Raw genomic sequence first — 72,089 nt, 5'->3', positions numbered from 1 at the left:
AAGGCATTGAGATCTAGACTTGGTTTTCTAGTCTCTGGGTCCTGAGATCTAAATTTCCCATTTCAATTCCCTGTTTACTGCTTTTTCTGTTCATTTACTTTTCTGCTTCATATCCGGTTCAATCCCAATTCCCTTTTACTCTTCTGTTTGATGCAATTTAGTTTTTCCTTGTTTAAATTTTGCAAATCCATTCCCCAATTCCCTTTACATTTCAAGCAATTTATATTCCTTGCACTTTAAGATTCCGCAATTTACATTTCTTGCACTTTAAGTTTCTGCCATTTAATTTCTTGTTCTCTTTACTTCAATGCAAATTACATTCTGCAAGTCACAAATCACCCAACCAAATCTTGATTCGCTTGACTAAATCAACCACTAAACTAAAATTGCTCAATCCTTCAATCCCTGTGGGATCGACCTCACTCCCGTGAGTTTTTATTACTTGATACGACCCGGTGCACTTGCCGGTTAGATTGTGATGTTTTGGAAGAAATTTATTTTTCACCAAAATATCTCATCACCCAGTTGTGTAACTTATCATAGGCCACTATTCTGCTACCTTTTTAAATAAAATTTATAATATTGGATTAAGAATAGAGATAATACTCAATTTGGTCCCTGAACTTACACGTGAATCTCAATTTAGTCCTTGAGGTTTTAATTGCCTCTATTTAATCCCTGAAGTTTATAAACGTGCCTCATATTAGTCTCTGGGACCATTTTTAGTATAAAAATGTTAATAGAGCGCTGTTGTAAACTATCACATATCACGTTAAAACTTGTAAAATGATGCAGTTTTGATTTTGACATTTAAATAGCTCAAAAACGGCATCGTATTACTTATTTTGTTAGGTAAAATTTTAATAAACACCATTTAGGATGTTGTTTTTAGGTTATTTGAGTGCCAAAACCAAAACGACATCATTTTACAAAGTTTAGTGTGGCATCCGACTGCCACGACAGTGTTTCGTTAAGGTTTGTACGTTGAAAATTGTTTCAAGGACTAATATAAGTTATGTTCAAAAAATTTAGAAACTAAATAAAGGCAATTGAAATTTTAGGGACTAAATTAAAACTCGTGTGTAATTTCAGAAACCAAATTGAGTATTATCTCTCAAATAACAACAGCATGAAAAATTCAATTCATAAAGAAAAAGAGCTATACATTTTATGTGGATAATTAATTTAGGGTTGCACGCATCCCCTTATCAAGGCACATATGGAAAAGAAATTCCCACTATATGAAGTTTCAAATCTCTTTAGCCACGTAAGGTAGAGAAAGAAGAAATATGGATATGGCCGAAAGTGATTCAAGTTGGACTCAAAATCCTTTTCCTTTTTTTTTTTCAAATACACCAAAGATTATCCACGCCTTCATGTAGCTAAGGATTACCACTTAAGTTTATGATATTATCACCACTGTTTTGTTCCGAATATAATTTTGTTTTATTTGTTTGACTGCGACTCACTTGTTTGTTGGACTTAATTCTTATGAGTAAAAGTATACATGTAAGAATTATTTTAAAATTTATTTAGCCTATCATCTAAGCTAAAAGTTTGGATGGTGACTCATTCACACATCATCCTAATCCTATGTTGTTGCAAACTTAAAAGCAACGAACGATAAGTATAAAGTAAAGGAAGAATTTGACATATCCTTGAAATATTGGTGTACTAATTATTTTAATAATTAATTTTAATTATAAAAAATATATATTATATATTAATTAAAATTAATAGTTAAAATTATTAAATTATTATTTTAAAAAAATTTAAAAATTTGTCTAAAATATAATTAAAAAATAACAAATTTTTTAAATAAAAAATATTATCTATATTATTTTTCTGACACTAATATATATGTTTTTTTATTCGAAGATAAGTTTATTTGTATTTTTTTATAATAAAACAGATATATTATTTAAAGAAAGAAAAAAATACACAAAAAAAATATTATCTTACATAATAAAATTAAAATTACAAAAAAAAAAAAAGAATTTTTATTGTGAATATTATTCACCATTACTTGCCAATACTTAACAAAGTCAGAAGAGTCGTTATGAACTATAATTACTATAAAATAGGAGGAGTTTTTTGTTTTTGTTGTCGGTCCGCATTATCTCATATAGATATTTTTTCACAGCAAGCTTTCCATATAAACATTTGGATTTTTGATAGGATTTTTAAGTTCAAAATTGCTTTCTAAATTGCTTGATTCCGCATTGTTAATTGGAGGAGCTTGACTAGGGCACAAAAGAAGTTGTATGCAATGAATTGAAGTTTATCTATGTCATCTTCATTTAGTTTCAATGAGATGATGCAAACTCAAATTTATGGGAAAAAATTTTTACTAATGAGTGTTTGGTTTCAGGCAATGCTTTTCGATCTTTTACCACATAAATACGTGTGATTGAATTGTTGCTAGAATTTATCTGAAATGCGTAGATAGGGGGTAACCAAGGTTCCTAAATTCTAACATACTCAAATATTTTTTTCATTGCTGATACTTTAACATAGAATTTTTTCGACCACTTTACATCCCCTCTAATAAATAATACTAACTCATGACGGGTGGAATCCTTTTTCAGCTAGTAGTGAGATTATGTATGTATAATATTTCTCTTTCAATGTACTAGCTATAAGAGAGTTAGGATTCAGTAATACCTACTCCGAGTTATGGTGAAGAAGCATATGTCTGAGTAGACGAGTAATACTTACTCTAAATTGTGGAGAAATTCTGCTTGGATAGATAAGTAATTTCTATTTGAGTTATGATTTGAGAGTAAATGAGTAATTCCTATCCGAATTATGATTTAAAACATTTGCCTGGGTATATGAGCAATTCCTATTCAGTTTGTGGTGAAAATACTAGCATGAGTAGATGCAGGGGCGAAGCTACGTGTATGATCTAGGGAGGTAGTGCCACAAAAAAAAAAATATTTACAAAAATAATAAAAAATAAAAGAATGCCCCTTTAAAAAAATGTATGCCCTCTTTTGAAAAATTACTCTCTTGTCTATAATTTTCATTCAAGAAATGGGTATAGCAAAGAATAATTAAAACGTAGTGTATTATTTAGATTATGAATGGGCCATATGTTTAATTAAAAAAAAAAATTCTAATCCATATTAGAAGTGAAAAATCTGAAAGGACAGCAACAAGAAATCAACAAATCATTTCTTTCATTCATCCGTCTTCTTTCAATCAGAAAATAAAACATCATTCCATATTTTTGCTATCATTACAATTTAAAAGATAACAAGTAGTCTTTGGTCTTTTATTATTATTTTTCGTTCTTCTTTTTTTTATAAGTTTTTTCTTTTATTTGTTTTTTTGAATAATTTATATATTTATGTATCTAATTTATAATCTTATAATAATAATTTAGGTTTTTAAAAAAATTGAAGATGATAATCATATAATTATAATGTTATCCTTGTATTGTTTTTATTTTTTTTCTCATTATTAATGTGATTTAAATTATTTACGTGAAATATAATACATTTTTTAAATAATTTTGCAGGAAATGTCTAAAAGAGAATTGAATAATATTTGAAGATTCTAAAAGCAAGTATGTAACAACCTATATTTATAATATTTAAAATTAGTTTTGAGATATTTGTATTTAATTATTTTAATATACAATATGTTTAGTTATCTTATAAAAAGTAAATTTTAAGTCTTAGTTATTATTTTTAATTAAAATTATATATAGAGTTATTTTAAAATTTTTTGTTAAAAAAAAAAAAACTAAAAAAATATTAACCCCTGGTAAATATTGTCTAGCTTCGTCCCTAAGTAGATGAGTAACATTTGTTCAGTATTGTGGTGTTCCATATCCAGATTAGCTACTGGATATGTGTCGAATTTGGCATTATAACTAACAATTCACCTCATGACTAGTAGGACACGCATGCATTATTTATATTTGTGTGTTTTGCTTGGGTGTGCATGTTGTATTTGACTTGTCTTGTTTGATTAATTGTATCTATATGCTATTTGATTTAATCGCTTTATCTGTTCTCTTTACTTGTGTATTCTTTGTATTGTTTCGTATGTGTTTAAACAACTGAGAGGTCATTTATGCTGACGATGGTGACGCTAAGGGCTGTTCTTGATAAGATGATAATAATTGAATGATTAGATGACGAAAAAGAGTATTAATTGATATTTGGAACCTCTTGGATAGATTCAAGAGTTGTAGTTTGCCCTACTTGCTCTACGTTGAGAAATTGAGAATACTAATATAACTGATGACCTGTATTAAGAATGTGTAGCCTAAATATTAAGAATAAATAAATACCATTGAAACTGAATGTTGTTAATAATAGTTGTTAGAGACAGATAAAATCGAAAGGGCTTAATACTATAATGAATAATAGTGATATTGAGAGTATTAATAGCTTAGTGTTGGAAGAAACGAGATTAGAGACCGTTGACAAGGGTTAAGACTTAGTATGTTTACCATGTTTGGATTATAAAGAACTCTAGACTTGAACCTTTAATGATTGGAGTTTAGGATTTGCCTAGCGGGTTCATGTGTTTTTAGTTTTTACGTTATTTCTATTTCGAATTATTACCCTACTGAAAATTTGAAAGGATGATGTTCTCAACCGTTGTGGAACTTTTTAATCTTACATATACAGGACGCAACACATCTCGTTGAGCCTGTCGGTTTCTTCTTAGAAGTGAAGTTTGTCTTTTGGGTTTTCATTATGTATTTAGATGTTACTCTCCACTTTTATATATTGTAAATGTATGTCCCTCTTAGAGGTTGACTTTGGAAAAACAAGTTATATTTGATATCTTTCAGAGTTGTATTTTATATATATATATATATATATATATATATATATTATGTCCTTCCTAATATGAAAGACAAAGAAACACTAGATAAGATATGGTTGTTTTTTTTATTTTTTTTATTATCACTATCAAATTTTTATAATTATATTTTTATTATTCTATTTTTTATTCTAAATTTTACGTGAAGGAAAAAAAATAATTTGGACTTTTTATTATTGGGTAAACCACAAAACTCACACAGAATTATCTTGGCGTCAAAAAAAAATACTTTCAACTTTTTGGTAATCAAGTCCAACTAAATTGGGCCAAACTCAACAAAAACAACTTTTATTACATCAGCGTGTACACACGCACGCTTCACTAATGCAACATATTCTTTTTCGTCTTTGTGTTCCTTCTTATTCTTCGCATTATTCCTTTTTCTTTCCGCATTCCTCCTTCTTCATCTTCGCATTCTTTCTTCTTCTTCACATTCCTCCTTCTTTTTCGTCGCGTTCCTTCTTCTTCGCGTGTTTTCTCTCAATCGTCATTCTTTTATTGCAGCTGTTGTTGCTACGTTTTTTCTTTTCCACCTTTTAATTGAGGTTCATTTAGATTTGGAAATGAATTCAATGTGTTTTTGTTGATAATTGAGTCTTTTTGACTACTTGTTCAAAACTAAACTAATTTCGGTTCATTTGTGTGTTAATTGAGGTTCATCTGATGCTGCTATAAGTATTGACCAAATTTTTTATTCCTTAAGTAATTTCGATTCATTTCTTAGTTTAATTGAAGTTCATTTGGATCCATAAATGAATTGGATGTGTTTTTGTTGATGAGTCTTTTTGACTACTTATTCAAAATTGAACTAATTTCGGTTTATTTGTGTGTTAATCGAGTTTCATTTGATACTGCTATAAGTATTGTCCAAGTTTTTTATTCCTTAAGTAATTTTGGTTCGTTTATTAATTTATTTGATATTCATTTGGATCCAGAAAAGAATTCGATATATTTTTGTTGATGATTGAGTCTTTTTGACTGCTTGTTCAAAACTGAACTAATTGAATGGACTGGAGTGGAATCTAATGCAATTGAATAAAGTGATAATGAATAATTTCATTATTTTTTGCTAAAATATTTGGTCAATACATATCAGCAGCATCAAGTGGACCTTAATTAACACACAAATAAATCTAAATTAGTGCAATTTTGAACAAGTAGTCAAAAAAATTAAATCATCAATAAAAACACATCCAATTCATTTTTGGATCCGAATGAATCTCAATTAAATTAAGAAATAAACCAAAATTACTTAAGTAATAAAAAATTTAGTAAATACTTATCAGCAGCATCAAGTAAAATTCAATTAATACACAAATAAATCAAAATAAACTAAGAAATAAACCGAAATTATTTAATAAATAAAAATGTTACAAAATGTTAGTATTGTTGATGATGACAATAACAAAGAAGAAGAAGAAAAAACTTGCATGTGCAAATTTAAAAGAAGAACAAAAAGAAAAAGGAGAAGAAAACGGAGAAAAAGAAGAAGAAAGAGAAGACGCATAATTTAAAAAGTAGTTATAACAATTTGGTTAGAATCAGTTAAGTATTTTACTTAAATATAAAATTTTATTCATTTAAAAATATGTCAAATATGTTCAGCTGAAAATTGACTCCATTAACAAAAAATATAACGTAACACGCTTGTTAATATATTATATTTTTTGATACGATAAAATATATCAATTTACGATTGTGTTAATAATTTAAAAAATATTATTAATAATAAATTTAGAAATATTTTTATTAATAACAAAATATTTTAAATTTATTTTTAATAATTTATTTTATTTTATATTTAATTTATTATTAAATAAAATAAAAAATATTAATCTTATATCTCTCTTATATTTTATTTATTTTATCTTATTCTATTTTTGAAATAATATGGCAGCCAAAGTGATTCAGAGTAACTAATGCAAGCCATTCAATGATGCAAGCAGCTGCTTGTGCAGTTGTGCCATTGATTATGAGGTGATAACTCATATGTACACAATGATTTTGGAATAAAACTTAATTTTTAGATGAAAAAATCTTGCTTAGACTGATTTTCCGTCGCTTCACAGTATCCAACATGATAACTTTGACTTTTCAAACTAAACTAGGAAGCCCAATTACCCATCTTCTAAAAGCCGTTAGGCGAGTTCACAGTTCACACAAGCTTTTCGGACGGAATAGGTAGAGAATATAAATAATTTAAAGAGAGAGAGAAATTTGGAGATTATTATTCTTTTTCAACATTTAATGAATAACAACAAAACAAAATTTTTGAAATGTATGAAAAATATTTGAAATCGAAGAAGCTATTTTATTTTAGAAATTTCTTCAACGAATTTTCATTTATTTAATTTTAAAATATTATTCAACTAAGATAAAATCTAATAAATTAAATAACAAAGATATTTTAATTAATTTGAATTAAAAATCGCATAAAATCTTTTTGTATTATATATAAATTAGATTAGATTCTTATGATATTTTGATTTTTTATTAAAAAAAAAAAAGAAGAAAATTTGTGTTGAATCCACAAACCTAGAAGAAATATAAAGCATCCGAGTCTTGTTTACCCCGTAGCATCAGCGCACACCAGACACCATCAATCTCTTGAACCATTCGCTCATGGCCGCTACTTCACTTTCAAACCTCTCTTCTTCTCTCTCATCAACCGCTGCCGCCACCACCACCACCACCGCGCTCTCCAAACCCTCCTCTCTCCCTCTCTTCCACAACAAAACCCTCCCTAAACCCACCGCCACCACGATAACACGCGCCGCCACATCCCACAACCACAACCCAATCCCCAAACCACAACAGCACCAACACTCGTCTCCCTTCTCCTTCTCCGATGACGACGAAAAGCCACGCGAAGAGTGCGGCGTCGTTGGAATCTACGGCGACCCCGAAGCCTCCCGCCTCTGCTACCTCGCACTCCACGCTCTACAGCACCGCGGCCAAGAAGGCGCCGGAATAGTAACCGTCAACAACAACGTCCTCCAATCCATCACCGGCGTCGGCCTCGTCTCCGACGTCTTCAACGAGTCCAAGCTCGACCAGCTCTCCGGCTCTCTCGCCATCGGCCATGTCCGTTACTCCACCGCCGGACAGTCCATGCTCAAGAACGTCCAGCCTTTCGTCGCCGGATACCGCTTTGGCTCCGTCGGCGTGGCTCACAATGGTAATCTCGTAAATTACCGAACCTTGAGGGCAAAACTGGAAGACAACGGTTCCATCTTCAACACAACGTCTGATACTGAGGTGGTTCTTCACCTCATCGCAACTTCGAAGCACCGACCTTTTATTCTGAGAATCGTTGACGCCTGTGAGAAGCTCGAAGGTGCGTATTCAATGGTGTTTGTTACAGAGGACAAGCTTGTTGCTGTTAGGGACCCGTTTGGATTTAGGCCTTTGGTTATGGGAAGAAGAAGCAACGGTTCTGTGGTTTTTGCTTCTGAAACTTGCGCTCTTGATTTGATTGAAGCTACTTACGAAAGAGAAGTGTACCCTGGCGAGGTTATTGTTGTGGACAACAATGGAATTCAGAGTCTCTGCCTCATGTCTCATCCGCAACCCAAACAGTGTATATTTGAGCATATTTACTTCGCTTTACCCAATTCTGTTGTTTTTGGTAGGTCAGTGTATGAATCTAGAAGGCAATTTGGTGAGATTCTTGCAACCGAGAGCCCTGTTGATTGTGATGTTGTGATAGCTGTGCCTGATTCTGGTGTTGTTGCGGCGCTTGGATACGCCGCGAAAGCCGGTGTCCCCTTCCAGCAGGGGCTAATTAGGTCCCACTATGTTGGGAGGACCTTTATTGAGCCTTCTCAGAAGATTAGGGACTTTGGCGTGAAGCTTAAGCTATCGCCGGTTCGCGCGGTTCTAGAAGGGAAGAGAGTTGTGGTGGTGGATGATTCAATTGTGAGAGGAACAACATCATCAAAGATTGTGAGGTTGTTGAAGGAGGCTGGTGCCAAAGAGGTTCACATGAGGATTGCAAGCCCACCAATCATTGGTTCTTGTTACTATGGTGTGGATACTCCAAGCTCTGAGGAGTTGATTTCTAATAGGATGAGCGTTGAGGAGATTAGGGATTTTATTGGTTCTGATTCACTTGCTTTTCTTCCATTTGATAGCTTGAGGAATTTGTTGGGCCATGAGTCCCCAAAGTTCTGTTATGCTTGTTTCTCTGGGAAGTACCCTGTTGAGCCAAGAGAACTTAAGGTGAAGAGGGTTGGTGACTTTGTTGATGATGGGTTGAATGGGAGTTTGGAAACCATTGATGGTGGCTGGGTTCAGGCAACAACACCACCACAACCAACAAGAACTCCTAAAGAGGTTAAGGCTGCTGGTACTGTTTTTTGACAATGAAATTGTGTACTAGTACAATTTTGTGATCTTTTTCAAGTGCTTGGGGGGTTTACAATTGCATAATGTTTGGGTTCTCCATTAATCGTGATAGGTGTATTCATTTTGCATCGTGTACAGGTGAATTAACATTTCTATTATTATTGAATTGGGTATCATGTCATCCCATTTCAGGTGGCTATTAGTAGTCATAATAATAATAGTAATAATGATTAGGGAGCCTAATATACGATGCAAAATGAGTAACTCGAACATTTTTATTGGTTCCATGATGTTATATGGTACCTAAGTTTTTCGTGTTTAGGTGAGATAATGTCAAGCCATCTAACTATACGGTGGTGAGCTCCCAATGATTCGGTTTGTTCACAAGGCCAATCTTTAGTACTTATTTTTGGTCTCTCTGTTCAGAACTGATATTTGGAGCTTTTGCTATTTATTAGAGAACTTAGAACAGTGGTATAAGATTATCAGAATCAAGAACTTGGATGTTTTTCCTTTTGCTATTTTTAATATAGATTTTCTTTTAAATTCGTTACTCATCCATGAACTTTTTTTCGTTGTATGTGTATATTTCTTAAACTAGGTAAAAATTAGAAACGAATTTTAGAATAAACACTAGATCATATTCATTGATAACTGGTAGAATGAAAATACCACCCAAGCAAAGATAAGGGTGTTTGCAATGTTTTTCTTCTCACAAATCCCAAACTAATTGGAGCATACTTAGAAATGATCAAATTAGTATCGTCCAATCAAAGTTTATAGGAACCTTTAAGCAAAATTCGTCTCGAGATAAGAATCTTTTACAGAAAATTGGTGCAAAGAATCTAATGCTAAATTTGACTTGATGGAACAAAACAGTTGTCAATTTATAGTGAATTTCCTTCATGGTGAAGATGCGATGCTGTTCTAAACGGAATTGCACACATTTGATTGGTCTCCACTTTCAGATTTCTCATCAATGAGGTTCTAACTTCTAACCATCATTCGCTGAAGAACACGGTGCCATAAATAAGTGGTGCAGTCAGAAAATATAAGTTGACCCCGCATTCAAGTCAACATAATAATAATAGTTAGAGAAATGCTATTGTGCGAATCAAATAAAGTATACAGTACATTATTGCAAGAGAAGAGAAACCCTTTCAGATGATCCATTGCTTTGGTGCAAATCGAAAGCCATATGGAACCCGTATAGATAAGTGAAAAGGCAAAGCATAAACCAGAATGAGACATAAGTTAAATTAAGTTAGAAAGTGTCAGAAGTGGGATTTGAACCCACGCCCTCTTTCGAAGACCAGAACTTGAGTCTGGCGCCTTAGACCACTCGGCCATCCTGACACATGTGGTTGAAATTAATCATTTCAGTTTATTAAAATCAAAATTTATTTAATTTTTTTTGTTGAGAGGAGGGTGTTGGTGGTTTAGGTTAGGCCTTATGCCCTCATCATCCTTCTAATCATAATGAGCCAAGATTTGGATCCTATACGAAAACATATAGATTTTGGACCTATAAATGAACAGCAACAAATAGTTGAGCCCATTGTTTTTCATTTCGATTCTTAAGAGTCATTGGTACGAGAAACGTCCTTTTTTTAAGGTTTCTAAAACATTCACAGAATTGAAAGACTGAAAATTATCTATACACTATATCCATGTACTACATAACTGGGAATGCCCAGAGTTGATGTCTTTTTTGGTTATCAATTACTCTTACAAATAATTTATTACATCATTTTAAAGAGGTTAAAATTGTAAACTATTATAATATTAAAGTAGTCATCTTAACTAGGGCTAGAAATATATATCCTACTCGGGTACCCAATCCGGACCAACTCGTTCGGGTAGAGTTGTCTATCCAACCCGCTGCGGGTAGGGTAGGATGCAGTGCAAGTTTATTTGCGCATAGGGTAGGGTACGGGTTCAGGATATATCCTAACCTACTCTATCCACACCACTAATATATTATATGATATATATGTAAAAGTTATGTATGTAGTGAAAAAAATGAGTATTGAACTCATAATCTTCTTCTTATAAAAATTGAAATAAACACTAAATTAGTTGATAGTCATATTATTTGTAATTTTATGTTAAATTTTTTTAACATTTTATTGTTTTTAATTTTAATTTGAATTTAGCTTTTTATTTTTTATTTTATTAATATGTTATATGTATAATTACTATGGTTGAATTTTATATTTGCTTGAATTTTTTTTTTCTGCGAGCTGGGTCGGGTAGGATAGGGTTTATAACTTTAGGGTGCGGGTAGGATTAGGGTTGAGAGATTCTCAACCCACAGGTAGGATAGGGTAGAAATTTTAAAAAGTTTTTAACTCTGGGAGTAGGGTTAGGATAGAGTCCAAACCCTACTCTACCCTACCCATTGCCAACCCTAATATTAACTACTTGAAAAACGGATTTCTTTTTAAATAAATTAAAAAATATTTATTTCCAGAAATACGTGATTTGAACTTTAATTCCCCATATACTTTTTTTTTTTAATTTTAGGCAAGTTCGCCTCACCGCCGTCGAACTTCACTTCGAATTCTCATTAATAACTTACGGATACAAATTCTTAAGTTTCACAATGGGCAATGACAACTATTATCATCGTCCCGAGAGTACATAGTGCTGCGTTTTTTTTTAGGGACGAGATACTGAGACAAGGATACGAAGACACAAAATTGTGTTTGACAGATGAGACATGGACAGAAACATTGTGTCTAGGAACACTGAATTAGTGTATTTTGTGTCCATCACAGGAAGGACAAAAAGACACTAACAAGGGACACAACTTATTTTTTATTTTTTCTTTCATTATTCTTGTTAACTTTTTATAATTATATTTTTTTTTTTCAAATTTGTTGAATAAAAAGATGAGAATAAATTAGATTTTCGTAATTTGTTTTAGTTTATCACCAAACAGAATATAAGAACACAAAATTTTGTGTCTCTGTCCTTTGTGTCTTGTTCTCAGAGTCTTGTCTTATCCTCTTCTCAGAAACAAACGCAGCCTAGAAGTACACCGGAGGAATAAGTCATATTTTTTGGGGGATAAGTCGTATTTTTTTTTTTTGGAAAAATAATGTTTTTTTATTAGAAAAGGACAAATAGGTCCCTAACCTTTTGTCCCGCGGAAATTTTCGTCCCTGACAAAAATACTTTTAAGTCCCTGACCTTCACAAAACTTGGACGGATCAGTCCCTCATTCCAAATGCCTCCGTCAGACCCAACGAAAAAGTCTGACGTGGCTCCCGTAATGCTTGTCACGCGTACGCGTCGCCTGGCAGACTTCCCTCTCACGCGTACGCGTCGCCATGAATTCAACAAATCCTCTTTTCTTCCTGAATTCTCCACTTTGCATGCTTTTTTTTCCATTTCTTTCAAGCCATTTTTGCCTTCAAAACTTTAAATCACTCAAACAAACATATCAAATGGGAGAAAAGGTCAGAGACCTATTTGTCATTTTCTCTTTTTTTATTAATAATAGACACAAATCCTTGTTAAATATGGCTTATTCCTGTGTACCTGTGTATGTCTGAAAATGATGATAATGGTTACCATTGCCGGCGATGTTGAAGAAGCCATGTTGGTTGTCTGTGTACTTTTATGTATTCTTGGAGACAATAATAATAGCTTAGAAATTTGAGTTTTATTATGAGTTGGGTTTTAGGGAGAATTTAGGTGAAGTTCGCCGGAGGTGGCAGCCTCTATAAAATTATAGAAGTTTGACAGGTGCGGCAAACTTGATTAAAATTAAAAAACAAAAAAATGTATCTAGAAAATTAAAGTTCAAATAACATGTTTCTGAAATAAATATTTTTTTTAATTTATTTCAAAAAAATTCGAAAAAAATCCCTTGAAAAACTACCCACTTTTCTCTCATTAAAATAATTAATTATATTTTAATTTATTAAGCATTAATAATAATAATAATAATAATAATAATAATAATAATAATAATAGTAGTAGTAGTAGTAGTAAAAGTAAGTCTTTAAAAAAAATGTAACACATTTTTTTATAATACACCAGTTGACACGATGTAGTGTGCAATTTTACTAAAACATAACTTTTTAAAAATATTTCATCTTAAAAATAATAGAAAATTAGCTGAACATAGATGATAGTGTCTAGTAGTGTTTATGAAGTGGCTAGTTTTTTCAATAAATATATTTAGCACAATTATAAACTAAATTGTGCAATTGTTAACCGTTTTTGTTTTTTTGGGACAAACATAAAGTTACTTCAAGGTTTTTTTTTTTTTTTTTTTTTTTTTGGTATTCACTCCAAGATGTCTTTATTAGGTACCTCCTTAGAAATGCTAAATTGCTAATGACAAATATAAAGTAATATTGAAAGGGTTCTTTTTAAAAAAAAAAAAAAAACCTAGAAAACGACATAAATGATTAAAGTTTTAATTTGAAGGTAAATCTTATTAATCACTGCACATATAATTATAACCCTTATTAATAAACATAACTAATAATTAAAGAGCACGTCAATACCTATTTGATCAGACTATTGGGACCAACGAAGATGACTAATCCTAGATCTAGTATAAGATGTTGGCTAAGGTTCTCACGCTTAAATTATTTGATTTTGATTGAACATTCTCTTAGACTTCCATGGTTGATGATTGATTCTGTTAGGCACAAACCTAATAAACAATTAGGTCAGACATGGGTTAGAAAGGATGGCGTTGAAAATTAAAATAGATATATATGTCCCTGTTTAACGCCAATGAATAGGGGCTTATGAAAATTTATTTTCTTTGCTCTTAAGTAACTAGTGTTAAAAAAGTAGACACAAATGGAGAATTTTGGAAGATGCAATCACAAGTAAAGGTGATCAATCTAGTATAAAAATTCACGGAGATTAATTGTCATCAAAATCAAACTATAATTGACAATTATTTAAATATTATCTCTAGGATATAAAACAACTTTTCGGAAAGACTAAAAAAAGAGTAATTAGAAGTATAATGATTTCCACCATTTGAAATATCATCCCCTTTTAGAATGTAAAAAGTTAACTTTAGCTTAGATAAAGCGGAATCCACCACCTATCAATCTATATAAGCATAGAAAATAAAGTAATGAACACTTGCATTTGGTCAACCAAAACACCCTAAACACAAGCAATTGGGCAAAGAATCAATGCACGGAACCATGATAGAATGGTCATTATTTACAAAAGGAAGTTTGAACAGTATTTTTCCCCCCTAGACTTCATCATCAAAACAAATCATGACCAAATAATGCTACAATTCAATATTATATTATATATATATACTGAAATTAAATATTAAATATAAGGTATAATTTAAATATAAAACAGGAATTAGGACCTGTATATATATGAACTAAAAACTACTGTCCGAGTTGGACAGACAATGGGAATAAAACTTAAGACGATTGCAATTTGCAAGTTGCAACTAAGAAAAACTTTTCTGGAGAATCGGAACCAAGTGCAATGTAACAGCATCATCCTTCGGAAGGTTATTAGTGTTTTAGATCGGTTTGTGAGTTGGTATTACCATTCTGCCGCTGTTGTTGTTGAAGATGAATGTTTTGTTGAGATGCAGTAGAAGCCTGCTGCTGCTGCTGAAACATCAGAGGGTTGACAGAATGTTGCGGAATCAAGCAACCGGATGAGTGTGACTCCCCGTTCAGCTCAGCCGTAGCGAGCTTTAGTCGTTGAACCTCGGCAGTGAGAGCCTCGTTTAGAGCTGTTGGTAGAGATACACAGAGCACACGAGTAATAAGCATAAATAAAGCAATCAGTGAATTAATTTTAGTCTCCAATAGTGCTGCTACAAATGACAACTACCACTAATTGGATAAAATGTAGCAGACAAGCAATTATGACTCTTAACAATGCCTCAAATAATGAAGGTCAAGCCATCATAATCATAATTCATAATTGAAATATTGCAACATGAGAGATAACTCAATCGCTCTATTCAAAGGAACCCTCATGCATAGTCAAATTTAGCAAATGCAGATAAAGACATAACAAGTAGATGTTTCTTATTACTCAAGCATGCATGTGCCATTATTTGAGAGGTCTTCAATCACGTATGTTACACAAGAAAAACTTCAGTACATAAGTCCTTTGGATTAAGCATTTTAGATTTAGTTGGCACAGAAAGATAACGGTTGTTCCAAATGGTACAGGCGTTATTAATTCTATCAATATTTGGTATTTTGGGTTTGCTGTCAATGTCAGCATGCATATCTGCTACTCTTCAATCATCAATCTCCTCTGCTACTGGGAAGTTCTAATGGAAATTACCATCCAATTAGGCCCAGGCAACAGTAGCCAAAGCCTTGCACACAAACCACCATAAAACTGAAATTCTTACAAAAGTACCGCGACTCTAGCGACACTATAGATCTAGGAATTATAGGAGCTAAAAACCAAACACCATATAGGAGCTCTATCAACAATTTTTTGACATGCTATTTAACTTTCCTTTTCCACGCTTCTAATAACTTTATCATGACATGAAAATTCTACTACAGAGCTTATCCACACTCAAGTATTGTAGAAGTGAGCTAAGATATTTCCTTTTTTCAACCTTAAATACATGTTTTTATTCTATGGGACTGCACAACCAACTTTTGTAGCCTATATTCAGTTACCTGAAATAAACTCATCATAGGAAGTATTGAAAATGTATATTGACAAACAATATAATCTAAGCAACTACTCATCTGCACAAGGCCATATGTCGAAACAAGAAAGGGTACATGTTTCGATCATTTACCAAAAAAGTAAAGAAAACAAAAGTTGACAGAAATTCAAAAGACTGCCTAAGGTAAAGAAGAAAAATACCATCTCGGAGTTTTGCCTGTTGTTCCATGGATTGAAGGCGAAATTTGAGCTCACTATTTTGGTTAGTGAGTCCAACAGAATCCCTCTGTGTTCACGCAAAGGAAAGGAGCGGCGTGAGAAAACAATTACCATGATCGCGGCACTAAACAAAAACAGACAATAGAAAACATTAATATGCTCCCACCTGCAACAGAGTAAGCTGTGCAGAGAGTGTGGTGGCCTCAGTTTGTAGGGTCTGGACCTTATGTTCCAGCTCAGAAATGTATCGCATCTTCCTTTCTTTGGATCGTGCAGCTGACTGCCGATTTGCCAGAATCCTGATTTGAATCCAGTCCCAAATAGAGTCAATCATTGAAGCATTAGAACTTACTAGAAGTGTAATACTAAAAACACACGCTATTTGTATAGTTTTAATCTATACTTAGGAAACTATAGTTTGGCGCAATTAATGCTCAATTCAAAAACCATGGATGTTGGAATATAACAAATTCGAGAGTAGGTCAAACATGTTCAAATGAGTTGAAATCAGTTTATAATTGTATCTTCAAAAAGACAGTTGAACTTTGAACTAGTCTAATGCCGAAAACAAACACAACTGGGATATCAAATGGTATACAACACCTCTTTGCACGCTTAGGATCCATCATAGCAATCTCAGCAAGCTTCTCATTGGCCATGATCTTCTTCAACTCAGGGCCACTAAACTCACCATTCCCAAACTCCAAGCTGAAAGCACCGGTGTTCCCATCGATTCCATTTGAGGAAGGCGGCCGAGCAGACCCAGGCGATGGCGGCAACCTTGGCGACTCATCATTGAAATTCAACTTGCCAATGAAACTATCCATAGACACACTCCTATAGTGGCGGCTCGTGGGAGCGACGCCGCCAACAACCTCACCAGCAGCACTCCTCTTCTTAACGCCATCCCTCTTCTCCCCACAACTCTGACTCATCATTGAGTTGCCGCTACTCTCAGCTTCATTATCACTACTATCCCCACCACCATTGTTGTTACTAGTCTTGGTTCCACTAGCTCTACTATCCAAATCATCACGATTACTATTGTTATTATTTATAATAATCTCGTTACCGTTCTTCTCATCAGATGAATTATTGTTAAACGCGTCATTGATGCTATCCAAGTTCATGTAAGCAGAGAAAAGATCATCAACTACTTCACCTTCAGGGGAGAGCTTCTTCTCCCCTGATCCCTCCGCATTGGGATCAGCGCTACTCCAGGAACCAGATTCCTTCTTAACAAGCTGCGCAGGCTTCTTCAACGGAATCAGCGGCGGCGACGACTGCAAAATGGTGGAGAATCCAAACGGTATATCGCTGTTGGAGCGACGGTGCGTTTTCCGAGGAGGGGGCAGAGGGTTGCCGGTGCCCCGGGCAGATGAGAAAGGCGAAGACGGAGGGAGGAGAGAGTGTTGTTGCTGTTGCTGTTGGTGGCTGCTGACGTCACGATCTTCCATGGAGACGTCAGCGGAGGCTTGGTCGGAGATTGAAGTTGAGGAGTCAGCGCCGCGGAAGGGAGAGGGGCTTAGCGGTGGGAGAGAGTCGAGTGAGAAGAACGATGGTTGGGATAGGGATCGGGTGTGGGTGGGTGTAGGTGAACCCATTTGGTGGTGAGTGAGTGTGGAGCGCGGGATCTGAGAGTATGGGGAAATGGGCGGGATCTGGTGCGGGTGAGACGGTGGTATACCCGCACGCTTCATTCCATCTCCACCGTAGAAATGTTGTTGCTGATTATTGTTATTAGCACGCATTTGTTGGAATTGGGGTATTGTGAGCTGCTCCATGGTAAGAGTCTGTTTGAGGAACGAAGAAGACGAAGACGACGTCGTTCCGAATGAGGATTGAAGCCTTTGCATCATGTCAATATTGTTGTTGGAGTCTTCATTGTCACCCATTTTCGACAAAAGGGAAAAATCAAGTCCGCGTAATCTGAAACCGCAAAACCCGTTAATCAGAGTTTCTGGAAGTAAAAAAGAAAAGACAGGAACATGAGTGAGAGGGTGAGCATTTTACGTTGTTGAGAACGGGTGAGAGAGACGATGAAGGATGAAGAAGAAGAAGAAGCATTGATTAATAGAAGAAGGGGTGTTAACTTTGTCTCTGGCGGAAATGCCGAAGGAGCAGGCGCTTATCTCTCCAAGATTCACTCTCTCAGACCAAATTAATTATAAAAAGAAAAGAGAATGCTCTCACACACACATAGACACACGCTCTGTGTTTTCTTTCTCTCTCTATCCCTTTTTTTTTTCTTTTCTCTCTCTATTATTATTAATTTCTCTTTCTACAACGACGACGATGACTACTACACGGATTTCATGACTACTACGCGTGAATTTAATAAGAATTTGCATTTCGCCCTAATTTGCATTTCTTCGCCATTTGAGTTTCATTCCGGCCTCATTTCAATTTCATTCCGACCTCATTTGTCTTACTCTTGTTTAATCTCCCCCATCCCGTGTTTTGCTTTGTTTTTATTTTATCCCCCACTCCTTATGTTTCCGCAGCCACCGTTTTCTACACCTCTGCCTCAAATATTAAGGATGAACTACCAGCTTAGCTCGAGATAAGCTTTAATGTAGTCTCTGAAGTTGTACTCGAGCTCTATAGTAGTCCCTAAACTTAAAAGTTACTCATATTTATTCCTCAAGTTGCACTCTGGGACTCAAACTTGTCCTTCCGACAATCTTTGCCCACCTGATGCTACCGAAAAGCTGAGTTGGCAGGCTTCATGACACGTAGGCATTACAACGGCTAGCTGATGTGGCAGAATAAACTGTTCGGAATCAATTTGGTCCCTCAAATCAAGTTAAAACCCTAATTCCTAATTTTAAAGCCCACATCGCTCTGTCTTCTCTTCTCTTTGGTTCTCTGTTCTTGTCTTCCCCATCTTTGAAGTCCGACTGTTACAGCAAGCGCGAGCAATGCAGTTGGGAGCTCGAATAATCCACGATCATTTGGAAGTATCATGAGAGGAATGAATGATCGCGTTTGCCATGGCTGCGAGTCGAGACCAGTGCTGCGGTGGTCAGGGACGGATTCTAATCCATGGAGACTGTTCTTGGGTTGCCCAAACTACAATGTAAGTATTATTGTTGTTGATTGCTGTATTTATGGATATAAAAGGATGGATATTTGGTTAGAACTTAGAAACCCAATTGTATATTTGAATGTAGTTGCTTTACTCTGTTGGCATTTCAGTTCCTTTTAATTAGTAATTTAGCTTTTTAGTACTGTTTTGTGCTTGAATAAGGAGTTATGGTGCATATTTTTAAAGAGAGTTTGTAGTATGTTGTGTGCAACTGCAACTCTTCATTTTGGGTCTGACCAGGGTGAAAATTTTATTATGTGAAAATTAGGCCCACTAGTGCACTTGCCGATGAAGTTTTGCTGTTGCTATTTTATAAAATTGTGGGTGAGCATATGCCTTGTTTATTCGTTGTGTTTATTCTGCAACGATGCTTTGTAGGATAGAATTTTGAACATGTTGATGTATGGACTATTTAAGAGAGTAGTGCAACGAGTTTTTGCAATTTGGATAGACAGTTATCTTAATTTTAAGGCATCCTTTGTGGTTGTACAGTTTACCTGTTTTTGTTGAACTTTGACCTTGCACGATCACACTAGAACTAAAGATATTTTGAGATTTAAAATTTCTTGTAAGTCACCAATTTTTTGTACCTCATTCGGGATATCCATATTAATCTTCTTAAACGAACTTAATGTGTCATGATAATGGATTCTGAATTTGATTGATTTACTTAACTCCTTTTCTTTATATTGGGTTGGTTTAGTTAAACTGAATGTAATATGTTGTTGATGTCTTGCATACATATGGTACAATAAAATTACATTCAGATATTTTTGTGTTAACTTTAATTATAAAGTAAGTTTTGCAATTACCAATCAAATTAACTTAGTTATTGAAATAGTCAAGCTGTTTGATGAATTTCGTTTGAACTAGTGGATTAGTTGTTGGAAAGGGAATGTAAATTTTAATAGTTAAAAATTTTAATGTAAATTTCCAATAAACTATTATGTTTATTTCTTAGATTCAAGTTAAAAATTAAAATAGTTCTTAACATTTTATTGTTCAAAATTATCCATAATATTTAAAAAATATTTTGATAATGTTATTATGAGGTGTTTATCTGAATTAATGATAGAGATGAGTTAAGTCTTAAAGTGATTTTGAATTTGTAATCGAATCTTAAGGTTATTTCTAAACTTAAAATGATCCCAATGTTGTCCCTGATTTTAACAAAAGTGACTCACGGTCGTCCCTAAAGTACTTTTCAAGGAATATTCCTTAACGACGTGATGACGTGTACAGAAAAAAAGCCACGCTATATAAGTAACGTCTATATGACGTGGCTATCCCTATTTGACTCAATTTAGTCCCTGTAATGGTTTATAATCCTAATCCCCAATTTGAGTTCCAGATAGTTGCGTCCACAATTAGAAGCCATTCTACCTCTTCTTCTCTGCCGTTGTTAAACGCAGTTTAAATGGGTCATAATATGCGGAGGCAGCAACCTTGTTGGTAGCTCTAGTAACTGACGCTCTAAGGGAAGCTGTGAGAGGAGAACCTCCAGAAGTAGTCACGAACGACTTCCAGAGAGGTATGGGTGTGGTAGTCGACCCGTCCTCAAATGGTCAAGAACAAACATGAATCTAGGAAGACCATCTTATGGTTGTCTTAACTATAATATAAGTGATTTTTGTTAAGGTATATAGCTAGTGTCATTGCTCTTTCAATTTGTAACATTTCTTCTCCATGGCCATGAAATGTGGTTGTCGAGTGTTGGCAAGAGGTGTTGTGGTCTCTTTATGTAGGATAATAAAGTTCAGGATGAAGAAGAAATAAATGGTACAGATAATCATAAATATGAAATAGAGGAGTGGAGAATAAAATTTGCTTGGAAGATTATAAGTTTGGAGTCTGAAGTTAGGACTCTAAAAATGACATTTTTGTTTGTTGTTAGTTATTATATTACTAATTGTGATTGTTGTCTGTGTAGCATGGAAGTGGTGAAGGCCATTTGGATATTTTGTAATAGAAAAGCCTAAATGCGATGGTTGTGGTTGCTGTACCCTATGAACAAATGCATAGAAATGATAACACAATGTCCTATTTTGTTGTTATTATTGCTAACTGTAATTTAGAAATGAAAGAATATGAAGCGAAAGAACAGTAATAAAATTTTAAACATTTAGTGATACATGGGTTTCGAATGGTAGGAGTTGGTTGCTGGTGGTTTTGAAATTTCAGTATTTTTAGGTTGGTTGATACATGGGTTTAGAATTGGGTTAAGAAAAATGGCCTTGGAGCTTGGTCCTATTCTCAGTAAAACTGGTTGGGTAGAAACTTTATTTTGGATGGTAGTTCTTCTAATATGTTAGAACAGATATCCCATGCTTATAGTACACAGGCACCTCTCCTTTGTTTCTTTTAGCATAGAAGCATATCTCCAAGAGCTCAGCATCAGAATTTAGTTTTCTTATACCAATCTCTAATGACCTGTTTGGAACTAGCCACCAACAGTGTTCCATCTTATCATATCCAAGCTCTTTGCAGTACTTCCTAATGAAAAATACATCTAGCCAATCTAGGTCAAGTTTTGGAATCTCTAAAATATGGTCCCTGGTGTATGAGATGACACCGTTTTCACTCGTCACAAAGAATCCTTCATGGTAACACACAATAGTTATAAGAACCATTTGCAAATAAAAAATGATTATCAAAATTGTCATCAACCAGGAACGCACAATAAACCCAAACCCTAAACCACTATGAAAACACATAAACTACATACATATTTCTGTTTTCAGTACATTCCAACTATAGCTACTATCATCGTCACAGACAAAAACAAATAATAAAAACGAAACAATAACACAAGAAAAAAAATCTTAACAAAAATTTTCAGAAAAAACACATCACAAAAGAGATGAACGAATGAAAATCGATTAACAATGTAAAAAGAAATGGAAGAAAAAAACCATGATTAAGAAAAACAGAGGAGTAGAAGTGGTTATTTAGTTTCTCCTTTTTATTTTAGTTACCTCTAACAACTAAGATGCTTCTCGTCAGACCACTACGTGTGCGATGGAGATGACACAATTACAGTGTAGTTGCTTTCTTTGAGAGAACGCCAGAAAAAATTCCTCTCAAAGTGGCGCCATTGAAGAAAATATGGAGAAAAATAAGAGACTTCGTTGGTTTGAGAAAGGAATAGTCACTCAGCATATTAATCCCCCCATATACACTAAATGACATCGTGTCTATGCTATTTGGACGTCAAAAATAAAACGACGTTATTTTGGCAGTCCAGCGTGACCTCTGTCTAATTACGTCATATTTCTGTCACTAGAAAGTACTTCAAAGACGACTATGAGTCACTTTTATTAAATTCAGAGATAACATTAGGGCTATTGTAAGTTTAAGAATGACTCTCAAGTTGGATTGTTCAAAATTATCCATAATATTTTAAAAATATTTTGATAATGTTGTTATGAGGTGCTTATCTAAACTAATAATAGAGATTGAACATAAGGTGATGGTGCTTCAAAACTTCTAAAATGCTCTTTTGTGTGTCCTTAGATGGTAATTAAAAATGTATACAAGAGACTCTAATACCAAAATCAGCATATAATATATATATATATATATAACATTTAGAGTAAGTCTCAAAGTTGTCTATAACGTTTTAATCGTCCAATTTAAGTTCCTAACGTTTCAAAATTGACTCAATGTTGTCCTGTCGTTAGGGATCCATTAACAGAATTGACGGCAGGACAAAATTGAGACAATTTTAAAACGTTAGGAACTCAAATAAGACGAAATGTTGGGGACAAAAACGATACATAAAAATAAATTTTAGTTTTATCTTTTAATAATATTAATTTTTTATTATACATAATATTCAATTATTTTTTAATCACATCTAAATAAATTACATTTAAATGCTCAATTACTTTAAGTATGAGGACATTAAATAGAAGTATTGGTATAACTGACTATTTAGAATGGAAAAACCAGCGATTGTAGGAGTGGTTTTAAAATATATAAAAAATTAAAGACTATTTTAATTATATAACATAAACGTTGTGCCTTGTGCATCAAATTAATACTAAAGCACATGTTAATTAAGGGAAGAGCCCATTGTATTACAAACCCATTCCTTTACCAGCAGTATGTTTTTTTAATTTTTTACGGGCAAATTTCCATCCAAATCTATATTTGGTATGAATCATATTTTTACTAATTGCTTTTGCTTCTTAATTCTGTAATCGCATTTCTTCTTTTATAAAAAAGAATAAATAAAATATTCCCGTTTATCTATCTCTTTTATTTGTCAAAATAAACCACATCAATTTCCAATTTTGCATCGGTGGGGTTGGGGATAAAGATTTGTTCGGAACTTCATATTCTCACTATCTTATTATTCTTTCTGATCTTCACGATAAAGAGCTAGCTTCTTGTGCTTTACATAACACAAGTGGCCACACAAAATTATATATATATATATATTGTGGATTTAGTTAAATTGTCTAAGGGCATTATTTAAGAGAATAAGTTTTTTTTATGGGTTAATACTCAAATTCGTCTCCGAAAGATTACGCGATCTTCATTTTCGTTTCCGAATGATTTTTTTAATCAAATTAGTCCCTGAAAGATAACAAATAAGTCAAATGAGTCCTAATGTCAGATGGGCGATGACGTGGCACGTTAAGTGCCACGTGGCATGATGACGTGGCACGCCACGTGGCAGGTCAGTGACACGTGGCATACCCGTGACTCTAAGTATTACTATCATTACATCCTATACGTAAGTAATACCGTAATGGACAAAAAAAAGATGTAGTAGAAAAAAAATAGTGGTATAACTTTGTTTAGCTTAACATACATAAATTTTGATTTCGAGCATATAATTTTGTGTAGGTTAATAAATACATACATTTCAATTTTGAGTATATATATATACTCCAGCAAAATATAATAATGTAAGAAAAAGGTTTTAGAATAAAAAAGAATAAAAGAGATTTTGAGAAGAATTAAAAGAAAGAGATAATTTTATTGAAAAAAAATTTTAAGAAGAAAATATACAATTACTAATATTTTGTTTGTCAATTACATTTCTATTAAAATTATTAGTATCAAAAAATATTTCAAATTTAATATTATGAAGAAAAAATAAAAAAAATTATATAAGGACTAGTTTGACTAATTTTTTAAAATTTGAGGGATGAAAATGACTTACGTCTAGACTTTCAAAAACTATTTTGACTATAAAAATCTTTTGTACATGTCAAATGACACGTGGCATGTCACGGGTATGCCACGTGTCACTGACCTGCCACGTGGCACTTTAAGTGCCATGTCATCGTCCATATGACAGAAGGACTAATTTGACTTATTTTTTATCTTTCAGGGACCAATTTGATTAAAAAAATCATTCGGGGACGAAAATGAAGATCGCGTAATCTTTCGGGGACGAATTTGAGTATTAACCCTTTTTTTTATTCTATTAATATATTAACGGCATAAAAAATTAAATTATCATATTAATAAAAATAACTAATTTTAATATTTAATATTTAAAAAATTATTTAAACACATCAATCTGATTAAATTATTGTGTAAAACTCTTTAGGTTTCGTTACATTAAAATTAAACCTTTTTATACTCTTCATATTGATTGTACATCATGGTCAATATGCATGGCCAAAAATTTTAAATAAATGAAAAAATAAACAAAATTCAAGCCCATATTTAGGCAAAAAAAAAAAAAAAAAAAAAAACAAAGAAATTGAAAGACCATAATATTCGTATTGTACATGCAGCAACTTATTGATCAACAGCAGACTCTTAAATAGGATTCAGATTCGCAATGGATTAATTCTTGACCTATTCAATTAGAAAATACCGTGTACAACAAAAAATACTAGAAATTTTGACTTGGAAGAAGTTTGTAGTACAAACATTCATTAATTGATATATATGAAGGTCTTGAGTCCAAATTTTTCCTCCCTTGATACATCGTCATTGAAAAAATTTTGTATTGCAAATGTGCAATTTCGTTTAAGTTTATAACGGTTTTGGTTAAGACTTAAGAGTGATGCGTTTTGTTTGAAATATACTCTTATTTGTATGTTTTGTTAACTGAGAGTTAATAAAAATTGATTTTACTATCTTTTAATTTGTATCATTAACCTAACTTTTTTTTAACCTACATTTTTTTACATGGAACCTGCTCAAATAAGTATAATGATATAATTTTAGTATGTCCGGAGCCAACAGTTAAAAGAAACAAAATCTTTAGGTTTAAAACTTTTTAAATGACAATCCAAATATAGTGGCGGATCTTTATATGGACAATGAAGGTTATGGCGCTTTTAATTTTTTATAAAATTAATAGTAGTTGTTGATTAATTAAAACAATGAGTTAATTAGCTAGAGTTTCTCTTTTAAAGTAAGATACTTTGTGTTTGAGTCTCATCTTTATCATTTACCCAATATATTATTTTATATCAAATAAATAACGATAACTAATTAATTGAGGACCAATAAATTAAATCCTTTTACACACTCAATGAAATAATTATTTTTTTAACAATAATTTAGTTATTTATATTAAAAAAATACTAAATTTTTTTATTTTGATTCAATTATTAAAAATTTTAAGTCACTCAAAATTCAAAGAATATTATTTTAAAATTATTTTTATTTGTAAATTTATTTATTTCATGTCATATTTTTAACAAATTTAAAAATAATTTTTACATTAATATTTTTTATTAATTTTCTACAATAATTTTTCAAGTTCTGCCACTATAAATACCCTATTAATAATTTCAGTTTTAGCTTTTTTTTTTTTGTTGAACAGTCTTAGCATTCTATGTGAGTGGTTAAACTTTATTAATATTGATATATTTTGGGTGTGTTTGGCAACCACGTTAGAAGAGGAAAAATACGTTACAGTTTCTTAAAAGCTTCAATTTTTGGTTTGGCTAATTTTTTTCTCTATAAACGCAAAAGTAATTTTAGTCTCAAAACCACGTTTATAAGAAGCAACAATTTCTAGTTTTTGGCCATTAATATTTAACATTTATTTTTCTTTACCATCTTTATCTTTTATACATATTATTGTATTATTTATAGAATTGTTATTATTTCTTTAGATGAGTTCTTTTTTTATTATTTATTATTTATATTTTTTATTAATTTTTTATTTGACATTATATATTTTTATACTGGTAATTTTGTACATTATATTTATTATTATCTTTTTATAATATAATCTATTGATCCCATTAGGTAAAATAAATTAAACAAAAAAATTAACCATAAATAATAATAATAGTAAGAAATTATAGTGTACTAAAAAAGAGTACTAAAAGTACTAAAAATATACTATATAAAAATATATAAAAACAAAGTATAAAAAAAATTAAACATATATAAAAAAAATAATATTATAATTTAATGTCATGTCCTTTTTAGTAATTATCTATCTAAAAGTGATTTTAATTAATATTATTCAAATAATATTTATTTTATCAAAATCAATTTTAGTATAGAGTTGCCAAACATAAATCACGTTGACACAAACTTACTTCTATCCAAAATCAATTCTATAAAATCACTTTTATTCAAATTTCAGTTTGACAAACCACAATCCAAACACACACCTTATCGTTATAAAAGATATCATTTTCTGATTCACTGTAAAAAATACTATCTAATAGAAAATTTTATTGTTTTCCGACCGATGACATCCTAATCCTAAATTTTATATGCGGTGACTACTTTTTATATATATCAGCTTATCATATGATTAATCATATTTACATGCAAAACTAGTGTTGCATTCCATAAATATAAAAATCATAATAATGTATAGGAATTATACTATCAGTCTATCACCTAAATTTTACAATAAATTAGGGTATATTAGCTATACAGTATTATCTTAAAAGAAAAAAAAAAACTCAGTAATGTAATTTACCCAGACATACTAAAGCTTCCTTATAAAAATAATTATTATTATTTTTCCTGGTGGTTATGGTTAGGTTGGTGTGCATTATTATTTTGTCATTAATTTTGAGTGCTTGTCCTGTCATAACATTTACCCAATATTGATATATGAACCTAGCTACTCCAAAAATGGTTGATAACTAATTAAGGACGAACATCATCAAATGGAGATATTAAATGAATAAATAAATATAAATGATGTTCCAAAACTAATAGTGGGTCTTATGTATTGATTTATTCGTACATAATTAATCAGTTTGGCTCGCTATTATATATATATATATATATATATATATATATATATATATATATATATATATATATATATATATATATATATATAATGCATTATACTGATTTAGGTGTTAAAGTTGTAGCCACGTCTTTTGTAAGTCTCTATCTCATACTTGCTGAGAAGATAAAATCATAAAAAATTTAGGAGGTCATTTTGTTATTTTGTCAATATTGTATTTTATATGATTACATTAACATTTCTCAAGTTTTTACATATACAAATATTTAAGTGGTACACACATGAATTATTGGGCTAATTTCTTTTTATATGAAAAAAATTTATGTGTAATTCATCATTATGGATAATTAGTGTGTTTTTTTTATATGAATTATTTTTTTATATTTTAAGTAACAAATCGGACCCTCAAATTTGGAGAAGTAGAAAAATCTGAGGGTCTATTAGATTTCATAGAATTACAAATCTGAGAGTCAGATTTGTATATTCAAAAAAATTTAAAATAAAAAAACTCAAATTTAACCTCAAATTTGTCTTTTAAAAAAAGAAAAAATTAAAACCACAAATCTGACCCTCAGATTTGTGGTCATCAACAAAAAAAAATTAAAACACCACAAATCTAAAGATCAAATTTGTGGAATTTATATAAATAAAAAACACACAAATTTTTCACTTTATTTAAAAACACCACCTTCTACCCGCATATTAAAAATACAAAGTAAAATTATTGAGTGGTTTACACAAATAAAATAAAAAGAGGAATTAAATTACTAGATTATTTTAATTCAACTTTTATTATGTATTTGTCTTTTTTCAATTTACGTGTGTAAGTCAAAATTTATATATAATACTATAATCTAATAGTCAAACACCTACCTGCAATAATTTATTAACATTTTTTTAACATATTAATTAACAAGTAAATCCTTGTAGAACTCGGTAGAACTACAATTTTTATTTTTTTTTATTTTTTTTGTAAATTCACTCATGTGCAAAGGATTTATAATGTTTTAAGCATGTTAACAAGTGAATCGTTAGAAAGGTCAAGCTATTAGTGTTGTTCATAAATTCTTGTATGTCCGCAACAACGATTTATTAAAGAATGACATTGATGTCGGCTTCTTTCCCCGTTTGTGCAACATCTAAACCCTATTTATTCTCCAAACCAATTGAATAAATATATTAAGTTAGATTAGACTAAATCTCCATTTTAGCCTCTGAAATTCACGCGATTACTTAATTTGGTCTTCGAAATTTAAAATTACCTATACTAGTCTTCCAGATTCAATTCGGACATCGATATGGTCCCTCGACTCTTTCTGGCGATGACTAGGCAAACAGAGTACTGAGATGGCACCCTCCCTGTCACGTTGGATGATGAGTAAACGACGTCGTTTACCATTGACGTCCAAAAAAGTCAAAAATAAAGAATAGTGGAGGTAGAAAAGAAGAAGAATACTTTATTTTAGATCTCCATTGTTTCTTCTCCCTTCATATATAAAGCAATGACATTTCTGCTTGTTTGGGTGCCAAGGGTAAACGACGTTGTTTACTCATCATCCAGCGTGACAAGAAGAGTGCTATCTCAGCATTCCGTTTGTCTAGTCATCGTCGGAAAGAGTCGAGAGATTCCATTGGTGCCCGGACTTAAATATGGAGGATCATTATAGGTAATTTTGAATTCCGAGGACTAAAATAGATAATCGCATGAATCTTAGGGACAAAAAATGGGATTTAGTCGTTAGGTTAAGACAATCTAATCATTTAATTAAATTTTGTTAAGTTAAATCTTAAAGTAGTCCCTAAACTTGCACTCGAGTCTCAAAGTAATCCTTGAAATTAATAATTACTCAAATTCGTCCCCGAAATTGCCCTCCGAAACTCATAGTAGAACCTAAAATAATTTTCGTCCATCCTTGCCATTGAACAGGATTAAAACGATGTCGTTTTGTATTATAAAAAAGAAAAGAGTCTCCCCCTCCCCCTTCCCCTTCTCTAACGCTCACTATCCATTTTCCTCTCATCTTCGGCATCCCTCTCCGGCCGCCCACCAATGCCCATCTCAACTTTCCCTCCCTTTTCACCAAAGTATGCATCTTTCACCTCTTGTAACCATTTTTCGTTTCTTGGATTTCTCGCTTTCTTCATCAAACACGCAAAGAAAAAGATAAAATAAAATGATAAGTGTTTAATACTTGTACCATGTTCTTGCTGGAAGGAGGAAGAACGAAGACTATCCTCTATTCTGCTGTTTTTCTGCGTCAGTAAGAGATTGGCGAGCTGAAAAGAGAGGTTGGGGGTTGTGTTCTGTGAGTGATGATGAGGCCGAAGGGAAGGAGCAGGCCAGCAGCGCAGGGTGGTGGCAGCGGTGGCTGGTCTTGCGCGAAGAAGAGGAGAAAAGCAAGGAGAAGAAGAATAGGAAAAGGAGGGAAGAAGAAGGGGTCGTGGGGTAGTCTCTAGGGTTGCTAGTGGCTTGGGAAGGAACGACAGAGGGAGATGTCACGACGGTCTGGGTTTGACGGCGGCGCTAGGATGGTGGCAGCCGACAGCGAGCTTGTGAGGAAAATGAGCTGGCTTCGTGGTCTTGTGGGTTACGTCGGTGGTCCGCAACGTTGCCGGCAGATAGAGGGTGTCCTCTGGCGGTGGCTCGTTGGCAGGGGTGATGATGAAAAGTCAAAAAACAGAGAATAAGAGGAAAAGAAGAAAAAGAGGAAGGAAAAGCGGAAGGAGAAGGGGAAGGGGAGGGGGAGACTCAGGTGTTTTTTTTTTATAATACAAAACGACGTCGTTTTAATCCTCTTCAATGGTAAGGATGGACGAAAATTATTTTAGGAACTATTATGAGTTTCGAAAGACAATTTCGGAGACAAATTTGAGTAATTATTAATTTCAGAAATCACTTTAAGACGCAAATGCAAATTCAGGGACTATTTTAAGATTTAACTCAATTTTATTTGATCTAATCTATAATAGAAAACCCTGAACGATTATTAGTATGTTTAATCTAGACACAAACATAAGAAAAAATCAAGATAAATAAATTAAAGGCATCCTCCTACTTACGAGTGTGTTTACTGATTAGCAGTGTTTTTCCCCTCTCCATTATTGTTTCACAATGTTGCTAGGTCTAGCTAAATATTTTTTTGACAGATGCAAAACTTTTTTTCAAAAAAAGCGCCGAACGTCACTTGCATATCACAAAAAAATATAAAATTTATATTTAAAAAGACAAATAAATATTCTTTGTGTTGAATTATAAATTGAAAAGACGAAGTGCCATATTTAATTACGCATAGTTTTAAAATTTAGAAATAAAGATAAATTTAAATTGAGTTATGTTACGTGTACATTAAAATCAGCCATCAAAATCAGTCACCATTATAAAATATATGTTGAAATATAAATACATATTAAAAATAATTTAAACTACACATGTATTTATATACAAATATATTGATAGCTAATTTTAGTAGATGATTTTGGTGTGTAAATAACATTTTTAATTTAAATTACGTTCTTTTTATTTCTAAAATTACACCGTCATGCTATAATACAGTGGAATAATATCTTTTTTTTCTTTTTTCTTCAAGTAAATATGAACTCTTTCTAATTTTTAGACCTGCAAAAATTTCCATGAATAGCAAGCTTCCCTCAAAAGATTTTTTTCTCATATCTAAAGAATTGGTATTACGAATTCTAAAAACACTCATAAAAGAGGATTATCATTTTAAGAAAAATGCTGAATATGTCAAATTTAACATTGAATATTAGTAACAGTTTTACTGCTGAATTTGACAATAAATTTGTCAGGTAAAAAAGATACCGTTAAAATTTGACAGTAATAATGGCACGATTATTAACAGCGGATTTTTTTGCGGGTAATTTGAATTAGTGCAATGTTGTGTTTTGGCCATTCACAAAGTGTTACCGTCGAATTTATCCACTAGTAAATTTGACGGTAATTTTGTCCTAAATTCGAATCGCGAACCCCTCTCTCTCTCTCTCTCTCTCTCTCTCTCTCTCTCTCCCAACCACCTCCGACAGCCTTTTCATTAGCGTCGGCCACCACCAACAGTATTCAAAGATTACATAGACTCCTTGCGTCGCGTTGGTAGCTCTATCGTTGCCGTTTTCGTCGCTCTCTCTCTCTCTCACCAAACCATCTCCGTCAGCCTTTCCATTAGCGTCAGCCACCACCAACAGTATTCAAACACTGTATGGACTCCTTGCGTCGCGTTGGTAGCTCTATCGTTGCCATTTTTGTCGCTCTTGTTAAAATGTTATTTAATTTTTATAAGAACAGGTAAGAACAGAATGGATATTTACAAAAACGAGTTAAGATAGAGCAGTCTACTATCCGTAAGTAGAAGTAAAACGGATAATAATAAAATCAAAAGAAAGTGAGATGAGGTCAGATAAAACAAAAATTCACTCTTATCCACCCCACTGCCACCCCCTAATTGGACTACGTACAAATTAAAGAGAAAAGATGATGATATAATAATAAGCATTCTGTTTATATCCTGACCTAATACTAAGGCCTAGGTCAAAAGCATATCAAAAGGCCCAATCCAAAGGTTGGCCTTCACTTCCGACCGATCTCCTCAGAAGAGGTTGGAATCGACATAGGCTCCACCCCAAAGAAGTCGGGTGCGAAAGATAGCTGGTAGATAACACTTATTCAAATAAGTAACTGCCCCTAAAATCTCTCAACTCACTTCCAAGAACCATATCTCAACTTCCCTAAGATAAAGGGATAGTTATCCACCTTAAAAGGTGGAACTACTCCAACGGTAGTTATTGATTCACCACTATAAATACACTGACACCCCTCAAGTATCTCTAAGTTCCAATACTCTCTAAACCTGCTAAAACCCTTTGCTAACTTAGGCATCGGAGTGTCTTTGCAGGTACCACCCCATTCTTTCACAAACACAAGTCGAACGGTAACCCCAAACGCAAATCAAGTCGAAAATCCTCTCCTCCAGACATACCAACTTTATCAATCCAGCCTATTAATCTCCGGTTACCCACTCCTTCCTCGGTCCTTTCGTGGATAAATAATGTACAAGCTTAGCCATAGAAGGTCAAACCAATATTTGTCGGCACCAAATCTTCAATCACGAAACTCTAAACTTAGGGTGCGTTTTTATAATATTTTATTACAAAGAATTGCTATATGATAATGTTCTTTCGGAAAATGCAGAAAACAACAAGGATATATATCATTGTCATGTTGACTTCATTCATTCATTACATTTATAGTATATCACACGATTCACAAATTAAAAGCCACGTTCAAGAAAGTGAAATGTGAAACAAGTTTTGTGAAAAATTAATTTTACAATTGGTGATGTAAGTTTAAATTAAAATTTTAAAATATTTATTATTAAATTTCATAAAAAATTAATAATAAATTTGATATTCAAATGCTATTATATAAGAATATATACTAAAGAGTGTTTATTTATAAATCAAAGATAGAATCTAATTATAATTATAAAATCAACTTAATATCAATATAAATTGTAAACAAAAATTCAATATGAGATAGATCTAAATACTATATAATGTACAATATTCAAAATATATATATTCTAATATTTTTCTTTGAATCCTAACAGCAACTTAAATTTATAACTTATTAAAAAAATAATGAAATAAGAAAATTATAAGAACTTAAAATGCAGATAAAATTACAAAAAGTACAAATAATTAAAACTATAAAATGTCAAAAACTCAGGATGTAGACAGACTTAGAGGTAGCGTTTGTTTTGAGGTACTGAGACAGAGACTGAGAGACTGAGATTCAGTATCGTGTTTGTTAGTTTAGAGACTGATACTAAAATTTCTATCTCTGTCTCTAAAATTTCAGTATTTCAGTACCTTCAAAAAGTAGGGACACAGGGGACTGAAATTTTTAGAGATAGAGATTGAAACTTTAATAACATTTTATACCTAAAATACTTTCATTTCAATTAATTAATTCCAATTTTACCCTTTGTGCAAATTAAATTAGAGTTTCATTTTTGTTTCAATTCCTGTATCCCATTTCGTACCAAACAGAATACTGAGATTTATTTCAATCCCTGTCTCTTAGTCTCTGTCTCTCAGTCTCAGTCTTTCTGTTTCTGTCTCTCTACCAAACGCTATCAGAAAGAACAAATAAAACTGCTGAAATTCGAGATTGAACGAAATATAGATAGAACTAGAAAAATGTGATGAATTTGGTATTGTTGGTGACAAATCAAGTATCAACAAAATAATAGACTTAAGATAGAACAAATAATAAAATATCAACAAATTATTCTATCAGAATGACAGAAAATCAACATAAAGAAAATAATTTAATGTGCATAATCAATATAAAAAGAATTTTATAAAAGAATGTTCGATTATAAACTTAAAATGGCTAATATTATATGAGAGGTTGATATACACTATATAGTTACATTTCAACATTATAGGAACACAAGAATCGGCTATGTATGATCTGATATCGATTAGACAAACTTTTTATTGGAAAAGAAAAAAAAATATATTAATATAAGTTAGGGATATATAGTGGACCCTAGGGTTACCATAAATCGTGGCATATTGAAGGGTGCTGATTTGCAATCCCTCACGATAATATTATATCTTTGCGCGATTTGTTGCATGGTCCTTCAATTCATTCAATCTTTGAAATTATCAGCTTAACTTATACTGTATGGTCCACAGAAAAATTCTTGTATACATAAAAAAGAAAAAAGGAAGAATTTTATTTTCAATAAAGTGAAATACAAAGACTTATTAAAAACGTATTGGCATCACATAATAATTATTATTACGAAAAGGGAGAATAATATTTTTTCTTTGCGTGATGCTAATTATAATTATAATTTTGCTTTGGGACGTGACACATAGGCTCCACAGTTTTGACTTGTATATTACTTTCCCTAGCACTATGGGGCTTGGTTTCTGAATAATTCTAACAATAATAACCGTGCATCAACTACTAAAACGATCGTGATGGACTGATGGCTCGAGAAATGAAAAAAGAATTAAAAATTATAAAATGGATTCTTATCCACTTTATCAAATCAAAAGAAGAGCCAAGCTTGGGCCACGCAATTATAGCCTTCACCATCCATGTTCTTCTGAAAACGAGATCCTACTTTGCTTCTTAAATCTGCTCTGATCTATCCATTGTTAGAATCTCAAGTAGTGCAGCATAGAGTGAAAGGTTTTCATATTTTGAATAATCAATGGATTAATAGGTAAAATTTACTTTTATTTATTTATTAAATATTTGTAATAGAATAAAATATCATTTTTATCCCAAACGTTTGAGGTAAGACATATGTGCGTCGTCTTTAACGTTTAAATTGTTTTATTTGTATTCCTAACATTTGTAAAAGTGATTCAATGTTATCTTGCCGTCAATTATACATCATGAACTTTAGTTGGAGTTCTAAAAATCTTTTTTTGAAATTAGAATACAAATATTTGGAACAGAATCGACGATCTATTCCGGATAATAGCTCATTAAAAGTTGAAACTAATCTCTGCAAGATTTACATAATTCACTTTTTTAGGAATATAATTGAACCTGAACACAAATAGTGGGTACAATATTGAAATCGAACACATCCAAGTGAGACCTAATTGAGAATGAATATATCCAAGTGAGAATAATTGAAAAATATAATCTAATCTGTTAGTATAATTGACGACATGATAACTTGAATCACTTTTATAAATGTTAGAGATACAAATAGACGATATAAATGTTAGGAATATAAATAGGACTTACTCGAAATATTGGAGACAAAAACGATACTTTACTTATTTATAATAATAATACAACATCGACAATAAAATTTTATTCGACTAGATAGAAACAACTACATAAATAAACATGTAGTAAGTATTTAAGTGAATGGATGAGATGAGAATGAGACAAATAATATAACAGGTGTAATCAATGGTGAAATTCTCAACCGAAAAAGTGGAGATGATACTTGTAAAAATACTCCAACACTTAAGTCAAAAGAATTAGAGAGATGTAAAAATTAGGATTAAGTGTATTATATTTAAGAGAATCGTGAAGTCTCGATTATGTAGTACGAGATGTGGTGTATTGAAAAAATGTAACACCATTTATGGTGATCAAATTTTTCCATATTTGGTGAGATCTTGTTCTCATTGAAGGTGTTCCTTCTCCTTGTGAGTCTTAACTCGTGTGAGCGTGCAAAGCTGTGTAAAATGGGGGGTTGCCTATAGCAATAAAAAAAATTATTGTATCTATTATGAAGTTAAATTCTAAAAGGGTCTCTATAATTCACAAATTGTATCGATTTAGTTCTCGACTTACTAATTACACTTTTTACGTCCTCAACATTGTAAAAAATGTATTAATTGCTCCCTCACCCTATTTCCAGTTATTTAACTTTACTACCGGCGGTGACATGACAAATGAGTGCCACAATGTACATCATAAAACAATGCCGCACAGATTTTGGCGCTAGAACGTTCCTGGAACTACGTCGTTTGACAAATTTAGTGAGTTAAAAGTTTGAAACCCCAAAGTTTGTGATCTTCTTCTTCTTCTGAAGTTAAACACTCAGCGATATGAAATCCTCTATAAATGTTGTCTAGCGTTTGAATGGTGAAATTATTTGGCGGGATGGAGTTCGCTCTCACTTCGAGCTTCGTGTACTCTGAGGGAAGGAGAAAGGGTTCTTCGCGAAACCGAGTTGTATGGAGGTAAGGATGTAGTGGATAAATTTTTTTTTATGCTTTTTTTTTCTACATCATCAGTCCAGAAAAAAAAATCCACACCATGTTTTACCCCTAGTCTGCATGAAGTAGGGTTAGGAGTTATGAACATATAAGCACTTAACAACCATTTTTAAGCAAACATTCACACTGTAATTGGGACAACCGAAAAATGACTTATTTGGGTCAGTATCTATTCCAAACTACCGAAGCACGGGGCGGCAGCTACACCCACAATGCTCTAGCACTCGCAAACCTCTACTCCGACTTGGAGTTCTCAATGTTGATCGTATAGAGCTTCCTTGACCGTGACTCGCACTTTCAATCATAATTCTACTTTTAGTTTTAAACAAAAACAACAAAGAAGACGAGGAATAAGAATTTTGGTGAACAAAGAGAACATTGGTGAACAAAGAGAAGAAAAAGAAAAACGATAGAGAAATGTGGCTAAAATTAGGGTTAAAAATAGGTAGAGGGACCACATTGAGTCAAATATTTTTAATTGCCAGCTTAGCTATTTGTTACATACTTCGGCATGGCATGTCATTACCGGCAGTAAGGTTAAATAGTCAGAAATAAGGTGAAGGACCAACTAAGTATATTTTTTACAATGTCAAAGACGTAAACATACAATCGATAAATTACGGACTAAATTAGTGCAATTTATAAGTTTCAGAAATCACTTTAAAGTTTAACTCATCTATTATGAATCATAATATCGTTTATACATAAAATTTTGTTTAATTATATTGTGTATAAATCGTCTTGTGTTATTTACAATCTTTCTTTACTTATCTATCATCATTCATTTTATCTATCTTCTTACCAAATCTACTGATGGAATAAGAGTGTATAATATTTTTTAATAATAGATGAGATTTATATAATACCTATAATAATAATAAATATAAAATTAGTAAAAATGATATATATATATATATACAAAGTTGGAATTAGGTAATGTCAATTTTTGTTTTAGGATATTGTAATTCTATATTTTCTTGTAAGCGGCATAAATTGAACCTATTTTTTTGGGTCTTGGAGTGCAATAAGCCCAAAGACCAAAAATATATAAACAAAAATAGAGAACACACAGCCTGCATCTAATAACCAGTCAAGAACACAAGTGAGTTATGAGTCCATGACCCCAAAAAAAAAAAAACACAAATCTGTATAATTACGAATATAACATCCAGTTGGCTTCCTACCATATGTACCCAAGACTTGTATATAAAGGTCCTTACTCCTAGGGTTGGACATTTTAAATCTAAAATATAGTTAACCGATTAAAAAATTATAACTATTATCACGGTGTGTTGGTGGATTTGGAAATGACGCAATCAAACAATTTTTTTCTCCTAGAAAAAGACCATCAAATCCAGTAAAATTTATTGAAGATTATATAAAGGGTATAGATGAAGATTTTTTTCTTTTAAAAAGGGTGATGAATTCTACAAACAACAGAAGGAAAGAACACATTAGTTGGACGCCGCCTCCTTCAGGATGGATTAAGATAAACTCAGTTGGGAATCCCGGAAAAACTGGGTGCGGAGGGTTGTGTAGAGATGAATTTGGAAGGTGGGTTGCTGGTTTTTTAATAAACATACGTACGTGTTCAGCTTTTTAGGAGGAGGTCTGGGGAGCGTTTCAAGGACTAAGGACAGCCTGGGATCTGAGATTTCGAAAGGTCATCTTAGAAGTAGATTCAAAAGCTTTGGAGGAAATTTTGAGGAAGGGAAAAAGAAATGAACAGCATCCAATTTTTTGGTGAGAAGCTTAATAAAATTGATAAAAAATAAGTGGCAGATTAGATGTGCACACACATATAAGGAAGGAAATAGAGTTACTGACTGAATGTTTAAAAAGAGTCTTAGAACCGGTTTGGATTACTACTCTGTTAAAGAGAGTTAGCTCAGATCATTGCTGATGATAGCAGTAAGCCTCAAAGCGGTTCCTGAAATTGTCCTCAAGTCTCATAGTAGTCTCTGAACTTAATAGTTACTCATATTCATTTCTGAAGTTGCACTCCGGGACTCAGATTCGTCCTTCCGGCACATTCCGTTCATCTGGCACTATCGAAAAGCTGATCTGGACTCTTTCGTAACACGCTGGCAAGGTAACGGCTAGCTGACGTGGATTAGTAAATTTTTATGGTACAATTTGGTCCCTAAATCAAAATTAAAAATTTTAATTCCCAAATTTAATTATTATTCTCTTATCTGTAGTAGTAACCCCTCTCTTTTCTTCTCTTCTCTTCTCTTCTCCATATGGATGTGAAAAAACTACAAATTACAATTTTATTGAAAGCTAAATATATTTTGTTAATTAAAAGTCACATACTATGTCTTTGTATTTAATATTTTATGCACTCATTTAACTCTAGTTTAATTAAAATGTTTTACAAAATTCAATTTTATATTTTTATATGATTTTACAAAAATCTATCTCTTGTATTTACGGAATTAAAAAGATACATCATTATTATTATATATTATATTACATTTCCTTTCGAATCTTGTTCCAAAATAAACATGCATCATCCTAATTTAACTGTCATTCACATAGTATTAATATAAAGTGTTATATTATGACATTTCAAATCGTATGACATCTCCATTAAAATGACGTGTCTAAGATTTTATTATAATTAAATAGGTATTTTAAATTAATTAAGGGTAATATTAGAGAAATAAAAAAAAAATAGTAAAAAGTTACCTAATTTAATATTTATTATTTTAGTCTCTAATTAATAAAAAACTAATTAAACAAAATAAATATAATTAACTAATTTAAGACACTAATTTGATCATATTAAAATATTAATCATATCATCTTTTTGTTTGCAAAGGTCATGCTGACATTTTAACATTTTATATTAGCATTAGAGATGAGTTGAGATTCATAATTTATGAATGTAAGAATCAATTTAATCCATTTTAAAAGTCAACAAATTTTTATGAACATTTACAATTTTAGAAACTAAACTTTGCATTATTTCTTTAATTATATATATCACATAACTTTTTTTATTTTATAATCTCACCATCTTTCTGACAGAAAAAAGGGATAAAAGCGGTTAAACTTATTCAAATAATAGTTGTTAAAAAGACTCTAGTTGTTATTATTGTTATAAGATACTTCAACTAAAAATAAACAAAAAGAAAAATTTTGCGAATTTGGGATATGAAAATCTATGCCTATAGAGAAAAAAGGGATTACTGTAGAGAAGAGAATGATGATTAAATTTGGGGATTAAAATTTTTAATTTTGATTTAGGAACCAAATTGCACCATAAAAAGTTTACTAATCCACGTCAACTAGCCATTACCTTGCCAACGTGTCACGGAGGAGTCTAGATCAGCCTTCCGGTGGTGCCAGGTGGACGGAATGTGCCGGAAGAACGAATCTGAGTCCCGGAGTGCAACTTTAGAGACGAATATGAGTAACTTTTAAATTCAGGGACTACTATGAGATTCGAGTGCAATTTCAGAAACCACTTTAAGGCTTATCTCATAGCAGAGGGGTTATCTTACCCTGTCAAGTTGTTGTCTAGTTTGTTTTTCTTGAGTCCTCAATCCCGTTTTTTATACCAAAAAAAAATTATAACTATATTTTGAATGAATTTAATTTTAATGTATTGTTAATGTAAAATTATTTTATACGTGCATTTAATTACATAATGTTACATTAACAAAAATAACTATTTTTTATATTAACTGTGTAAATAATTATCAAAGAAAATGATTATAATGGTACAATTGTATAAAACGTTTTACACTATTAATGCATTAAAATCAAACTCTATTCTAAATATTTAATTTTTTAAAATAATTTTAGAAACATAACCATATTTATTTGAATTTTAGTTAACAAAACCAAATTCTAAAATCAGTTAACTAAAACAAAAACTAAATATGTAAATCTATAAAATAATATCGTATAAGAAGTATTAAAATCACACCTATTAATTCTATAATACCCATAATATAATTAGACTTTTAATTCATCAATAAAATAATATTATATAAATTAAAAATAATTTTTGAAAGTGTTAAAATTTAGTTTTTAAATTAAAATTGACTTTGTATAAAATTAGTTTTTTTAAACCAATTTTTAAAAGAAAAATGAGTTTTAAAATAAATCAATTTAAAAAAAATAACAAATTTTTGTATAAAAAACCAATTTGTAACCGAAATTTACATACAAAAATCGATTTTTATTTTTAAAACTGATTTAATAATTTTATAATCAATTACAATTAATAACCAATTTTATCATTTTAAATCGATTAAACTTTTTGGCACGCACCTAAGTTGGGAGCGCAGCAGAATTAGGGAACCTAGAATCAAATTGGAGCATGCTACGAGCATTAGAAATTGTGCGTATTATCCACAATGAAAGCAAGAATGATTAGCATGAGCACATATAAGCCGAGTTGAAGACTTTCTGCGATGCTTCATTGAGCATATAGCCAGATCGGTTGTGATCTGAGGCTGAGGTCTTCGCTGCGTGGTGACAAGCTGTAAGGGAAGACCTTCCAAGACGGGAACGATGAGATGCCGAGCACTGCGTCCATTGATTCAACGGTAAATGCAACTTTAAAATCCGGGTCAGGTTGGGGCTTGGAGTTTCTGTTTTTGGGTCTGGACTAAGTTATTTGTCCGAGTCCCTGACCAAAAAAAAAAGTTGCTAGTTCGGTAGTTCCCACCGCTTACTCCTCGTATCTTCTTTAACCTGTACTTTACGCTTTCACTTTATGTAATCCTCCAAATATTTCAAACCGTCACCTACTTAGTACTCACAAAAATAACTATGTTTCTTTGTTGAAGGTTCCATAATCATCATCATCTTATAGTGATGGAGTTGGAAATGCATACGGTCCTTACCCAATTGCTGAGACTAGCATGGATCGCTGGTACACTTCCCATTCTCATCGCTTCAATCCCAATTCCCAAACTTAATTTCTTCCATACCATATTGTTGGGTTTTGTTAGAAGGAGAAAAATCATGCACTCATCTTCCCAGGTAAATATATCACTTTCCTTCCCCTATATACCCTTTTCATTTTTATAACTTTTATTATTGCCATTGTATAATCTTTTTGCCTTTTACTGAAATGGATTTGAATATATGATCCATCGAATAATGGGGTGCTTGAAAGTTTGAAACTTTGTAATATATTTGATTTGACTTTGCAGAAATTCACGCTCCCTCCGAGATTCTTCTTGCACTTCTATATTGTTGCATCAATATGGACAACGTTCTTGCTTGTTACAACTTGGTGTTATGCATACACAATGGTGCCACCGGTTAGGGAATCATCTGCATACTCTACCATTACAAGCTACTTGATCGGAGGCTCAGCTCTGAGAACTGGTTCAACTACAATGCTTCAGAGGCATGCTGTTTGGCAAGCTGTTTTTCTTCTTTTGTTAATGGAAGCTCAAGTGTTGAGACGCCTATTTGAAATCATATATGTATTTAAATATAGCCCCTCTGTCCGCATGCACATTCTTGGTTATCTCACTGGAATGTTGTAAGTTTATTTCATAATATTTCTAATTTACCTCCCTTGAACTCCCTTTCTCTTTTTTATTAGAATAATTTTGACTATTATATATTCCTAATGTGGTGATGTGTGTGTGAAAGGCCTATTTGCTTGTTATTAATCTGAAATCATAGTGCATTACTCTGATAATCTTTGTTCTTATTGAATTACTTTGATCTGATTTCTTTTCTACAGGCTACGAAATACATTTATTTATGACAGATATTGTCAATTTAATACATAAGATTCAATTGTTGTTCTGCTGCTATGCGTTTGCTATATCATAGTGTATAAATTGTCTTAAACTTTTTGGGGATGGGTCTAGCAATGTTCTAATTGACAAAAAGCTTTGTAGTTTACTAGTTTATGAATGAGACAACATGGAATTCAGATTTATGCTCCATGGAGACAATTTTTGAAAGATTTGGACTGGAAACCTTGTGCACTGAACTAAAAGAAAAACCAAAACAGAAGAGAAAGTCTAAGAGAAGTATGGGAAAAGCAAGCAGAACCCTGCAGTTGTGAATGGCTAATTCCATATATATGTAACTACTCATAGGTAGATTTAAAGTGCTGCACGTTGATTTGAAATCTTAATCTAGTTTCAGGGATGAAGAGCATTATAATCTGTTTCTTAGATGAATAATGAATTCTGTATTTACTTTTACTATGCTTGTTATTTATCACTCACTGGTTGGACACAAGCAAACACTAATATGGGAATGATTGGTTTGTTTGTTTTACGAAGCTAGCTTCTACCTAGCAGCACCATTGTCGCTGTGTGCTGATTGCGCCTTAGATGTGTTTTACTTCCTAGTAAATCTAGTCACCAAGTTCATCGTCGTAGGCAAGGATCACATGCCACCAATGGAGGTAGAACTTTGGCAAGTTGTAAATCCTCTCGTCAGGCTTGGATGGAGGCATTGGATCGGCGCGGCTGTTTTTTTTTTTTTTTTTTTTTTTTGGGTTGGATTCATCAACAAAGATGCCATAAGATTCTTGTATGTAGCATCCACTTGAAACTTTTGACATTGAAATCTTACAATCTTTCAATTTTTTGTCATGTCTTTGTCTGAACTTAATAACTTTGTTAGGGTTCGCTTCGAGATTCAAGACAAGCAGAGGAATATGCAATTCCTCACGGTGATTGGTTTGAAATTGTTTCCTCTCCACATTATCTCTCTGAAATGGTAACACTCCTCCCTCCCACCCTCCTTTCTCTCCCATATCTGTTTTTCTTATGCTATTATGTGACCCATGTTGTTGAATATGGCTAATGTTTGACAATAATAAAGATTATATACGGCAGTTTTGTGGTTGCCACTGGAGGATCCGATCTAACCATATGGCTACTACTTGTTTTTGTGGTAATATATAAATTGTAGATTAGCAAGATTTTCTAATTGTTGAAGGGGGAAAAATGTTTAGTTGATTGTTTTTCTTTGCCATGTTTCTTTCACTTGGTTCAGCTGGCAAATCTATCATTTGCAGCAGTGAAAACACATAGGTGGTATCATCAGAAATTTGAAGATTATCCAAGTAGTCGGTTTGCTGTTATACCATATATTCTCTGAGATAATGAGACAAATAGACAATGCTTTTCATGTTAGGTTAATTCTCATAGATGTGCCTGTTCGTATGAACTTATTTAGTTTATAGAAAAAGGCTTGTATTTAATATACTGGGATTTCTGCACGCGAAATTCATTTATAAATTTTTTTCAAAGATAACATTTCCAGAAAGGTGTAAAGTAAACAAATGGATAAACAAGTTGAGCAACTAAAATTTTCTGGATTCTTATTTAGGGCACCTATTGCCTCGGATGATTTTTTAGTCATCACCAAGCATAGTTCAGATAAGCAAATCTAATGGCGCTTAAAAAGATTGGCTTTCACAAAGTTTAATGATAATTCAAATCTAAAAAGATTCAAGAACCGTGATGTATTTGCATATTTTAAAGATCATACATGCCAACAGAAAAGAAAAAAAGATCCTAAAAAAGGGAACCGTAGACTCAAGCAAAAAGATCGATTCCCCAAAACCTGGCTGGTTGGTTAGTTCTATATTTCTTGTCCATACTTCCGATGAGCTCCATGTCCTCTTTAGATAGCTCAAAATCAAACACCTGGAAATTCTCTTTCAATCTTTCCAATTTCGATGATTTAGGAATGACAACAGTGTTCCTTTGAATGCCCCAACGAAGAGCAATTTGTGCAGTAGTCTTTTTGTATTTTTCAGCCAGACCCTGAAAGTCACACAAGTTAATTCGTTAATTCAGTATCCAAAAATCCTTTCAACTATAATAACAAAACAACTAATTCTTGTCTCATAAGGTGAGTTTTGCTAAATAGATTAAACAATGCTTTCATGTCCTATTGTAAATAAATCGGTCAAGTTTGCTTCTTAGAGATCCAACGAGTGGTTTTGAATAAATGATGCCAGGCTTTTGGTGTTTGGAAACTAGAATTGATAACTTACCTTTAGAACTTGGTCATCTAAACATGAAACTGTACCAAACCATTCTGTATTAGCGGCAGCACCTCCAAGAGGAGTATGGGCTGTGACACAAACCCCGTGCTTCTGGCAAAACTTGACGAGTGACTCACGCTGGAAGTATGGGTGGGTTTCAATCTGATTCACAGCAGGCTTTATCTTGGAATATGCTAAACAATCTCTAGTTAAGAAGATATCATAGTTGCTGCAAGAAAAACTCTTCATCATGTTCTATTTTGCATGAATAGAATGATCAATTTCTCAAGTAAATTGCTAGTAGAAATATCAAAAAATTAACCAGGCAACCAACAACAGTGAAACCTGATTCCAATGCTACGAACCAAGCCCATCGAAACAAGATCTTCCATAGCACGCCAGGTAGTTTCCAGGGATATAGTGGTATCTATGTCCAACACCCCATCCTCACCCAAAGCACTATCAGTTGTACCAACACCTGCATGCATGTTAAATAGCACACACATGAGTGAGATGGCACAAATATGCTTGCATTTGCTTCTTACAATCCCAAACAACATAATCTGAATGAATATATTATTAGAGTTGTAAATAGCTATTAAGTTAATTAATCACGTGTAGAGTGATGTTCAGTTAGTTAGGAAATTAGTTTTCATTTTTCTGTTTCTACTGACTCAGCACCATTCGGTTACTGAGGGTGTTGCTTCATGAGTTCATGTACATGTGTATATACTGCACTCTGCAGCTGAATAACACTGATTCCATTCTTCATTTCACACTTCTAATATACATTTATAGAGACATACCAGATAAACCACTTCCTTATCAGATAAGTTTGCCCGTCGCCATTAAAATAAATAAAGTAAAAAAAAAGAGACATACAACCCTCCCATACAAGCAATGGATTTTATTACCTTTTCCTGAATGGTGTGGGAAAAATTTGTAATTTCAAATTAACAGGGATGAGTTTAGGGAGTCCACTCTAACTATTTATAGGCCAAAAGAAGGGGGATAAATACAAAAAACTGGTATACCAGTGTGCCTTGTAGCAACAGGGAAGTGAACCAGATATAAATCCAGATAATCCAATTGAAGCTTCTTGAGACTGTCCTTGCAGGCCTCGATAACATGTCCATGATCAGAATTCCAAAGCTGAAGTCAAATTGAATTCCCAAGGGAAATACAGTCACTATGCAATTCTCAGAAACCACCATTACTAGTGAAAAAAAAGGCATATTGATTTGTTGAGAAGGTGAAAGTGACCTTGGTGGTAATGAAAAGGTCCTCCCTCTTAACAAGACCACTAGTGAAGGCCTCTTTAAGCGCCACTCCAACTTCTGCTTCGTTCTTGTAATCAGCTGCAAATCCATTGCATTCAAATCTAGTCAACAATCATATACCTACTTATCCTCATCACATCAAAAGGTTAAAAAAAAAATAGCAAACTCATCAACAAAAATTACCCAAACACTCCAAATTAGCAAAGATAGTAAGTTTTGACTCTTCAATCAACCCAAAGCTAAACTTCCTGATTCGTAACTTAAAATATCCATAAGAGAATAAAAACCCTAAAATATTGATGATGACAATATTCAATAAATTGGGAAAAGAATAGTAATTGAAAAAAAAAAAAAAATACCAGCACAATCAAAGTGGCGATAACCAATTTTGATAGAATTAAGGATGAGATCCTTGACTTGTTGAGATTCCATGCGCCACACACCAAGTCCAATGATAGGCATCTTGAAGCCGCTGTTGAGTGTTATCGCCATTTTCTTCTTTGCTTCAAGCTTCACAACACCTCTATGCTCAGTTCAGCTTCCCTGAGTGACAGAATGCCCCCAACCTCGCTATCTTTTCCTTTTATTTGATTTTGGGCCACCACGTTCTTAACATGCCAAGCCCATTAAGCAAGCAAACAGGCCCATTACAGGACCATTAAAGGCCCAATGTTGTGAATAATTGACGTGTAATAATGAACTAATTATAACGTTGTTACACTTTATATGCTCTTAAATTATTATTATTATTATTATTATTATTATTATTATTATTATTATTATTAATAATAATAATTTATTTTTATTTATTTTTAATTATGATCAAAGTGTGTTCAAATTAAAGATCCTCAAACCATACTTAAAGGTTGGGTATTGGAGGGTTATGCTTGATAATGCTAAAATAAATGTACAAGTGTTTGGTGAGGCAAAATAAATTTTGGCCAATACGAATCACTCCATTAACAACAATAGTCGTATTCATCACCAACCCTAACTTGTTTTGTTTATAGGAAAAGGCTAGTATTTAATATTACTAGGATTTCTAATCACAAAATTCATTTATAAAAATTTTTCAGAGATAACATTCTCATAAAGAACGAGAAAAGGAAAGGGTGAAAATAAACTTATGAATATACAAGTTAATCAACTAAAATATTCCGGATTCTTATTTAGGGCATCTATTGTCTCATATTATTTTTCAATCATCACCAAGCATAGTTCAGATAGGCAAATCTAATGAGGCTTAAAAAGATTGGTTCTCACTAGAGCTGAATGATAATTCAAATCTCAAGGTTCAAGAACCATGATGTATTTGCATATTTTAAAAGATCATACATAATACAGGAGAAACCGCAGCTCAACCATAAATATCGATGCCCCAAAACTTGGCTGGTTGGTTAGTTCTATATTTCTTGTCCATATTTCCTATGAGCTCCATGTCCTCTTTAGATAGCTCAAAATCGAACACCTGAAAATTCTCTTTCAATCTTTCCCATTTTGATGATTTAGGAATGACGACAGTTTTTCTTTGGATCCCCCATCGAAGAGCAATTTGTGCAGCAGTCTTTTTGTATTTTCCAGCCAGGCCCTGAAAGTTCCAAAGTTAATTCATTAATTCCGTATCCAAAATGCTTTCAACTATAACAACAACTAAGTTTGGTTTCATTAGGCAAGTTTTACTATATAGACTAACAAAATGTTATGTGTACATTAAAATTAATTATTAAAATTAACCATTTTATATTAATACCTTTGATGATTGATTTTTATTTAGATTAAACAACGATTTAATGCGTAGCTTTTAGTGTTTGGAAACTAGAAAATTGATTAACTTACCTTTAGAAGTTGGTCATCTAAACATGAAACTGTACCAAACAATTCAGTATTGGCCGCAGCACCTCCAAGAGGAGTATGAGCTGTGACACAAACCCCATGCTTCTGGCAAAACTTGACGAGCGAATCTCGCTGGAAGTATGGGTGGGTTTCAATTTGATTCACAGCAGGCTTTATCTTGGAATATGCTAAACAATCTCTTACCATAATCACACCATAGTTGCTGTAAGAAAAACTCTCTATCACATTCTATTTTGCTAGAATTTGTCCAAGAATTAATCAGCAAACAAAGCAACCAACAACAGTGAAGATTGTAATAATTGTACCTGATTCCAATGCTACGAACCAAGCCCATTGAAACAAGATCTTCCATGGCACGCCATGTAGTTTCTAGGGATATAGTGGTATCTATGTCCAACACCCCATCCTCACCCAAAACACTTGCAGTTTTACCAATAGCTGCATGCATGTTCAATATCACGTTAGTAACGCTGGAAACTCACGTGTAATTGTCTTTATGTAAAATTGTTAATTGAAATTATTAAATAACAACGTAGTCAAATATATTAAATCATTTAACGATTCTTAATTAACAATTTCAACAATTGCATTGGCTTTTTACAATCTCAAAACAACATTATTATCTGCATGGATACATTTATAGAAAAAAAATGGACACACACTCAGCCCATACATGCATGGATTTTATTACGTTTTCATAATGGTGTGGGGCAAATTAGTAATTTCAAATTAATGGGCAGATGACTTTGTCCTCTGTGTTGTTTATCAAGGCAAAATTGAGAGTCAATTCTAACTACAAAAACATTTAACAATAAAAATTCATCAAAAATAATTAAAATTGGTCTTATTTAATATTTATTAATTATTATTAAAATTAATAAATATTTAATAAGACAAATTTAATTTATTTTATTTTTTATTTTTTTAACATTATCACTTTAATTATATATAGAAAGAAAAAAAAAAGGAATAAATATAAAAAAAAAAAAATTTATACCAGTGTGCCTTGTAGGAACAGGGAAGTGAACTAGATATAAATCCAGATAATCCAATTGAAGTTTTCTGAGACTATCCTTGCAGGCCTCAACAACGTGTCCATGATCAGAATTCCAAAGCTGAAATCAAATTGAATTCCCAAGGGCAATACGGTCACTATACAATAAACAAAAAATATTGATTTGTTGAGAGGGTGAAACTGTGAAAGTGACCTTAGTGGTAATGAAAAGGTCCTCCCTTTTAACAAGACCACTATTGAAGGCCTCTTTAAGCGCCTCTCCAACCTCTTCTTCATTCTTATATTTAGCTGCAAATCCATTGCATTCAAATGTAGTAAACAATCACATCACATTAGAGAGTTAAAAAAAAAAACAAGCAAACTCATCGACAAAAATTACACAAGCACTACTCCAAATTAGCGAAGATAGTGAGCTTTAATTTTTCATTTAGCCCAAAACGCCAAAACTAAACTTCCTTATTCATCATTTTAAGAATAAAGTATACTTTTTTAATGTTAAAATTAATGAGTTTTAAACAATATTTAATTTTATTTTTAACATTTTTTATTTATATCAATTTTTTTTTGTAGACGTTAATTATACTTAAAGTATTAGGGACAAAATTAAACATGTACTAAGTAATTTTGGCACTAATAAAAAATATTAAGAATAAAGTTAAATAAATTAAAAATATTAAATATAAAAAGTACATTTTATTCTAATTTAAAATGAGTAAATAGTCAAATTAGTTACTAAAAGATTATTCGTTTTTAAATTGGTTTTCGAAAATTTTTTAAAATATAATTCGTCCTTCAAAGATTTTAAGTTAGTCATGTTAGTTTCACCATCTTTCGTTGTTAACGACATCAGAATTTGTTAATACACCACAACACACATTTGGTAAGCTTAATTGGTGGCTAATATGATAAGTTTATGAAATTAGATCAAATCAATTCTAAATTAAGGGATTCTAAAACTTCAAAGTCCCCAACATTTAGATTTTGATTTGATATAATTTTAAAAATTTATCACATTAACAGTTAATCAAGATTCTTAGGTGTATGCTGTATGTAATATCAATAAATTTTAACGCTATCAACAAAGAAAGTGACGAAAGGATTAATTTAATTAACTTAAAATTTTTGAACAACAAATTTAATTAAAAATATCTTTCGAAGACTAATTTAAAAAAGAGTGATTTTTAATAGACAAATTTAACTATTTCTTCAACTTAAAATATTTATTAGAGAAGAAAAACACTAAAAGATTAATGATGACAAGATTCAATAAATTAATAATAAAATAAGGCAAAATGTTACGGTATAGATGACAAAAAGTATCTATATATGTGAATTTATTGTAGCTAATTTTACGGGTTAATAATCAAATTAGTTCCTTAAAAATAAGATATTTTTTAAATTCGTTCTTAAAATGTTTTTTCAATCAAATTGATCCTTCAAACATTACGAATTAAGCATACATATCATTTAGTTACTCTATTCACAACCAGCAACTTTTGTGATTTGTAACCATCAAATAGACATCAATGATGATTTTAATGGTGTGAGATTGGTGTGAGATTTAATCCAATGACTCACTTTTCTTTGCTGGTTATATGCTTGTTAGAATTTGAAAAAGTTGCTGCCTCCTAGACTTTTCCTTTGTCAATAATTGATGATGTAAAAGGTTAACTGATAGCATACATGACACATAACATGTTCAATTAGACGTTAACTAAATATGTTTAAAAAAATCTATCAATTTAGTCCGTGGATCATATTGGGAATAGAATTTTTGTAGTTAAAAAAATGACTAAATTAATAATTTTCATAAATATATTTGGCCAATATCTAATTAGATATATTAGGTATTATATATATTATTAATTAATATTTTACAGCATCAATTTAAAAAAAAAATTGTTAATAGAGTAACTAAAACATAAATTATTTTTAATATGGAAATAGAGATGGTGTTTTGGTTGAATATTGATATTTAAAGTGTATTACAGTATATGGAAATCATTCAACACGCCTCCACGTGTTGACTAATATGTTGCCACGTATTCAGCACGCCTCCCGCGTGTCGCCCTTTTACCTAACACCTCCATCCATGCGTATATACACTAGGTTCATCATTCCCGGCCAATACACCACCCTAAACCCCATAACCAAATTCTTGAGCCTGACTAAAAGATAAATATAATTAATTTATAATTTTAAAAAATTAATTTAATTAAAAAAATTATTTAAAAATAAAATTTAAAAATATCTTATCTTACAATAACTAATTTGATTAATCTCTAATTTTATTCATGGACACTTCTCATTGTATTTGGAAGTATTTATCAGCTTTTTCAGGAAATGTTAAGACGAGCAGTAGTTATTTATTGACACTTGTCATTGTATTTGGAACTTGGAATGGGGATGGAGGAATATCTCGTGAGTTTTCACTTAGACTGTCAATTTTTTTTCCCCTTACACTTTGTCAATTTTTTTTTTTTATGTATGCTTTTACCAATATATATTCACTATAAATTTATATTAATATAATTACATAAAAAACAAAATTTAAATAAATTCTTATTATTTTTACAAATAATTTACTTGGCTCTACGAAAAATTGTAATGTTATATGTGTATAATAAAAGTTCTTTAGTTTCATAAATACATAAAAGAATTTAATTAAACTCATTATATATGTAACTTTTCAAAATAAAAATTGAATTTTGAAAAGAAATGATATAAAGTTATATTATCGAATAATATCTTTAGTAAAAATAGTTTGTTTAAGGTGTTTTTAGTTTATATATGAAATAATTTAATTATTTATTAAATAATATAAAATTTATTTTTATTATTTTTATTTATGTTTTTTAATCAAAATAAAATAGTTCAAATCTAGATTTTTTTTTTCTCTGATCCAGCTGAACAAAAATAGGTGTCATTAAAAGACAATTTATGTCGGTGATCATATTGAATAGAAAGATAAAAGTTAAACAATTTAGAAGTGGTTAACTTATTCGTCTTCGCAAGTATTAAGAATTCGAATATTGATTTATGTATGCATCAACAAATTTTTAAATAAAATTCAGATCTACAATTAATTAACAATTATTTGTCGGTATATTTTTTGTAAAAGCTGATAAAAACTGATAATCTTAATAACAAATATCATTGTGATAAACTCTTAAAAAAATGTCAGATTCACATAAAGTTAATCATTGTTTGTTAGTATATTTTTTTTAGAAGTTGACAAAAATAGTCAATCTCATCGACGAATATTAATTAATAGAACTAGCTATTGTAGATCTATATATAGATATCTTTTTCTATCTATAATACTGTATCATGAATAAAAAAATGAAAAAAATTATAATAAATTAATGATAGAGTCTTAATTTATTTTTCTAATACTTAAAAAGATAAAAAATTTAAATATATATTATTATTTTAAAAACATAAAAAATAAAGAAATATAATTTTTTTATTTAAAAATTAAGACTTAAAAAAATAATTAAGACTCTAAATTATTTTTTATTATAATAATTAAAAAAAAATACCAGCACAATCAAAGTGGCGATAACCAATTTTGATAGCATTAAGGATGAGATCCTTGACTTGTTGAGATTCCATGCGCCAAACACCAAGTCCAATGATAGGCATTGTGAAGCCACTATTGAGTGTTGTCGCCATTTTCTTCTTTACTTCAAGCTTTGCAAATCACAACACCTCTGAGCTCGGTTCAGCTCAAGCCTATATGCCTCTAAGCTCTAACTGTGAGTGACGGTGACACAGTGTCACAAGTCTCGTAATCATTCCCTTTTATTTAATTTTGCACGTGTTAAAATTGCAAAGCCTATTATGCAAACAAACAAGCCCATTACAGGCCCATTACAGGCCCAATGTTGTGAATAATTGACGTGTAATAATGAACTAATTATAAAGCAATGGATGAAATGATCCCACGTTCCTCTTCAGATCGGAGCCTGGAAGCCGTGAGTTTCTCTGTGTGATCACACCTTCATTCAGATCACAAGAACATCAGATCCGAAATCGAAAGACAAAGAGAAAGTGTAATCAATGGCTCCGTTCAGCGGCGATGAGACGGCACCGTTTTTTGGCTTCCTTGGAGCCGCAGCTGCACTTGTCTTCTCCTGTACGTTTTTTCTTCATTCCATAACAATCATTCATCGCAATTCGATCTAGATTTCTCTTTTCCTGATCTTTACATAGTTGCATCGTTTTCTGTTTCTCTTTCTCTGCAAATTTAATTTTCAATCTAGTGCTAATAAGCTAGTTGTTTGAGCTTGATTTTCGATCTCTTTGGAAAATCAATTAAATTGTTGCTGGATTCTTTTTTTCAGCTTATATGTACGATGTTTGTTGATTCATTTGTGCTTCCAATTGCTTATTGAGTAGATTTTCTTGGATTTAATGAGCTTTTGTGAATCTTAGATTTTTTTTTTTTTTTATACTTTTTCCCTTGTAATATAAGCTTTAAAATTTTATTGAATTGCTGAATTGGTTTCATTTTGGGAAAATAAATAAATAGACAAGATTTTGAGATTTTGTTGTTAGTCGTTCTTGATCTGGAGGGTTTGGTTATTAATAATTAAGAGTTTGATTTGAACTGATGGAAGGTATGGGAGCTGCCTATGGCACGGCAAAGAGTGGCGTCGGCGTGGCCTCGATGGGCGTGATGAGACCTGAGCTGGTGATGAAGTCTATTGTACCTGTTGTTATGGCTGGAGTTTTGGGTATTTATGGCCTTATTATTGCTGTTATTATCAGTACAGGAATTAACCCTAAGGCCAAATCCTATTATCTCTTTGATGGTTATGCACATCTCTCCTCTGGTCTTGCCTGTGGCCTCGCCGGGCTTTCTGCCGGCATGGCTATTGGCATTGTTGGTGATGCTGGTGTTAGGTATATTCTTTTTTCTAACTTACTGTCTCATCTATGATTACTTGTTCATTTCAAACATCATCTTAGAATGCCTTGTGTGTATTTTAATTTAGCTCTGCTTCCTGATTCCGTAGAGTTTTGCATTACGCTCAATATGTAATTGTTGGTTTTATTTTGCCATCGTCAATTCGTCAGCCATAGGATTCCATAAGCCTAACATCCGAGTATATGGCGTCTGTAATGGGCACAAACCCTTATGCTAGATGTGGTTATGAGAAACTATAAAGAAATGGAGTTGGACCCTTACTAAAAACTATAGTTTAGTTTTTGGCTTACCGGTAAGCACCTAATCAAACACTATCAATACACCTTAAGGTATCTGACCCTAGGTATGTATATTTACACTTTACGGTTTACACTTTAGACTGTTCTCTTATGAAGTCAGTGATACTATGTCCCTGGCCATCTCAACCATCGAACAGTGTATGATGCTTGATTGAACATGTGCTTTGCCATCACTAGCCTCAGTTATGTTTTCAATTTGATGTGGTGGTTGATATGTTTCCCATCAATTCCAATTAAATTTCTTCATTTGACTAATTAATCTCTGTCTGCAGAGCGAATGCACAGCAGCCAAAACTTTTCGTTGGAATGATTCTCATCCTCATCTTTGCTGAAGCTCTTGCTCTATACGGTCTCATTGTTGGTATTATCCTGTCATCTCGTGCCGGCCAATCTAGAGCTGAGTAAGAAAGGAGCTATGCCATAGAATATTCGTTGCCACCCCACATCATGTTTTAACCCTCTTATTAAGAGGGAGAGAGGGGGCAAATTTTTTTAGTCGGAGGTTAGTGATGCTCGGACAGCACTTGTAGGCTAAAAAGGAAAAACAAAGACTTTGGTGAAAGCAATTGCTCCACCTGCCGTTTGTTGGTGTTTGTTTGTATAAGTAGCTTTGCTCAATAAAGCTTCTCAAGCTTCATGTTTTTTCTTTTTTCTTTTTTTTCCCCTCCTTGTGACATTGTATTGTGCCATATAATCTTGAGTTCTAAATTTTTCAACCCTTTTGCTTCTCTTTTGGCTGCTGAAAGCGGTGCATATGAGTCATTTGGTTGCGAAGGTAACTAAGAACATTAACGGATCGTTTCGTATGAAGCGCTGCTTTCATTTCTTTTATTGTGTAGGTGTATAATCAACCTTTTCACCAAGAGAAGAACATTTTGATATTGGTGTGATAGGATTGTGCTGCCGTTTTCTCTCATCGATAGAACACTTAGTTGCAGTAAGATAGTCCCACTCCTCTATATATCATTTCTTCTGTGGATTATGCAGCATCCAAGATGGTGTACTTTCTTTTAGCTTCCAGTCTAATACCACCTGCCTAAGAAAAACTAAGAAACCTTGGCAGTACAGGACTAATCAAGTTACTGTCTGTGGCACCTTGCATAATATGATGCAGTGATGCGCCACACACCACATAAGCCGAAGTTCATGATTAAGTCCTATCTATACTCCAAACGGTTCTCATACACTTCAGCCGCCCCCCGCTAACCCGCTTTCCCCTTTCTTCTTCAAGCAACGGATGTAAGCCATGTAACGATGTAGAAAAAACATCTAAAATAAGGATATTGGTAAAATAAGAAAGTAAGGAGTTAATGTTGAATTTGTAATTTTTATCATATGTAAATTTTATTATCTTGATTTAAAAGTGATTATATATATATATATATTTTTTACTTTGACAATTTGCTCAATTTAGAGAAGTTTGACGCCATGCAAGTGATTACATCATTGTATCCTGCTTTTAATTTTTTATTTTTGTCTTGATCTTGCATCATGTTAAACGTTTCTTTTTTTTCCTAGCCCACTTAAAGAACTGAATTTCCAGACTGGAAAATGAGTTGAAACTTAATCTTCTTTCCTTTTTGGTCAACAATCTTAATCCTTTACGTTGAGCAGGACATCTGTAAGCACATTAAAGAAAGAGTGTTCGGAGTGCACATTGGGACTAGTTTACACTCCTTGACTTGTATTTGTCAATCTTATTAAATGGGCCGATCCATAGACACAGATATTTATCAAACTTGCTTTCGAGATTTTAAATCAACTCTCTGGGCTTTGAAGGGGCCAGAACAGTGACCACCCCAATTCTTCTGATGAAAGAAAGAGAGCTTCACGTCCAAAACAAAAAAAAACAAAGACAGCTTAGCCTAGATTTTTCTGATTATTGTAGAGGGGGTCTGAGATGTAATTTCCTTTAGTTTTGGGCTTTTGCCCCATTTTAGAATCAAACTTACTTTTAGTTAATTTGTATGATTTTAAACAAACTCATGGAAGGAGAGTAGTTATAGAAGTTGATTCAATAGAAGTGTATGAGTAGATAAATCTTAAGCATAATACACAACGTTTTAACTCCCTCTTAAGAGAAATTGAGGAGCTTTAAAAAAGACCTTGCGAGCTCAACTTTCAACACACTTTGAGAGAAGAAAACATGTGCGCTGATTGGCTTGCAAAAGAAAGTTTCAAAAAGCAAAATGGATTTGGCTTCATTGACAGTATGTCCGAATAAATGGAGTCTCTATACATGAATGATAGAAAAGGAATAATCATTGCAGACAGTTAGTTTTGTTTTCTCTTTGGGCCTTGGTCCGGTGGTTCACCAAAAAAAAAACAAACTCATGGAAAAGAACAAAGAAGCATATATGTGACTTATGAGACACAAATAAAAATAAACTTAAAACATAAACTGAATTTTAAAAAATATAGAAGTATATACCTTCTAGCAACCAGAATACAGAAGTATATACCTTCTAGAAACCAATGTACCAAACTGGATAAAAAAAAATGGTGGCAGATTAATTAACACGTGAAAACAATTTGATACTTCAATCTTTTTTTTTTTAATGATAGCGAAGAACTTCTGTCTGTTTCTGGTCTGAAGATCGAAAATGAGTAATTAGAATCCGTCCACTGTATGTAAACTTTGAAACTCTGATTAATTTTAATATATAATACAATACAATATAATATATGATATGAAAGAGGATCTCACAAGTGTAAGTGTGTAAGACAATTATACAAATAATTAGGTATTTTTTAAATATTATATTTTATTCAACTTTTAGAAGAGAGAATAAAAAATAAATATTTTTTTTAATTTTTTGAATAACTAATATATAAAAATAGATATTTAAATTAAAGATCGACTAAAAACTGAAAATTTAAAAGATAAATAATATTTCTCAATAATAAATCCTTAAAAGAACTTAATAAATAGTAAAAATTAAAAGATAATGAGCATTTTTCTTATACAAAAACTGTGGCGATTAGAAAATGTGTTTACAAGTACAACCACGTTGGAATTTATAATAGAAAACTGTAACTTTTTCCCCCTTTTTTTCATGTTTGGGAAATGGTAACTATTTAAGTATTTATCGCGCGCGCATTATACCAACGGCTATTATATTCATTGCCTCTTTCAAGTTCAATTTGTTACCTTTTTTAGTTTTCTTATTAATTAATGTTATTTTCTGAATTCACATGTGAAATCGATATTTTTGGAGTTGGAGAATAGATTCTTTTAATTTTTTTAACAATTGAATGAGTAAAATGTGATATTTTATTATTAATTTTATAAATAGGATAAAAAAAAAACATGAGAAATGGAACAATAAAAGAGTTAGAAATCACATTTTACTCTCTCAATTTTATTTAACAATTAAAATGATCCATTCTTCTTGCAGTCTCGATATGACTTTTAAATTCGTACACTTACAAATTTAGACAGATTGAATTTATTCCAAATTTTTCAACTCTAGTTAACTAAGCTTTTTTTTTTAACTTTACAGTATCTTCGTCATTTGACATGTTAAAAAATAATTTATTTTAAATTGAGTTTTATTTAAAATTTTGTCATTGATTAATAGATTGATGCATGTATAAAGTAAAATTATATTAAATTTTTTATATTTATTTAAATAAACAAGTGAGTTAATCATTCTATTTATCCAAATCATTTAACTGAGTAAATTTTTAACCATGAATGATTTAAGTGCTAATAAAACTGACCATAAAAGATTGAAATTAAAGTTGTATCCATAAAAAATAATTTTCGCTTGACAAAAATATTCAAAATTTACTTTTTTTATTAATTCCAATAAAAAATGAATTAAAATACCCAAATTATCCCTATCTTATTACTTCAAGATTTCAACTCTTTTCCTTTCTTCTCCTCTTCTCTTTCTACTTCTTTTTCTCATTATTTCCTTTCGCTCTTCTGTCGTCTTCTTGTCTCTTTCTCTCTCTTCTTTGCCACGCCGGCGGCCAATGACAGCTCTTAGTCTCACCGGTACCACCTTTTCTCCTTCTTTTTCTTTCTTTTTTCTTCTATCTTCTCTCTTTTTCTTCTTCTTCATCATCTTTATGGTAAAATTTAAAATATTAGGTCAAAAAAACAGAAAGAAATAGAGGTTGAAATTGCTCATAAGAAGACATAAATCGGTGTCTTGATTTTGTTAGGTCTTCAAATTGAACTAGAGCATCTTTAGCTTCATGAGCAGCATGTTTCGCCAAATTGACAATGTTGTTTTCCCTACGTATGGGCCAAATTAGTTCAATATTGGCAGCGGTGCGGTCTTGTGTGTGTACAGTAGTAGTTTGAGCCGCCGCTGCTATGGTTCAATGTCGGCGGTGGTTCGTGTGTGTGAAGCTGTTATTGTGGTTCAATGTCAACAGCGGTGGCAGTGGTTCGAGCCGTATTTTCGACCTCTTCAAATGAAAACAAAATTTATCTTTTATGAATATAACTTTAATTTTAATATTTTATAATTAATTTTGTCAGCACCTAAATTATTTGTGATCAGAAATGACTACTTACTCTTATTTAACTAATTAACTTCTTTGATGTAAGCAACTAAGGCTGTTTTTCTTGTGGCTAATAATTTATTGGACAATTTGCTCATTTCAAAAGAAACATATATTAAACCATTGGATTCCCACCTATGTGGAATTATAATACACCTCTTTATGTCAAAAATAATTATTTATAGTGTAAACATTTACAAATGAATGTCTCAATAATATTAGATCAGAAAATTCTAATAGTATTTTGGAATTAAACAAATTAATTCAGTTCAAAAGTAAAAATATCTCATGTTTATAAAAAAAAATTAAAAAAATTCAATATAACTCACGGCTGTAATGGATGGACGGATACATATTTATTTATTTATTCTAATAAGTGATTTCGAATTTGAATTCAAGAAAAATCAGTGCTGAAAAAATCATGTTGTCATATGTTTCAAATTAAACCTATTTTTCATAAAAGATAAATATAAAGTAAATATTTTTACATATAATTATTTTCATATAAAGTTAATAAATAAGAACTGTTAGATAATAATTTAGTCAAATATATCAACTCATTTAATGATTTTTAATTATCAATTTTAGATGAAGATAATTGCACGTAAATTTTTATTTTAATGTAATTCTAATAAACTTCTCACTTTTTTTTGTCTTTTATTTTTTACAAGTTTTCTCATTTTAAATAATCTACGTTCGACGATGCAACCAACTATGCTTGTTTCCATATAGTTTTCATTTCTTCATCAGATTCAATAATTAACATTATAAAATTCACACGAGTTCAGCCATGCCAATATATAGTAATATTATTATTTATAATGCAATAGCATACCTTCATCATGTTCCAAATTCACAGAAATTTATGCCATCTTAATTTATATTTCACCGGCTCTGGTGTTTGTTGTCCGTATGTGAAGATGACCAGAAAAAATTAGGTCATATGGTTTCATTGTTTTTGGTTAAGAATTAGGTCATGCGACTTATATTATTCCAATACAAGATAAGCTTATGATGTATATTTATGTTCCCCACAATACATGATGTATTTTTTTTTCAATAATGTTTAAAAAAAAATCAATAAAAACAGTTTAAATTTATCTTATTTAATATTTATCAATTATAATAATAATTAATACATATTAAATAAAGCAAATTTGAATTTTTTTTTTTGTTTTTTTAATATTATCCTTTTTTTTTTAGCTGGTCCACACCTTGTTTAAATGAAGTAGGTCATTGCTCTTTTAATATTGTGGATCACTATAGCTAGTTAGCTCAGCGTATCTCCTTTGTCATCATTGCTTTTATTTGATTTGTTGGACCATATGATGAAACAAATTAAGTCCAGTTATATGATGTGTGTGTTTCACATTAAAAAAGTGTTTTATTTCTCATGTTTTCGAGAGAAATTAAAATTATTTTCAATGTAATTTATTTTAACTTTAGTTCTAATAATAATGTTTTACATTTATTTCAATTATTATACACATCTAGGGTTAACGAATATATTAAATGATAGTATTATATTTATGACAAAAAATATACTTATTGTTTAGTAATTTTCTTTTAAATAAAAATCAAATTAAAATATCATAAAATTTATGACTTTTATAGAAACTTATTTAATATATAGTAACATTTTTGTTAAAAATAGATATGATGTAATAATAAGTATCACATATTTTCTTAGTAAATTATATATTGTTTGAAAATTTTGTTTTTGAAAAAAATAAAAAGAAAATATAACATAAGTTAAAATATGTGCGAAGAAAAGATAGTGTAGTTCACTTTCTTTTCTTTAAAGAAAGAAAAAAGTGATGCCAAGTAGAGATAAGCTTACCCGAGATCGCATTCGTATAACCTTTAACTCATTGCAAAACAAAATTGCTTATGCCAAAAGGTTTTAGCAAAGACATACTTTATTTTATTTTATTTTATTTTATTTTTTCAATTTAGAATGAAAAAAGTGCTTTTAATAAGTCTAGGTGTGTGTACTTAGTGCCAGCCTTTTGTACTATATAATTTTTTTTGGGTATACTTAAATAGCCTGATCAAATCAAAATTTAAAACTAAAAGAACCCTTTATTTAATCATATTTATAAGTCAAGTAGAATAGATGTATATAAGGATATTAATACATTATTACCGTTATAACTCAGTTATATTAATAAGAAGGGTTAAGTACGATTTTGGTCTTTAACATAGTGGTCGAAAATTTATTTTGTCTTGACCTTTTTTTCGCTACAATATGGTCCCTAAAGTTTCAGTTTGTTTTAAAATCATTCTTTTTTTCAAATTTTTTATTTTTATTACCAAATTAACTTTAATAAAAAAATTAAAAAATAAAATAAAAAAAGAAAGAAAACGTGTAAAGTAAAAGGAAAAGGGGGAAGGGGTTACGCGAAGGGAGAAGGGTGTGGGTGTTCGGGAAGAAGAGGGGGAAGGGTCCTCGCCGTCGCCGCCGTTGTTCTTTGCTGTCACCACCGCCGCCGTTCAATAGCACCAGAATCAGTCGCAGTTTCGCCTTCAAATGTTAGGGCCACCGTTGCTCGTCGTCGTTCGGTGGTTGGATCTCGCCACTGCTCCTCTGGGCTCGGCAGAGGTGCTCGATGGTAGTGGATCTGGTTCGAGGCAAGAACAGGGGAAGGCTTCGGCGGTGAGCTGAGGGAGGAGAAGAGGTCGCGCTGTGACGGTGGCGCTAGGGTAGCGCGAAGAAAGAAGAAGAAAAGGGTTGCGGCGCTTTGATGGCGGATCGGCGCTGTGATGGCGGTTTCGGGTGGCTCGCCGGATTCTGCTTCTGCTTCCATTCTTCTTCCATTCTACTTTTGCTTCTATTATGTTGTTGATTTTTTATTATTGTTGTTTCTGGTTGCTTCTGTTTCTGATTGATTATATTGTTTCATTATTATTGTTATTGTTGTTGTCCTGTTTCTGCTCTTGCTTCTTCTGTTTCTACTTGATTCCATTGTTGATTCTTTGGTGATTCATTGTTGTTGTTGTTGTTGTCCTGCTGCTGCTTCTGTTTGATTAATTGTTGTTGTTTCTGGTTCTGTTTCTGCTTGTGCTTTTGCTGGTGCTTCTACTTGTGCTTCTACATGATTTTGGGGAAGAAGAGGAAGGGGAATTTTGGTCCGAATGATGGTTTTAAAATAAACTAAAACCTTTGGGACCATTTTGTAGCGAAAAAAAGGTCGGGGACGAAATACATTTTCGGCCTCTATGTTAGGGACCAAAATCATACTTAACCTTAATAAGAATTATCTTTTATCATAAATGATGATTTACACATATTTTGATAATCGAACATTTATAATAGAGTAAAATCTCTCTTCGATCTTTAATCATTTTACACATTTTTATTCTATTTTTTATTAATTAAAAAATAATATTGCAGTTCTTAATTACTGTCTCCATCAAACCTTTTGCCTTATTGGATAATGTCTCCGTCTATAGTTAACAGATGTTACTTACGTATACTGTTAACTTAACACGTGTCAAACAATTATTTAAACGGACAAATTATCTCCTGATGACTCAATAAAACGCTGCATTTTGGAGAGGTCAACAATGCTTTACTTTTTCTTTCTTTCATTGTTCAACTTCATTGTTCTATTTTTACTTCTCGCTGAAAAAATTAGACATCTCAAGATCTCAATCAAATTTATTATTATCTAGTAGAAAATCATCTAAATCATTTGAGCTAAAGGCCAAGAAGGAGTTTATAAGCAATGAATTCTTGTTCCGGGCTTCCAATTCCTTGTGATATTGCACACTCTTTGCCACAAAAAACTCCTTCCTATTGTCATCACTGATGTTGCTTCTATAGCTATACATTAAATCCTCACCCTCTGAATACTCAAAATTGGACGATGCTCCCTCCTCAACCTTCTCATTCTCTCCTTCCTCTTTGTCTTTCAATCTCAATTGCACACCAAAATTATCGAATTGATTTAATCCCTCACCCTCCCCACATAATCCACCTTCCAATTTTACATCACTATTATTTACCATGTGCATTGAATCTTCTCCCTCCAAATCCGATAACCCACATCCTCTGCTCTCTCTACATCATCCAATTGATCCATTCCACTTTTCGATTTCAGATCACCATCACCAACCCCACACTTCTCATTATCCTCAACCATAGCATTAACATTGTTATCACAATTTTCAATCCTATCATTATTAAATCTTAACAACTCCGACAAATCAAGCACAGTCATAGCGAGCTCATCATTATAATTTCTGTATAATCCGCTAGAACCATACTGGAGGCTTCGCGTTTAATTACCATCGTGATTCATCTCCGCCCCTATTTATTCCGCTGAGAGTGAAATTATCTAAACCGTTAGCCAAATCAGCTGCGGAGAAATCATTGAAGAGAGGGGCAAAACGCAGCATTTTGTTGAATGATCAAGGAGAGATTTGTCTTTTAAATGGTTACTTGACACATGTTGAGTTAACGGTATACATAAACAACATTTATTAATTATAGACATAGATATTAATAGAAGGGACAAAAGGTCTGACGGACACGGTAGTTAAGGGCCGCAATGTGATTTTTTAATTTACGAGGGACGGAATGAAAATGCACAAAATGATTAAGGATCGAAGTGGAGTTTTACTCTTTATAATACAAGGATAACTTAATCTTTATACACCTATAACTTAATCTTTATATACCTTGAATCCCACTTAAATATTTTTTTATCGATAGGTGATGAAATACTCGACCACAAATGGAGAATAAAAACTCCACCACTTAAATATTATTTAAAAAAAGACTCAAAAACTAATTTAAGTATTGGAGTAACTTTTGTTCGTAGTCACATTCTGTATTATTGACGATCCGACGTAGTATATTTTATTTTAAAAATTTTAGGAGGTAAGCAGTTTTTAGTCATTTTTGTTATTATTTGGCCAGTAAAATATTAAATTATCTTCAACAAATAAATTTTATTAATTTATGTGTATAAATTTAAAAAATATATAAGTATAAATTATATTGATTTGTATATAAATATCTATAAATATGAATATAAACTATTATTGACTAATATTAGTCCAAATTATATAATAATATTTATTAGTTACGTAAGATTTCTGATCTTATTTATTGAAAAAGAAGCTAGTTTTATACTTCAACCAGCTTCCCCACACAAAGAACAACCTTATCGGAAGCCTTAGTTGCGTTAGTTGAAGATGACTAGTATGCCTCAAACTATTTTATATACAGTTATCCAAATACTACTGTTTTATATATTTGCTTGAAACATTCTTTTGCCTTCTATATAAATTAATTATACAACTCGTTATTGCTTGTGGTCCAAGTTATAAAATACTGGAGGTGTAAATTAAACGAGTCAATTTGTGTGGCTGCAAGCTTCTCAAACAATGAAAGTGTGGTTTGTGGTTTGTGGTTTGCGTAGGGCTTCATTTTAATTTAAAATTTAGACATAGTTATATGAAACAAATTGAATTGTTCAAAATCAAACCGAATATGATATAGAACATAGAAAGGAAAAATGGCTACTAAAATGCAACATTATTTTAAAGCATACGATATGATAGTATAAATTCATGAATTTGGTCATTTCGCTTGTTACAAATCAGAATATCTAGTGATAACTGATAAGTTTTTCTTATTTTTCGTATCTCTCTTTGTCTCTTTATTTGTCTTTCCTATTTAATTTTTCCCCTTCTCTATGTGCATTAATATAACGTGTTCATGAAAGACTTTGCTCCTTTAAATTGTAAGACGCATTTTATAAATGTTAAGACTGCGTTTTTTTGGGATCAAGATAAGATAAAATATTAAAAATATAATATAAATTATAAAAACAAAAAAACTAGTGATTTTAGAATTTGATAGTGAATTGAATCTAAGATAGACTAAAAAAATAAAAAATTAATTTATTTTTATTTTTCACATAAAATTTAGAATAAAAAATAAAATAATAAAAAATATAATTATAAAATTTTGATAATAATAATTAAAAAAATAAAAAAATAAATTATATTTTTGTTCAATATTTTTGTGTTATTTTTATTAAAAAAGACATATAATATACTAATTCGGTATCCTAATAATGCATAAACATATATTTTTACATTTGTATTGTTAATCTAGTTTAGCATATATTATTATATCGTATTATAAGTTAGTCACATATTACCCAAGTTATGAATTTTTTTTCCTACTAGCATAAATATGCATATGTACTGATTTTAATATGAAAAGATCGAATTTTAGACGAATTTTTTAATTTTTTATTATATTTTTTTTATTTTATAAAAACAATTTAGACATAACATATAATTATTAAGTTGGTTTTTTAAAAGCTTTATCAATATATATATATTAAAAAATTATAAATTCTTTTTTACAATTTTATTTTTAGCATAAGAGTTGTATAAAAAAAACATAACAATATTAATAATACATTATAAAATTATAAAATATCAATAATTTATAGTATATTTAGTTAAAAAATTATCGCATATCTTATTAACTGAAAAACTTATAAAAAAATTATAAATTATTAATTATGTGAAAGAAATAGTATCCTCATAAAATATCTTTATAATTTTTTTAACAACATAAATTTAAAAGAAAAATAAATATTTTTTATAAAAAAAACATCTAAAGTACACAATGTATTTACTAAAATATAATTAGGTAAGTCATTATTAATATTTTATATAATAATATAAATATTAAATATGTTAATATTAAAAAATAAATAATTTTTTTAAAAATAGATATAGAGATGATTATAATTAAATCTAATTTTAAAAAGTATAAAGACTTGAGAGTATGATATTAAATTGGTTAAATAAAAATACTAGTAAGTAAAAGAATTGAGACATAATCTATTACATAGTGAAAAAAATACATATAAAACTACTAAATTACATAACATTTTGTATATTTTTAAACACATATCTCATATATAAATATAGTTCTTTAAAATTTTGGAGGGGCCGAGGCCACTACTCACCTCCTCTAGATCCGTTCCTGATGTACCTCTTTTGTTTATGGAGTTGAATTGATTAAGTTATATATTAAATAAGTTGTGTGCTTAATTTTCTCTAGACTCTTTGAGAATAAGAGGTGCATCCTTGACTTAGTCAATCAAGATGGGTTCTTGGCTATTTTTAGCATAGTAGGATTGTTAACCTCGCCAAAATTGATGACTTAAACGACGTTCCAACGTCAGTTTAGTGCTAGAGTAAGGTCGGTCCTCGCTTTATTTCAGTAAAATTTTTATTTCGTTCGTAGGTACGAGTCTTTAGTGCGGTGGTGCTCTCGCTGTTGGTACGAGTCGTCGTCAATGCACATTGTCTGATGCTGAATTTCAAGTAATATCATTTTTTTCTTTTTTTTTTTGTATCTTTTCTCTTGGTGATTATCATAGTGCATTCCCATCATTATCGTTATTGGTGTATTTCCATCATCATCGTGCATCATCGTCATCATAACATCGGCGGCGCTCAAGCATCAACCTCATTGCATATATAATAGTAAAAGATGGCTCCAAAACTTAGAACTACTCAAGAGATTGAAATGGAGGAGTTACGTCGTCAAATTAAGGAGTTGCAAGAGCAACTTACAAAATATGAAGCTGTTCAAAATAATCATGGCAAGCAGAGTGATAACAGTTATTTTAGTGAAGAGGATAATGCAAATCCATTTCATTATTCTTCTTCGTCTAAAGATTTGTCTACACGAAGAGCATGACATAACACGACTCACAAAACTAAAGACTTATAAATCAAAATTGATATTCCTGAGTTTGAAAGGATCGAAAACTCCAACCTGATATTCATTGACTGGCATTACACAGTGGAAAGAGTGTTCAAGTTAAAAGACATTCCAGACGACAAGCGCGTGGAAGCTTGTAGCAATCAAGTTGAAGAAGCATACGTCAATATGGTGGGAGAATCTGAAGCAGCAAAAAAGAGAAGGAAAAAGAAAGACAAGATATGGAATAAAATGTATTGTGAGCTCAAGCATAAGTTCCTTCATGAACATTATAGGCAAGACACCTTCATCAAATTTCATAATTTGAGGCAAAAGTCATTATCTGTTGAAGAATATACAATGGACTTCGAAGATTTGCTTATGAAGTATGACATTCAAGAGCCTGAAGAACAAATAATTGCTCGTTATCTTGGAGGACTGAACACAGAAATTTTTGATGTTGTTCAACTCCATTAAAGATTAAAAAGCAAAGAACGCTGATGAGTTTGGAAAACTCTAATTTAAATTAGTGATGATCAAACATTATTGTAGAATTATTAATTTGATTTCAATTCATATATGTTGATTAAAATAATTTTGCTATACAGGTTTTGATTGGGCCGAAAAGAAAGAAAATTATAACAAGCCCAATTGTATAAAAAATATATTCAGCCTTGGTATTAAATTGTTATGATTATGGTTATGTTACTTGGGCCGAAAAGAAAAGAAAATTGCAAGCCCAATATAAATGTAAACATTCAGCCTTGATCAAAATGCTTAAGTATTGTGGCTGAAGCAATTTGGGGCTAATTGGGCCTGAATCAAGTTGATCTAGCCCAAAATGATTTGCCCCAATACCATTAAGCTTGGTCCGAAAATTAAAAGAAGAGAAAGCAAGGAATGCTTCCAACGGATCTCTTTCTCTCATGTAATGGACTCCAAATTTATTCAATTATCATTAATTGCATGGAAACAATGAGAGAGAAAAGGCAATTGATTTGATTGCTGCCTTAATGATACACGCTACTCAGCAAAGGGAAGAATCAAATTCAATTAATTTCATTCTCTTTCCTAATTTAATGCCTTTCTAATTTCTCTCTCTTCTCTCTCTACTTGCTTCTCAGTTTCGGTCACTTCCATCACAGCAACCATGAAAGATTTTGCAAGCTACCAAGAAGAAGCTAGAAGCAAGTTCAAGACCATCACAATGATGGCAAGAAAAAGAAAACAAAAAGTATGTTGTGGCTGAGATTTTCATCACATATGGTAAGATTTGGTGAAGAGATCTCAGCTTCTCCATACCAAAAATGGAAGAAGAATATTTCAGTCAGAGGAAGAAGATCTTAAGGATGGCTTGTCTCTACTTTTGGGTTCACTCATCACAGAAGGTAGCTAGGGTGGCTACATGAAAGAGGAAACAAAAGTGGAGTAGGAGGAGCTGTCATACATCAAGAAGCATCAAGGGTTAGGAGTCCTTCTTGGAGAGCAAGACAAGTTGGATGGCTCAGATTGATGAAGCTTGGTGTAAAGAGAAGACTCAGAGGTATTTGCATGTTGGTTTTAGCATTCGGTTATCTCTCCTCTCTTTCTGATCGAACCGGTTTGCATGAAGAAGAAGAAGTTTAGTTTGGTTTATTTGGTTTCAACCGTGGAGGCTTCCCCCTCTATATAAGAGAGAACAGCCAGGGCTTGAAGCAAGGAGTGAGAGTGCAAGGCACAGAGTTCTCATAGCTACCTAAGTTAACAGAAGTTCTTCTCCTTCAATGTTCTTCATTTTGTAATTTTCTGTTTAATTTTGTCTGTCTTTAGTCTCATGGAAAAAGGCAAACAGTGAGGTTTGTATGAAAAAAGTCATAGAGCAGAAAAAGGCAGAGAGTGCAAAATTAAAAGAAAAAGCCATAGATGTCCTTAGAGTTCCTTTGTACATCTGTGTTGTGTTTCATGATTCTGTGGGAATCTCCTTGCAAGTTGGATTAGCACTTAGCAGTTGAAAGCTTGGCAGTAACCAAGTCAAGTTCAGGATTGAGGTTTAGATTCTGGACTTGTCCCGGATAGAAAGGGTAGTTCCTAGGAAGAATTGGTGTTTGTAATCAAGAATGATTATAGTGAAATTCCATTATTATTGTGATGGAGACTGGATGTAGGCTGCATTGCACTTTACAGTTGAACCAGAATATATCTTAGTGTAATTCTCTCTCTCTTCTACTCCATTTCTGTTTCTGCTGCCCAGGAGATAAAATTGAAAAATATCTCGTGCCGGGTAATGAGATAAAAAGAAAAAGTCTCGTGGCTGGGTACGAGATAAAAATAAAAAAGTCTCCAGAAGTTGTTTCAAAGACCAGCAAGTGTTATTAAGTAAAAAAAAGGGGAGGGGGGGGGCTAAGTTTCAACCCCCATTCTCTTAGCCACTGAAAACCATCAATTGGTATCAGATCTTGGTCTCAAAGAGATCAAGCTTTGCAGCTTGAAGAAAAGATCCAGATGGCAGAAAACAGTGGCTCAAACCTGGTGTCTTACAATCTGATAGAAGGAGAGTCAAGCAACAGACCTCCTCTTTTCAATGGAAAAAACTATACCTATTGGAAGGAGAGAATGAAAATCTTTGTGCAAGCAGTAGACTACAGGCTCTGGAAGATTATCTTGGAGGGTCCTCAAATTCCAACCACCACAAGTGCTGAAGGAGTAGTTTCTCTTAAACCCGAAGCAAGCTGGACCGAAGAAGACAGAAAGAAGGTGGAGATCAATGCCAAGGCTATCAACTTGCTCAACTGTGCTATCAGCTTCGAGGAGTACCGACGGGTATCACGATGCACAACGATAAAAGAAATCTGGGACAAACTTCAAATCACTCATGAAGGAACCACAATAGTAAAGAAGACAAGGATAGACATGTTGAACAGAGAATATGAAATGTTCTCAATGAAGGAAGGAGAATCAATAGATGAAATGTTTGAAAGATTCAACATCATCATTGTCGGCTTGGATGCTATGGGAATAACGTATCATGATTCTGTGCTTGTGAGGAGAGTTCTAAGATGTCTTACAAAAGAGTGGAAAACAAAAGCTTTAATCATATCTGAAAGTAGTGGTCTAGATTCCATGACATATGATGAATTGAGAGGAAACCTACTTGCTTTTGAAAATACTTATTTGAAAATGGATTCAAAAAAGAAAGGAATTACTTTTACATCTGTTACTAACCCCCTGGATGACGAATCCAGTGACAATTCCTCTGAAAATGAATTTGTGTTGTTTGCAAAAAAATTCAGGAAAATGGTGAAGTTCAAGGAGAGAAGCAAGGTAAGCAGCTCTAGAAAACAAAGAAAAGATCTCAGCAAGGTGACATGTTACAACTGCAAATAAATTGGGCATTTCAAGTCAGATTGCCCTAAGTTGAAGAAAGAAGAGAAGCCAAAGAAGGGAAAGAAGAAAGGGCTAATGGCTTCTTGGGAGGACTTAGAAAACGATTCTGAAGATGATGAAGAATCCGAAACCAAGTCTCAACCATGTCTTATGGCAGACTATGTTGAACAGGTAGTCATTCCTAACCCTGACTTTGAATCTCTTCATCTTATGATAGATCACCTCTCTGAAAAAATAAGATGCTTTTTGCTGGATAATCAAGATCTTGAACAACAAATCACCATTCTTAAAGCAGAAAATGATTTTCTAAAAAAAAAAACTAAGGGAGGCCGAAACTGCTGTAAATCTTGTTGAAGAAAACAAGCAGTTAAAAGCCCAACTTAGGAGCTGTGAAAGTGATCATTCTGTTGTTACATATGTAAATTGTTTTAAAGAAAACGAAGAGTTGCTTAAAGAGGTCAAAAAGCTTAAAGAAGACTTAGCCAAGTTCACTCAAAGTTCTGAAAATCTAAATCAAATCTTGGCTAGTTGAAAACCTCTTTATGATAAAGCAGGCTTGGGTTTCTATAAATCTGTTGAGAAACCTTATTTTGAAAATATTGCCTCATCTTCTAATGACACAAGGTTTCAAAACCCAATACGCTTTAACAAAATAGCAACTCCAAGGTTTTGTAGACTATGTAACCGAAATGGACACTTTCCCATTTAATGCTTCTTTGGTGAAAGGATGATTGGTGATAAAGTTTACAAAGTTGTTTTTTATTATAATGGATTAGGACATAAGAGATGGTTTAACGTAAAAGGATCCAAGAAGATTTGGATACCTAAGGTCACTTGAGCTTGTTTTGTAGGTATGCCTAGCATCCAAGAGAAAGGACAACATGTGGTACATGTACAGCGGATGCTCTAGGCATATGACCGGAAAGACAACCTTCTTCATAAAGCTTGATGAGTATGATGGAGGATTTGTCACTTTCGGTGATGTTGGAAAAGGAAAGATAGTGGCCGTTGGAAAAGTTGGTAAAAGCTTTTCATCTTGTATAAATGATGTTCTTCTTGTAAATGGTTTGAAACATAATTTACTTAGTGTAAGCCAATTGTGTGATCTAGGATATGAAGTTATTTTTAGAAAATTTATGTGCTTAATTGTTTGTGAAAGAACTGGGGATATTTTGTTTGAGGCTAAAAGATGCAATAATGTATATGGATTGACTCTTGAGGACTTGAAAGAACAAAATGTAATATATTTCACTTTTCTTGAATCTGAAAAATGGCTATGGCATAGAAAGTTGGGTCATGCTAGCATGTACCAAATTTCTAAGCTAGTCAATAAAAATTTGGTTAGAGAAATTCCAAATATCAAATTTGATAAAGATATTACTTGTGATGTTTGCCAATTGGGCAAACAAGTAAAATCTTCTTTTAAACCAAAAGATGGAATTTCAACCAAAAGGCCATTAGAGATGTTACACATTAATCTTTTTGGTCCAACAATAACTCAAAGTTTAGGAGGTAAACACTATGGTCTAGTGGTAGTGGATGATTACTCTAGATTTGGTTGGGTACTTTTTGTTGCTCATAAAAATGATGCTTTTCATGCTTTCTCAACCCTTTGCAAAAGAATTCAAAATGAAAAATATTTAAAAATTGCCCATTTGAGAAGTGATCATGGAAGAGAATTTGAAAACCAAGACTTTGAAAAATTTTGTGATGATTTTGGAATTGCTCATAACTTTTCATGCCCTAGAACCCCTCAACAAAATGGGGGTGGTTGAGAGAAGGAATAGAAGCCTTCAAGAGATGACTAGGGCCATGCTTTGTGAGAATGAGATTCCAAAATTTCTATGGGCTGAAGCTGTAAATACAGTTTGTTATATTTTGAATAGAACTATTATTAGAAAAGGGTTGAAAAAAACTCCTTATGAGCTATGGAAAGGAACCCCTCCTAATCTTAAGTATTTCCATATTTTTGGATGCAAATGCTTTGTACTTAACAATAAAGAAAATATTGGTAAATTTGATCCAAAATCCTATGATGGGATGTTTGTTGGATACTCCACCACTAGCAAGGCCTATAGAATTTATCTCAAAGAACATAAGACCATAGAGGAATTCATACATGTCTCTTTTTGTGATTCTAATTCAATTCCCAGTACTGTGATAGAAGATAATACAGATTGTGAAGATATTGTCAATAAGGAAACCAGTAAAGAAAATCTCAGGTCTGCTCAAAATGAAGAATCTGTCAGTCTAGTTTTGTCTCGTCAGAATGGAGGAGATATTTTCATTTTGTCTCCTGAGCCAGCAAGAGAAACTGGAACAGAACAACCCGCAGAAGCTCATCAAAGCTCAACACCACTCCGAAAGCCTAGAGAATGGAAGTCCATGAGGGGTTATCCTCATGACTTTATCATTAGTGATCCCTCACAAGGTGTAACAACAAGATCCTCATCCAAAAGGCAAACCGAATAAAGTAATTTTGCCCTCTTGTCACAAATGGAGCCCAACAATGTAAAGCAAGCTCTTGAAGATCCATCATGAGTCAAAGCCATGCAAGAAGAACTTGCTCAATCTGACAAGAATGAGGTTTGGACACTAATGCCATATCCGGATGGTAAGAAGGTTACGGGTACTAAGTGGGTTTTCAAAAATAAATTAGGTGAGGATGAAAAAGTTGTTCGTAACAAGGCTAGATTAGTGGACCAAGGTTACGATCAAGAAGAGGGTATAGATTTTGATGAGTCTTTTGCTCCGGTAGCTAGAATGGAAGCAATTAGGTTGCTTCTTGCCTATGCTGCCCATAAGGGTTTTAAAATATTTTAAATGGATGTAAAATGTGCTTTCCTTAATGGCTTTATTGATAGAGAAGTGTTTGTGTCTCAACCCCCGGTTTTGAAGATAAAGAATTTCCAAACCATGTTTTCAAACTTTCAAAGGCTCTTTATGGCCTTAG

General features: G+C 32.0%; 5 protein-coding genes, 1 non-coding gene and 1 pseudogene across 6 annotated transcripts; 3 read left to right on the top strand and 4 right to left on the bottom strand.

Annotated features, from left to right (window-relative positions):
- The first annotated feature begins 7,007 nt into the window (after window positions 1–7,007).
- On the top strand, window positions 7,008–9,738 carry LOC112736953 (amidophosphoribosyltransferase, chloroplastic). The gene has a single exon (XM_025786643.3). It carries the CDS (start codon window positions 7,468–7,470, stop codon window positions 9,205–9,207), a length of 1,740 nt encoding a protein of 579 aa, XP_025642428.1. The 5' UTR covers window positions 7,008–7,467; the 3' UTR covers window positions 9,208–9,738.
- Window positions 9,739–10,464: 726 nt separating this feature from the next.
- TRNAL-CAA (transfer RNA leucine (anticodon CAA)) lies at window positions 10,465–10,548 on the bottom strand. The gene has a single exon. It is a non-coding gene; the product is annotated as a tRNA-Leu (tRNA).
- Window positions 10,549–14,351: 3,803 nt separating this feature from the next.
- On the bottom strand, window positions 14,352–18,551 carry LOC112736952 (bZIP transcription factor 29). The gene is made up of 5 exons (XM_025786642.3): window positions 18,079–18,551; window positions 16,669–17,994; window positions 16,232–16,364; window positions 16,048–16,132; window positions 14,352–14,938 (listed from the first exon to the last, which is right to left on the bottom strand). The coding sequence occupies exons 2-5, from the start codon at window positions 17,958–17,960 to the stop codon at window positions 14,712–14,714; spliced, it is 1,737 nt and encodes a 578-aa protein (XP_025642427.1). The 5' UTR covers window positions 17,961–17,994; window positions 18,079–18,551; the 3' UTR covers window positions 14,352–14,711.
- Window positions 18,552–40,376: 21,825 nt separating this feature from the next.
- Window positions 40,377–43,403, top strand: LOC112736948 (polyprenal reductase 2-like; annotated as a pseudogene).
- A 29-nt stretch (window positions 43,404–43,432) lies between these two features.
- On the bottom strand, window positions 43,433–45,977 carry LOC112736949 (NADP-dependent D-sorbitol-6-phosphate dehydrogenase). The gene is made up of 6 exons (XM_025786639.3): window positions 45,770–45,977; window positions 45,394–45,488; window positions 45,165–45,282; window positions 44,476–44,608; window positions 44,140–44,359; window positions 43,433–43,906 (listed from the first exon to the last, which is right to left on the bottom strand). The coding sequence occupies exons 1-6, from the start codon at window positions 45,900–45,902 to the stop codon at window positions 43,676–43,678; spliced, it is 930 nt and encodes a 309-aa protein (XP_025642424.1). The 5' UTR covers window positions 45,903–45,977; the 3' UTR covers window positions 43,433–43,675.
- A 546-nt stretch (window positions 45,978–46,523) lies between these two features.
- LOC112736950 (NADP-dependent D-sorbitol-6-phosphate dehydrogenase-like) lies at window positions 46,524–52,052 on the bottom strand. The gene is made up of 6 exons (XM_025786640.3): window positions 51,822–52,052; window positions 48,473–48,567; window positions 48,262–48,379; window positions 47,570–47,702; window positions 47,247–47,466; window positions 46,524–46,998 (listed from the first exon to the last, which is right to left on the bottom strand). Exons 1-6 carry the CDS (start codon window positions 51,952–51,954, stop codon window positions 46,768–46,770), a joined length of 930 nt encoding a protein of 309 aa, XP_025642425.1. The 5' UTR covers window positions 51,955–52,052; the 3' UTR covers window positions 46,524–46,767.
- LOC112736951 (V-type proton ATPase 16 kDa proteolipid subunit) lies at window positions 52,024–54,227 on the top strand. The gene is made up of 3 exons (XM_025786641.3): window positions 52,024–52,417; window positions 52,902–53,187; window positions 53,784–54,227. The coding sequence occupies exons 1-3, from the start codon at window positions 52,342–52,344 to the stop codon at window positions 53,914–53,916; spliced, it is 495 nt and encodes a 164-aa protein (XP_025642426.1). The 5' UTR covers window positions 52,024–52,341; the 3' UTR covers window positions 53,917–54,227.
- The last annotated feature ends 17,862 nt before the right edge of the window (window positions 54,228–72,089 follow it).

This window comes from Arachis hypogaea, chromosome 13 (genome assembly GCF_003086295.3).
Source record: "Arachis hypogaea cultivar Tifrunner chromosome 13, arahy.Tifrunner.gnm2.J5K5, whole genome shotgun sequence".
In the NCBI taxonomy this organism is placed as follows: Eukaryota; Viridiplantae; Streptophyta; class Magnoliopsida; order Fabales; family Fabaceae; genus Arachis; species Arachis hypogaea.
This window is presented reverse-complemented; position numbering and strand designations above follow the sequence as displayed.

Excerpts from the sequence above, each read along its gene's own strand:
- LOC112736953 (XM_025786643.3), top strand. The coding sequence starts at position 7,468 with ATGGCCGCTACTTCACTTTCAAACCTCTCTTCTTCTCTCTCATCAACC.
- LOC112736952 (XM_025786642.3), bottom strand. The coding sequence starts at position 17,960 with ATGGGTGACAATGAAGACTCCAACAACAATATTGACATGATGCAAAGG. Across the intron at positions 16,133-16,231 it reads CACAGCTTACTCTGTTGCAG|AGGGATTCTGTTGGACTCAC; the intron begins GTGGGAGCATAT and ends GCGTGAACACAG. Across the intron at positions 14,939-16,047 it reads ACAGGCAAAACTCCGAGATG|CTCTAAACGAGGCTCTCACT; the intron begins GTATTTTTCTTC and ends CTCTACCAACAG.
- LOC112736949 (XM_025786639.3), bottom strand. The coding sequence starts at position 45,902 with ATGGCGATAACACTCAACAGCGGCTTCAAGATGCCTATCATTGGACTT. Across the intron at positions 45,283-45,393 it reads ACCTTTTCATTACCACCAAG|CTTTGGAATTCTGATCATGG; the intron begins GTCACTTTCACC and ends ATTTGACTTCAG. Across the intron at positions 44,609-45,164 it reads TGTTGCTACAAGGCACACTG|GTGTTGGTACAACTGATAGT; the intron begins GTATACCAGTTT and ends ACATGCATGCAG.
- LOC112736950 (XM_025786640.3), bottom strand. The coding sequence starts at position 51,954 with ATGGCGACAACACTCAATAGTGGCTTCACAATGCCTATCATTGGACTT. Across the intron at positions 47,467-47,569 it reads GTTCGTAGCATTGGAATCAG|CAACTATGGTGTGATTATGG; the intron begins GTACAATTATTA and ends TTTTTCTTACAG. Across the intron at positions 46,999-47,246 it reads TAGATGACCAACTTCTAAAG|GGCCTGGCTGGAAAATACAA; the intron begins GTAAGTTAATCA and ends TGGAACTTTCAG.
- LOC112736951 (XM_025786641.3), top strand. The coding sequence starts at position 52,342 with ATGGCTCCGTTCAGCGGCGATGAGACGGCACCGTTTTTTGGCTTCCTT. Across the intron at positions 52,418-52,901 it reads AGCTGCACTTGTCTTCTCCT|GTATGGGAGCTGCCTATGGC; the intron begins GTACGTTTTTTC and ends AACTGATGGAAG. Across the intron at positions 53,188-53,783 it reads GTTGGTGATGCTGGTGTTAG|AGCGAATGCACAGCAGCCAA; the intron begins GTATATTCTTTT and ends CTCTGTCTGCAG.